Source organism: Nuphar pumila, chromosome 6, assembly GCF_984573655.1.
Source record: "Nuphar pumila chromosome 6, dmNupPumi1.hap1.1, whole genome shotgun sequence".
NCBI lineage: Eukaryota > Viridiplantae > Streptophyta > Magnoliopsida > Nymphaeales > Nymphaeaceae > Nuphar > Nuphar pumila.
In genome coordinates, this window is record NC_143254.1 from 124,495,468 (window position 1) to 124,556,415 (window position 60,948).

The 60,948-nt window shown below is 39.9% G+C and overlaps 1 protein-coding gene across 1 annotated transcript; it reads right to left on the reverse strand.

The window, feature by feature from the left end:
- Positions 1 to 14,828: 14,828 nt before the first annotated feature.
- CKS (Nucleotide-diphospho-sugar transferases superfamily protein) lies at positions 14,829 to 58,906 on the reverse strand. The gene is made up of 8 exons (XM_090008950.1): positions 58,585 to 58,906; positions 50,427 to 50,472; positions 22,233 to 22,319; positions 22,036 to 22,160; positions 19,731 to 19,870; positions 19,607 to 19,658; positions 19,346 to 19,456; positions 14,829 to 15,258 (listed from the first exon to the last, which is right to left on the reverse strand). The coding sequence occupies exons 1-8, from the start codon at positions 58,834 to 58,836 to the stop codon at positions 15,166 to 15,168; spliced, it is 906 nt and encodes a 301-aa protein (XP_089865076.1). The 5' UTR covers positions 58,837 to 58,906; the 3' UTR covers positions 14,829 to 15,165.
- Positions 58,907 to 60,948: the final 2,042 nt, after the last annotated feature.

Genomic DNA, 60,948 nt, shown 5'->3' on the forward strand with positions numbered 1-60,948 from the left:
AAGCATGTAATCTCGGGGTGGGTCATCAACACCCAAAAGCTCTTACAGAGTCCACCAATGAAAGGCACCCCATACACCCTGTGAGAGTCGAATCTAGGATGAAGGAGTAACACCTCCCAAGGCCACACTTTAATTAAAGATGCAGCACTTGTTAGTGAACATCTAGTCTACGACTATATTTATAAATCTTGATCCAATGTAATTTTAAAGAAAATGAGCACACCCAAATAGACCCTTCAAAATCCCACAGAAGCAACAAAAACAAATTAACGCAGATAGAGAGAGAGAGAGAGAGAGATCAGATGGTAGTGCATGTCATAGATTCATCACTGAAGGTAAAAAAAATGCCCGACGTTGCAGGTTCAAAACCCAATGATATAGTTGTGTAATCGGTAAGGGTCTGCCTAACCCCAGCTTGCCTATCAAAAAACATGCCCGGTATCTTTTGCTGCAAAGATACATGCTTTGGGTATTGAATTCATGATATTCTTCAACTTGAATGCCTTCAATCGACCTACCTAGCAAGGTGTACAAAGCTAATTGAGCACAGTGGTTCCCAGCTAGCGCAAATACCAAAACAGAGCCATGGTAAACGTGGCTTCTTAGGGCCACTAAAGGCTTGTTTGGTCCCACCTCTCATGCATCGCGTGTCTGTGCATCGATGCTGAGGCCGCTTGGAACGTGGTTGCTAACAACCATTGCACGCGGCCCATGCACAAAACGTTGTATGTCGCATCCTTGAATCTAAGCTCAACACCGTTCCACCCCCATGTTATGCTGAGAATAGGGATGGGGGAACAATGTTGAGAAAAAAAAATCGGGCAGATGAAGGGTCTCTCTCTCTCTCTCTCTCATCCTTTTTATTCATTCCATATCTCTCTCTCTCTCTCTCTCTCTCTGAAGCACCGTCACCGCCAACTGATGTTTCCCTCCGTCCCTTCTGAGGGACACCATCCATTGTGGACCACCACTACCGAGCACCAGCACCGCCACAACCCTCACTTCCCACCTTTTGCGTGGCTTAGCACCACAACCCAGTAGGTCATCCCATCCCTTAGCTCTCTCTTTCCCCTTTTGCTTTGATGTTGGATCTCCCATCGTCGTGCACCACCACCATCGGTTGACCCATTTGCCCTCCCTTTCATTCTTGCCCTCCTGGTACCCATCAAAAGAGCCTCACCGCCCTCACGCTCGTATCGTTCAAGCTCGATCAGACTGCTTTTCCCTTCTCTACAACCCTATCTCCCCTTCCCTCTCTCGAGCATCAGTCGATGCGAGCCTTGCCTGATTCTGCCCTTAGCGGCCAGAGTCGCATGATCTCACCTGCCTCCGCCCTTGACCCCACCCACCATGTTCCTCTATCCTCGAGGCTCCACCCCTGACCCCACCCACCCAAGCACGAGCACTCCTATTTCGCTCTCTGTGTTGATCTGCCATTGATGGCCGGACCCCACTTGGTTTTGCCTTCTCTCCTGACCCCACCCACCCTCTTCCTCACTCTGTGAGGCTCCACTTGTGACCCCACCCACCCTGTTCCGCCCTCCCAAGGCTCTACCCCTGACCCCCACCCACCTGCGATCAATGGACTTCTTCGTTAGAGATGTCGACCGAAGAAGCGTGACCTCACAGAAACCTTAAACCCAACTCTTCTCTCTTTTCTCTACCCAAACCGCATTCCCTCTTTTGCTGGAATCGGAGGTCGCCCTTGTTGTTGGAGGCAACCTGCTTGCTGAAACCCTTAACCCTCTCTCTCTCCCTATAGATCTCCGATCCCTCTCTCGGCCATCCCGAGTTCGTGTTGGTGCCTTCTTCTCTCAACAAGAACATTATCTTTCTCAGAACCCCTCATCTTCCTACCCGTTCGATTCTTTGTGGTCTCTCTATCTCTCCCCTTCACCTTTGTTGCTCCCCTCCCTCTTTAATGCTCACTTTGGCAACTCTTAACCTCCTCCCTTTTTGCTATTCACAACGATTTAACCCCAACCCTCCCTCTTCACTGCTCTCTTCGGTGCTGGAAACAACCATTCTAAAGTGAAATGTCACCGGTGTTGCACCTCCAACTTAGCTCCCACAGGCTTCAAGCGTCATCTCCAACTGCTCTCTCTCTCTCTGTCTTTGGTTGTGACTCATGCCTCCCCCATCCCTCTTCTTCTGGGGATTAGGCGCCACCAACCCCCTGCATGTCAACCAGCTTGCTCTATCTTCTATCCAAGAGGCTTTGAATGATTGGGGGCTCGCTTTCGCTCTTCGTCGCCAGGGTGCCTCTGTTGCCCTCCCTTTCCGCCTATCTTTTTGTGTGTTCTTCTCCCTATCAGAAGCCTTCGCGCCCTGTCTCGCCGTCGGATCATTGCTTGCTCGTGATGTTAGGCAATTCCTTTGAGTTGTCATGGTGGAATCTCTTCAGGCTTGCTCTGTTGGCGCCACTCTCCGGACTCCATTTTTCTTTCGTAGGCCTCCCGGTTCGATCGTCGGTCGGAGCTGGCAAGAGGTGAAAGCAACCTGGCAGCAGTCTTTCTCCAAAAAGCTTTCTCGTTCTCGTCTTCCTTGGGTAAAGCCAGGTGACTGGTGGTGTGCGGGTTGCCTTTCGCTCAACTTTCGCAGGTGTTGTGCCTGCCTCCATTGCGCCTTGTTGTTCAGGTCTCGATGACACCTGGTTTTCAGGCGCTCGTGGGCGGTAGCCTCTCCTTCCTCCTTCAGACGAGCCTCTTCGCGAGGTATGCACCTCCCTCGCAAAACTTCATTCGTGCCTTGGGTCCAGATCGGCATATTGGAAGATCCTTCGTTGTCATTTTTGGGAATCAAGATCAACTCTGTTTGGGTGCCAATGCTACCGTCACCGGCCGCGTCGATGTCGTTCTCAGGGAAGAGTTTCACACTCAACCATCTTTTTCGTGACTGTCCCAGTGGCTCGCTAGCCCTCATGGGTTGGGTCGGGTCAGGTCCTGCTCTGCTTTGTCGGGCCCGCCTATCTATTGTGTTGTCGTCGTCTCTGAAGGCTCCTCTTCCGGTGATTTTTGCAGCTCAGGGGTGCAGGCGGCAGGCTCGGGGGTGCAGGCGGCATGCTCTGGGGTGCCTACGATTTATCCATATTTATCTCTTCGACGAAGCTCAATGGTGCAGGTTGCGTGCTTTGGGGTGCCTACAATTAATTCATATTTTTCTTTTCGACAAAGGTACTATTTATTTTCTTTCACCTTTTTTTATTTACGAGGAGATGTTAAGGCCAGAGGTAAGGCAAGCAGGCTCTCCTCGATTCATATAATGAGATCTTGCCTCTCCTTATTTTGGTGGCAGTGTTGGCCACTCGGTTATCGAGTTGTACAGCTATCAGTGGCTAGTGTGGTGCCCTTTGCCGACGTTGCGAGGTCCTCATGGGCGAGCGGGGATTTTCTTCGCCCGCTGCCGTCCTGCTCTCCTACGGGGGTGTTGGGGTACGGGCTACCTCGGCTACTTGGCGGTATTTGTGCCTCTGTGTCGACAGGGGGCTTTTTGCAGCCTCGGGGTGAGAGACTGATGTCATCATCATCATTTGTAGTATCATCCTTTCTGAGCTCGTTGTTCGAAGTCGGGCAAGCTATCAGGTGGAATGGCGGGTGTAACGAGGCATCTTTGCCTCGGTCAAAAAGATGCTTGTTGTCGTGGGAATCCTGGTATTTTGAGTCTCGGGTTATGTTGTTGCGGAACCTTTTGGTGAATCCCTACTTCGAGGCTGATGGGTATCGGGGACCGTCAGGGGTTGTTATGGCGACTAAGGTTTCTCTCAACCTCTTTGCAGTTGCAACATCCTCAATTTTGTTTGCTACGACTAATGGAGAGTCTAAGATTGGGCCTTTCTCACGAAAGAGGTCACATCTTTTGGAGGACTCATTTCTTGCTCAGGCCCACAAGTCGCCTATTATCAGAGTCTCGATCCGACAATGTTTTTTCTGCAGGCTAGTTGATGGCCTTTCAGCCTTGGTTTCGTCTATCTCAAACAATTGCATCGTCTGTCCGCTTTGCCTGGTCTCCATCAGTTTAGTAAGTGCACCTCTGTTAGCCATGTATTGCAGGGCTCTGACTGCATTGAACAACACCTCTTTCATCTAGGAGGGCGACTTTGAAGGCCTGGGGGGTTTCCCAAACTCAGTCTATCAGTCGCATGCGGGTTTGTCATCTCACTACAAGAAAAACCCTTATTAGCGACGGATTTTTTCCGTCGCAAATTAGCGACGGACTTAGCGAGAGAACATTATCTGTCGCCAATCTTTGAAATATTTTTGAAATTAGTGACGGTATAAATTCCATCTCAAATCCGTCGCTAATTATCGACAGATCGACGACAAAAAAATTTCACTGCAAAACTGTAGGAAATTAGCGACGGATTTAGCGAGGGAATTTTTCTGTCGCTAATTAGCGACGGATTAGCGACGGAAAAATTCCGTCGCTAATTTTAGAATTAAACCGTCCCACCTAAGGCGCAAAATTTTCCCTCTCTCCCCCGTTCGAAATTTAAATTGATGTTTGATTTAAACAGAGCCTCGTGCTCCTGCTGGTCGATGAAGCTGAGCCTCATGCTCGCTGCAGTAAGGCTCACCGAACGATCCTGTCGGACGATGTCGACCGCCGCGACTGTCGTCGCCCAACTCCGACGCAGCAGAGGAGGGTGGAGGAATCTCGATGAAGGGCGTGTGGATCGCGGGGCAGCCATTGTACCTGGACATGCAGGCGACGTCGCCGGTGGACCCGCGGGTGCTGGACGTGATGCTGCCCTTCTTCACTGGCTGTTTCGACAACCCCCATTCCCGCACTCACCTCTACGGCTGAGAGTCGGACGAGGCGGTCGAGCGCACCAGGGAGCAGGTCGCTTCCATGCCACCTACCTCCCCGTCGGCTCTGACGACCTCCTCGACCTCGACCGCCTCCGCGACGCCATCCGCCCTGACACCGGCCTCGTCTCCGTCATGGCCGTCAACAACGAGATCGGTCCATTCCAACCTCTGTGAGACCCAATCGGAGATCTTGGGGTCGAGGGAGTACGGCTTGCTGGGATCCAGTGGTGGGTCGTCCTCCTCCTCCGTCGCCGCCGACGAATCGCTCCAAGTCCGGCTTATTGCTGCCGGAATACCTTCCGGCAGCGAGCAAATTTTTTTTTAAATTTTTTTTAAAATTTAGCGACGGATTAGTGACAGATATTATTCGTCGCTAATTTAAAATAGCGAAGGACTCGCGACGGATATTATCCATCGCTAATTTAAAATAGTGACAGACTCGTGACGGATCATTTCTGTCGCTAATCCATCGCAAATTAGCGACGGATAAGTTTTGTCGCTACTTAGCGTCGAAAAATTCGCGATGAAAGTTATCTGTCTCTAATCCGACGCTAATCCGTCGATAAACTGTTTAGCGACGAATTAGCGATGGATTAGCGACGGATTTAGGTCGTCGCTAAACCACATGTTTCTTGTAGTGTCTATGAGTGGTCAACTTTCATCCATTATGGGTTTGTTTGTGGATGATGCAACTCGGCGTCTCGAACTAGCGCTTACCCAACCTCAGTTACTCAATGTCGATTCTATTATGCGTGAGTCCTTGGCCGCGATCGCAGATCGTTTACCAACTTTGGTCGTGGATGATTGGCATATCACGAACGTCAGCACCCTATCTCCTTCGGTTGGGGAGTTATCTCAACCTGGGCGGGGTGGTCTCCCAATAAGGAGACGTCGTCGGTTTTCGCTATCTCCATCTGGCGAGTTTGGGGTTTCTCTTAGGCGGTCTGTGAAGATCCGCACTCCTCGGAGATTTCCGTACTTTCAGTTATGAAGATCTTGTGTTGGAATATTTAGGGACTAAATTGCCCCTCCAAACATCTTTTCCTGGCGAGTTGGATCCGTCAAGAAAAGCCTAATCTCAATGTACTTTATGAAACAAAGATGGCAGATATCTCGAGCTTTGCCGTCTCCGAAATCTGGCATGGTGCAGATTTCTTCTTCAAGCCTGCGATTCAATATGTGGGAGGCATCCTCATCCTCGGGAAGCATTCTCTAGCCTTACAACGGGTGGACGAAGGAACGTTTTCCATATCCATCGCTCTTCCCCTACCTCTAAAGACAAATCCAGTTGTGGTCACTATAGTGTATGGTCCCTACCGTCAAAGTTGCAAGGAGGAGTTTTGGTTGGACTTGAATAGGGTTATTGCTTCATTTCGGGACCAACATATTATCATGGGAGATTACAATTGCCTTTTGTCTCCTATCGACTTAAGCATTCTGGTAACCTAATCAGCTTCAATGAGGGGCTTCCAAAACTTTATTCAGATGGACCAGTTGTACCACGTTCCCCATGTAGGTGAAGCTTTCTCGTGGACCAATCGGCGATCTAGACCATGATTTTGTCTGCTAGACAGGGTGCTCATTTCATCAGATTTGCTGAGCTCTATTAATGACATTTCATGTTGCCTACTTCCACCATCTGTCTCGGACCATAGTCAGATTGTTATCTGATGGGGCCAAGGCTTCACCGACGACAGATCCTTTAGATTTGAGCAATGGTGGCTTAAGGAGGCGAGTTTTGAGTCGTTAGTCCAACAATCTTGGAGTAGACCTTGCTATGCGATCCGGGCGGCTACAAGATGCATGGTTAAGCTTTTTCGCCTATTCTGTGATATTAAATCTTGGCTTATCTCCAATAAAATAAGTAAATTCCAAAATATGGGGGATTGAGAGCGCGAGTTGTCTTCTATCAATCAGTCTCTCTTGGATACGACCTATATGAATGCATCAGATATTGAAAGCATCAATGCTAGATCGGCTAAGTTGTCTCTTCTAGTGCAATCTTGGCGTCTAAAGGATGAGATTCGTTGAAAGCAGTGGTCATGGGTGACTTGGCTTAAAGCGGGTGACGGGAATATAAGGTTCGTTCATTCTTTAGCGTCTCACAGGCATCAAAGACATGCAATTCATTCTATGTACATCAACGGTGTCTCCTTTTTGGGCGATCAGGTAATCAATGTTGTCACCAAGTATTTTTTTAACTTGTATTCCTGCAACCAAGCTGCAGGTGGCAATATGGGTACGACTTTATTTTTGTCCATGGATCGAGCGCTCTCTAACTCGATTCAGGGGTTGTTCACCGAAGAAGAAATCGTCTTGGTGGTGCGGGATTCGTTTGGGTGGAAAGCTCCAGAATTTGATGGGTATCCAGTGGATTTCTTTTGCATATTCTGGCAATGTGTTAAAAGTGACATTCTTAGTGTCTTCGCTGAGTTTCATCGCAATGGTCGATTGCCAGTTCATTCTCACCTAACAATTGTGTCGCTTATTCCTAAGGAGGAAGCCGCATCGGATATCTCGCGGTTTCGCCCTATATCAGTGTTAAGGAGTTTATATTGCATTATCGCCAAGGTCTTGGCTAATAGGATGCGGTCAGTCGCTCCTAGGATTTTTTCGGAGGCTCAATTTGCCTTCATTCCTAACAGAAGGCTTCAGCATTCCTTCATTTTGGCCACAGAAGTGTTGCACTCTCTCAAGATCAGCAGGGAGGCCTTCTTCACTCTCAAGCTTGACTTTCGTAAAGCCTACGACTCGGTTCATTGGTCGTTCCTCTTCAACATGTTGGTGAACTTGGGCTTCGGTAGGCGTTTCTCTAGCTGGATGCATGAGCTGGTAACCAATGCCCAGTCACAGATTCAGATCAATGGGGTCAAGGGAAAATAGTTCTAACTTGGTCGTGGTCTTCGGCAAGGATGTCCTCTGTCTCTGTTACTCTTCAATGTCGTCTTTGAAGGCCTTGTGGTTTTGGTTAAGAGGGTAGTCTAATTGAGTCTCTCGGTATACAGTAGTGTCGTAGTTAGATCCTGATCTACGTTGATGACATAATTATCTTCGGAAGGGCTTCCATCCAACAAATGTTAAGATTCAAGCTTGTCCTTCTTTTTTTTTATCGATGTCAAGTCTATCCATGAACTCCAATAAGTGTTGTCTATCCATAGTCAATGCCCCTCCGTCAATGTTGGACATGGGCCAGAGGATATTTGGGTGCTAGGTATCGGAATACTCCTTTTCTTATCTGGGTCTGCCGCATCAAATCAGTCATGTAACAACGACAGCCTGGATCGCTACTATTCAAAGAGTTTAGAATAAAATATCGGGCTGGCAAGCTTCCTACCTTTCTATCGCGGGTAGACTGACTCTCATCAAGCACGTTCTTTTTGCTATGCCAGAATTTTTTATGTCTATGTTCCTGATGCTTATGGGGGTTAGTAAGAAGCAAGCTCGGGTAGTGGTGAGGTCCCAACAACAAGCGTCACCTAATAGGGTGGGACACACTTCGACTTCCTTTATATAGGGGGGGGGTGGGAATCAAGGATCCCCGGCTAAGGAGTATGATTCTCGTCGTGAAGCAGAGCTGGCTTGCACACCAACCTGGGTCCCCATGTGCAAGTGTGCTTCTACCTAAATACGGAGGTGTGGAATAGTTGGTGGGGGCCACAAGCGTGCATCAGCGAACAATGTCAAAACTTCGTCGATCATGGATCCAAGCATGGTCTGCGGTTCTGTCACATAATGGAAAAGTTGACTCGCAGTCTCAGTTCTTTGGACGCAACTTTGCTATGAACGAATCTTTTCGCTCAAAAGAAGGCTACCTCACTCTCCTTTTGTCGGGGGTGGACCGATTCTCGACGAGCCTGATCTGGGGCAAGGGTCTGACTCCGAGATCATGTTTTCTGGCTTGGCTAATCCTACACGATCAGATGTATACTGACAACTTTCTCAAATCCATCGGATTCCATCTGCAGAGTAAATGTGTGTTGTGCGAGGCGGCCGAAGAATCTGCGTTTCACCTTTTTTGAGAGTGCTCTGTTTTTCAAAACATCTTTAAGATGACTTGGAATAAGCCGGGGGTCAACGTGCGCCAGGAATCGTTTGCCAGCGATTTGTTGTGGGGTCCTCTCAGTCAGTTCGTCATTGCAACAAATGGCGGATTATTTGGCAAACTTGGCTTCTCTCATCATGGTGGGCCGTATGGATGACTCGAAACAATGCTATTTTTTGGCATATTCCGACAGTGTTCAACAAAATGGTGAACCTTATTTTGGCGGACGTGTACGTTATTCTTTGCATCAGCATCCCTGATCTACAGCACAATCTGCCTCCATGGACCACTCATGATCCAGGGTGATGCTCGTCGACTAATTGTATTTGTTTCTTGTTTCTCTTTTTTCCTTTTTTCCTTTTTCATTTCTCTTTTTTCTTTTTTTTCCTTCTTTTTGGGGCTCCTTGGCATGTCTTGGGCCTTTTTGGTTATCCGGTAGATTCAATGTTGATTGAACCTGTTTCATAATGTTGATGGTTATAGTTCGTCTCTCTCTCTCTCTCTCTCTCTCTCTCTCTCTCTCTCTCTCTCTCTCTCTCTCTCTCTCTCCTGCAGCGGCTGGCAAAGAAGCCAACAGCTGGTGGAGAAGCCAATGGCGAGCTCTCTCCCCCCCTTTTCTTCTTTTTCCCCTTCTTTTTTTTTCCCTTCGTTGTTCCTCTCTCTCTCTCTCTCTGTGTGTGTTCTTGATTGTTCTTCACTCTTTTTTTTTATTTTTCTTCTTTTTCTTCTTCTTTTAAGGGTTTTTTGTATTAATTAAGGCTTTTTTCTTTGATTTTCATTGATTAGGGTTTTTTTATTTTCATTGATTAGGTTTTTTATTTTTTCTTTGATTAGGGCTTTGTTTTTTGTTTTTTTCAATTAGGACCTTGATTTTTTCTTTAAATTTTTTTATCTTGTTAAGGTTTTTTTAAATAACTAGGGTTTTTTCTATGATCCATTTCAGAAGTTAAAATCCATAATAAACATATTAAAACACTCATATGATTGGACAGATCGAGCCGTACGATCCAAAATAAAGTTATTTGTCCCATTATCTACATGTGTTCAAGTTGTCCGCATAACATAAAAAACAAACGCTAGACGCAAGGAACACGATTTCTTGTCTAGTCAAAACTAACGTTGGACGTAATACAATTGTTATGTGTTTTGTCTATTATGTTTGGTTTTTCTGTCCAAGGCACTAAATATACCTTAATTGAACCCGGTAAAGGGTTAGGTCAGGTTAGGTCATCCTAACTAGCCCATTGTCCAAGTTTGTGAAAGGAACTAAAACAACTATTAGGCCAAGTAGAAAGTTAACCATTGGTGCTTTGGAGGAGAGACTTTTTGCAATGCAAAGTTCAAATAAATTTGCAGTAATTGGGGGTCTGTCCTTTACCTCGGTCAAAGCAAGTGGGTGTAAATCAACTGGGTTCCGCTTGTCTGGCAGGAGCAGCTAGTACACGTCACCTTGTGTTTGGACGTTGCAAGTTCGAATCCCAATGGTATATGGTTGTATAATTGGTATGGGTTTGCCTAACCCCAACTTTCTCTGTCCAAAAAAACAAGTGGGTGTACTCTAGCGGTGGAAGGAGCCCCGTACAAGGGTTTCTATTGGCACTAAACCGGGCTCTGACTCAGTCTCCAATTCGAGTCTGGTTTTCCCTTGTATAATAAAAACAAAATTTGCGATACTCAAAAGGCCAAAAAGGAAAAAAAGACAAATGCTCAAGGGCATAGCCCTTTCCTCGTAGCAAGCCACCAAATATTACTGCAACGTATGACGTCCCAGAAATAATCAATGAGAGCCTGAGTGGCAGTCACATTTGCAGTGATGGTGGTGAATACAGATGATAAAATGAATGATAAACTGTGAATCTCTACTCACACCTCATAGTAAGGTGCAACTGGTCAATTAAATATCTATAATCTGAGGGCAAGGATCTTTGTTGGGGACCCAGCACACCTCTTTGATCCTTTCATTTTTGCCAAGGAGATATGGAAGTTGGGTTCCAAATGGCTGTTCATTTGGTGCTGCTGGATTCTCTTGATGTGACGGGTTGTGTGGATGGAGAGGAATGGCCGAATTTTTCGAGAATCATTCTTTTCTCGGATTGCTCTGCTGCAGGCCATTAAGTCCCCGCTCCGTGAACTTGTTTTGCTCAAATGGCCTGGTTCAGACGTTAACTGGATTCAGAATTGTCAGATTGGCTCGTTGTAGAAGCGTCGCAGCTGATTTTCTTGTTTTTTCCCTTTCATTGTATGTACCCTGTTATGGAACTTTGGTGACTGCTACCTGTTCCCTGACGTTATTTTGTATCTCTGATTCCTTAATATATTATACCTTCTTTCAAAAAAAAAATTATCTGTAATCTGCTATAACTAGTTGGTGCTACTTTGCTGGAGTGATTGTGGCTCATATCTTCTTTATGCTCGTCTTGAACTGTCATCATTTCAAAAGGATCCCACATTGGACTATCAGTCACTGCGCTAGGCTAGGCCATGCTACTATTAATGAGCTTAATACTAACAGCATGATGCCATTGTTGTATATTCGTCATATCTCAAAGGTAGGGATGCAAACTGTTTGGACCCGGAACAGACAAAAATTGCAAAATCTCTATCCAGGATCTGACCCGTTTGCATCCCTACACAAAAGGCTAGTCATAGAAAACTTCGCCATAGCGCTAGCGATACGCTCAGCATTGTTAATTTACTATGGGAACAGCCTTGGTCATATTATACAGATAACAATACTCTTGAAGAACACAAGTTCTTACATGGGAAAATCATTGTTCAAGGTTCAGTCCTGAGCAGACATACATCTATGTGGTCAATTCAGTCAATACTGTTTTCACCTATGATTTTCAGCTCAATAGTTCTGGACCTTCGTTAGTACCAAATATTTCACACATACATTTGCTATACAGTCTATTGTAAATAAAAATGAACTTAGCAAAGTGAGGGAAGCCCTTTTTTCGGTTCATTTTTTCATTCCATAGATGTGATCTGCATATTTTATTTAGTGTGAACCAGCCTTTGGATGGCCGGAATCCGACCTGTAGACAGGATTTTCCTGTGATCTAAAAATCAATGGCTATGAATGTATCAATTTTTCTCGACTCATAGAAACATTTTTTTTGTTGAAAATCATGATCCAAAAGTCGATTTTCACTAAATCGAGCGTGTTGAACACATATATGAGGTTAGATTGTGCATGTCAAAACAACTCTCATCAAGAGATTCAAACTAGATCGTAGTTACAATAGATTGTTGCAAATATATGTATATATATATATATATATAGAGAGAGAGAGAGACCTTGATCGTGCATACATATGATTTTGGGTATACAAGGAAATGCGAGTTTACCACAAAATCTTGGATACCGTTTCTTAATCTTAAATTAAAAAAAAAAATCCATTTTGCAGGTGAGTTGTCTAAAGTAGGTGGTCACATCTCTATTCTAGGGCTAAAGTTTGTGAGTTTTAAATTTGACAGTAGGTGTTGCCCACATCAAACATATTGAGGCCACTTGTTTAAGAGTTGGAATGTCGATAACAGGCCGAGCGTGTCTGTGTTATGCATAAGAACAGCAAGATATCTGCCACTAAGAGGCCTACTGCATGCGGTAACAGCTCTTTCTTTGTAAAGAGCTTCACACCACACTGTATATTGTGATTATCCTTTTGACATAAATTAGGTGACAGAGCATTCAAACATTTAAATGTCACTGATTAGGGGATTCACAAGTGTGTGGAGTGGCCCTCTCCTGATCAAAGCTTTGTAACTATGGGTCCCCCCATGTGTCCCCCAACCAGAAGACAAGTCTGTGGTGGTACTATGATATTGGCATATGAAGCTTATGCTCAAAGGAAAAGATTATGGTCTGTAGTAAATTTACTCTAGCTGTCTTGCACGCTCCAAATGTGGGGGTCTTACATTGGGCCCAACCATGAGTTATGGTAGTGCACATTGGACAAGTCTATTGGGTACGGGCTGAAACATGTCCACAACTAGTCTTTAAATGACACCAGTAACTTCTGAGCCACGTCACAGAAAGGAAAGGACTTGTATGCAGTTATTAGCAAAGCTTTTTGGGAGCCAAAAGCCGACCACATTTTAGTTGGTTTCTGGTATCAATTTGGGTTGAAATTTGTGGATGGATATAAACAGTGTCCCGATCCAGCCAAACCCATCATAAATGTGGATTTGGATTTATCATACTGCTCCAAAAGTCTGAAAAGAGGGAGGGAGGGAGTTCAAAGTAAAGAACCAAGATCAATAAGTATATATATATATATATATATATATATATATATATATATATATATATATATATATATATATATATATATATATATATATATATATATATGTGAGAGTAACATCGGATGCGCAAGGCATCGAACACAGCATCGAATGGACAGCCGTGCGCCCAAACAAAGAGGCTGTAGAGGCAGTCGAGAACATCAACAAAGGCCTTTTTTCGCTGTTTTAAAGAACACCGCTGATTGTGCCCGTGATCAGCGGTGTGCGCATGTACGATAAACATCAAACAACTTATTTGTTCAATGTTACCGCCACCCTCCTCCGCGCGCGTGTATATATATATATATATATATATATATATATATATATATATATATATATATATATATATATATATATATATATATATATATATAAGAGAGAGAGAGAGTAATGAGCGGCTCCTGAACAGTCTTGTCTTCTAAAACGTCTTAAACGGCTTGAAATGGACAGAGTTTCAAGTGTTTGCTTAATCTGAGCTGATAGATGTTTTACCTATAGCCTATTTAGGAGAAAAAATGTATTAGACATTTTTTTCATGTTTAGATACGTACTTAAAGCGAAAATCAACAGCTCATATTGTACCAATTGGTGGAGTAGAAATCAAATGTTTCTCATGGAGTCTACTTAATTCAAAATATGGGTTTTAGTAAATAAGCAACGATGAATGCATCTATATGTTAGGATTAAGCTAAAAAACACATACAACTATGGTTTTTAGAAGAATTTAGGACATAAATGATTAAGAGCTAATATATATAAAGTAAGTATTGGCTACTAAGGAAGGTAAGAAACTAATGAGTAGAAATAACTTTTTTCTTCAAAAATTCCCAACTTTTTGTAGATCAAATGTTACGGATGTGATCTACATGGTTTGTTTGGTAGGAAACTTGTTTTGAATCATGTAATCATGACAAGTAATTAGGTTTTTAAAGGGCTCCCAAAATCAACATCCCACAATATGCCAAAATTTTATAACTGAAAATATCACATTTTTACATTAAAAAAAAAGAATGATCCAATGCTTGACATTTATCAAACAAACCATGTTGAACACATCTATGTGCTTAATTAGATTAAGTTCATAGAAGTTGTACCTATGATTTCTAGCTCATCAGTTCCTTACCTTTATTAACAGCAAATATTTTTTCATATAGATATAACATTCATGCTAAATATGGCATGGTGCTAAATGAATTTATTATATTTTCGGTATTTTTCAAAATCCTGGTCATACAAATGTGGTCTGCATCATTAATTTATTAGAAATTGGCATTTGAATCATACATTTTGGATGAAAAAATGGTATTTGAAGACTAAAAAATTTATGAAAATTGTAGGCCATTGATTTTTGAAACCTTATAAAAACCTATGCATGTATTGGAATCAAAATATCCAAGAACTGATTATTATAAAAACAAGCATATAGATCACATATATGAGGTCAAAATTTTTAAAAAATACCATAAATCTAATAAAATGTTTCTTTTAGCACTGTGTCATATTTAGCATGAATCTTGTACCATATATATATATATATATATAGAGAGAGAGAGAGAGAGAGAATAATGGGTAGGTGTGAAATGAAAGGTGCTAAATGATACATGCTAAATGAGTCTTTCAGGGCTTTTTTATTTTATTTTTAAATTCTGTCCGTACAGATGTGATCTATCAGCTTGATATGTGCATACTGAAAGGTTATCAGATTTTACAGATTTATAACATGAGGAAATAGTACATGTTTTTTCAGTACATGTTTTTCCAGAAGTATCTGTATACAGTCACAAATGTTGACAAAAAAAGAAACAGTAAAAGCACCTCTTGAAACTGATCAGAGAAGAAAAAAGGAATTGAACAATAATTGCCTGGATGACTCTGCAACATAAACATTCAATAATGACCTCTTTGATAAAAGAAAATTAGGAAGACGCTATTTTGACACTCCCAATGCAGGTTGTGTTCAACCTAAGTTAGGACAAAAACAATGTCATGATTATACCCTGATGCTTAACTTTCAGATAGCGACTAGGATATATTTCTCTGTATCATGAAGGACTCGATCTTTTCAACATCTTCTGGCACGTCCACACCATGTGAATCATGATTAACCTTGATAACCTGCAAAAGTTTCCAGAAAATTTGTTATTGTCCTTATTTTTCAGATATTGAAATCATTAAGCAGTTTATGCAGATTCTAGATTAAAAGTTTCAGGTTATCGCAACACTTCACACCCTTCAGCTTCTGATCAGTTCATTGACATATCTCAATCATCAACAATCACATACCATAACAATTTATTGACAATTGAATATAAGGCAGCACGGAAGTAATGATATATTTAGTAAAATGATTGCATGACAACATTTTATGGCCATTAGATTCATGAGCAGTCACATTTTATGGATGCCATGTTTAAAGGTAGAAAGTTTTTTCCAAAAGTCTTCTTTTTTCTCTTCTTTTTTTTTTTTTGCTTTTCTGTAGTTGTGACAGCATCACGCATTGTTTGGCCATTAGATTCAATAGCAGTCACTTTTATCACCATTTATCCATTTATGTCTTCAACCAAAATATTGGAACTTCAGCAACCAGAGTTCGAGCTATATGAATTCTTAAAGGAAAAAATAGAAAAAAAGAAGATTAACAACCCAGAAGATCAGTTTATATATGGCTGCGAAGTGCCTTAATTCTTAAGACATGAATCACTGGACCTTTCCTCTTGTGTCAGGAACAACACACAGATTAGACAGGACTTCAGAAGAGAATGTGACAATCCAAAAGCATCAAGAAAAAAAATAATTTTCACGATTCACATAGCATCAGCCCATGTTACTTGGACACTGAGACAGATGTCCGTATGAAACACAGGCCAAGTGTTGACAGGTCTTGAAAAATTAAACACTTGGACACAGTTTTATATATATATATAGGTTAATATTTGGTGCTATTGAAGGCACAGAATTATATGGAACTATTGAGTTGGAAATCATAGGTTTTAAATTTCTTTTGTAGATTAAATCCTATGGATGTGATCTACAAGTTTTGTTTAGTGGGAAATGAGTTTTGAATCATATGATTGCAACACATAAGCAGGTTTTTTAAGGGCTGCAAAAAATAACGGTCCACAATGCACTAAAATTTCATGACTCAAAAAAACATATTTTTGGATCGAAATAACACGATCCAAGGTTTGATCCTTAGCAAACAAACCATCCTCAGCACATCTATGTGGTAAGATTGAGTCCATAAAGCTTGAACCTATGATTTTCAGCTCAATAATTCCATATAATTTTGTGCCTTCAATAGCACCAAATACTAAACCTACATATATAGGGTAATACATCACATGCTAAATGAAATATGCTGAATGGAACATGCTAAATGTGTTTTACAGGCTTTTTTCGTTTTATTTTTTAATTACAACCATACAAATGTGATCTATGTACTTGATTTTATAGGAATTGGCTCTTGAAGTGTTTGTTTCCAATACATAGGTGGGTTTTTATAATGTTCGAAAAATCAACGATTCAAAATCTTTGTAAATTTTTTAGGCTCCAAATGTGGATTACTAGTAAATCGACCATGCCCAACACATTTATGGGGTCGGAACCGCGAAAAAAAACAACAGAAAGCCAAAAAACTCATTTAGCATGTTTCATTTAGCATGGATTGATATATATATAGAGAGAGAGAGTAGAGCGTAGGTGCTTAATGATATGTGCTTAATGGGTTTTTCTGTTCTTTTGGTATTTTTTTCGCAGTTTCGACCCCATAAATGTGTTGGCATGGTCGATTTACGAGGAATCCATACCTGGATCATGTGTTTTAGATGAAAAAAATGATATTTGGAGCCTCGAAAATTTACAAAGATTTTGAACAGTTGATTTTTTGAACCTTATAAAAACCCAACCATGTGTCGGAATCGAACACTTCAAGAGCTGATCCCTATAAAATCAAGTACATAGATCACATCTGTATGGTTAGAATTTAAAAATAAAACCTGAAAACCCCATTAAGCACCTACTCTCTCTCTCTCTCTCTCTCTCTCTCTCTCTCTCTCTCTCTCTCTCTCTCTCTCTCTCTCTCTATATATATATATATATATATATATATATATATATATATATATATATATATATATATATATATATAAGGCCACTAGAATATGAGAATTACCATGTGAACCAAGAATTTCATGGTTTTTTATTCTTTTCACTTAAATCTGACAGGATGTGATTTACATGCTTGGTTTTATAAGAACCAGCTCTTGAATCATTCAATTATGATGCATAAGCAGGATTTTTTAAGTTTTGAAAATCAACGGCTCAAAATTTTCAAAAATATTCAAGCATCTAAAAATCATATTTTTTCGTAGAAAATACAAGATCCAACAGTCGATTCACAGCAAATTCACCTTGCTGAACACATCGGCACTGTTCGATTTACAAAGAAAAATATCAGAAATGCCTAGTTCACATGGTAGTTCTCATATTCTAGTGGCAATATATATATATAGAGAGAGAGAGAGGTAAAGAACTATACAAAAAAATGAGTGTTAAAATGCACATCCATTTTTATTGGATCTTGATCATTGATGATTTACACGAAATATGAATATGTAAAGATAAAAATTGGACACTTTGTTCAACACATTCGACACTTCATGCCCACCTAAAAGTGTCTTAAACTGGACACTTTGTGTCCAAGACAGTGGATACTTCGTGCCCTAAACCAGACATTTCATGTATTAGACACCTAAAAGTGTCACAAATTGGACACTTTATTCATGTAGAAGACACCTAAAATTAAAAGTGCCATATTCATGTCCAAGGCACTTGACACTTTGTATCCTTGTCTAAAGTGGCTTGGAATTTAGATAAATTGTGATGCCAATGAATTGGAAAACAAGGACACAGTTAAAACATTAACAAGATTAACAAGAAACAAGGAATTGGAAAAAGATGGCCAGTGAAGAGTTAAAACTTAAAAGGAAAGAGATGAGGAGAGAATATGACATGCTGAGGTGACTATGTTTTTAAACAAGAAGGGGTGGAGAAACAAGATTTTTAAAGCTAACCTGTGTACTTAGAATTAGCATGAAGGATCCAAAGTGCTAAAGGCATATGCCTTAACGCATGGGACCTACTCAAGCCTTCTATGCAGAAGCCTCCATGCTACTTAAAACATACAAGAGTTTAAGACATTATAAGGTTGATGGTTTCCACAAAGAATTTGATTGCCTGGCTATGCTAAAGAGACAGGAACATCCGTCAACAGATTAAAGGGGCATTGAGGAGACCAGAGTCCATGTTTAAATTATACAACAGTTTAACTGTTTAAGTGACACTTATTTAACACAAATGAATTTTTTTTTCATTTTCTGTTAAACGAGCTCTAGCATGTAAGAGCATGTCTCTTCAAAATATATAAAATAAACCCTTAGTTTTTCTTCTATCATGAAGAGCATAAATAGTATAATGGACCAGAGTCACTGACTGCAGGTTGCAAGTTGCCAAGGCCCAAAGACCTCACTACATTGGGCTAGGATTATTTGAACTAGAACAAGTATCAGTGCGCTCGGAACTACATAAAATAAAGAACCTAGTAACTGCAAATTAAAATGTTTGAATGGAAATTTGATCTTTGATTGATCGGATCCACCGGAGCTACTCTTTCTTTAGATTGATGAAGTGACTCAGTCATATGCATACATGATCAGTCTTTGCTTGAAGGATATCTGTTGTTCATTGATAAATGAAGCTTCCTCTTTTGCATCTCAAGCCAGATGCAACAAAATGAGGTTAGTCCTTATTCCTTCATTTCCCTTCCTGGGTAAAGCAATGAATGAAAAGGGCTGGTGGGTAGAGAGAGTATAACTTAGTTGAAGTTGATACAGCCCAATCAACGTTAGGCCATGGCTTAAACTCATTTACAAAAATATTTATTGAGCTATCTCTATGATGAATGATTAACACAATAAACCCATATAAGAAAAATTGGATGTCCACTGTTCGAGCAGGGTTATTTTAATAAAAAAAAATATGGAGAAGATTCCCAAACACAATCCCCTTCATAAAATTTCAAAGACCTTGACAACATAATTTTTCAACGAAACTAAGGTTCTCAAGGTGCAAACTCATGCTATTCTATGCTACTCGTCAAATAAAACTACTGGTCCTAAACAATCCAGATTTGCTGCAGGTATACCTTCATCCTGTATCCATGTTCAAGAACTTTAAGTTGCTCCAGATCTTCTTCTAGCTGCAATGGTGTATGTGGAATTTGAGGGTAGATTTTTAAAAACTTTGCATCATAGCTCTGGAGAAAAAGGTTAAAGAATTAGCACAAAGTATCTGAAGGCTAGAACTGATGTATATATTTTCAACGGAAAGTGGCATAAAATAGAAAGGCAAAATTATAGACACAACACTCTAAGGAGATGGAACCAAAAAATGGAGACTGCACTACCTGGATACCAAGATGAAGTAAATAAGGGAACTTTGAATTGACTTTCCCAGACCTGCAATATAAAATTTAGAGTAGCTTAGAAGGAATCAAGCACATGACATAAAACATAGTTTAGTAAACTCACTTGTTAAATGGGATCAGACCCCGTGAAAAATAGATAGCATAACCATGCTTGTCCACTACACATTTGACACGGTTAGGGTCCATTCCATCATCAGGATTTAAAGATGTTACAGCAGTGCTGAAAACTGCATCAGGAGCACTCTGGACAAGACAGCCATCAAAGTTACAAGTTGACAAAAAGCAACAAAAGGAAGACTTATCAGCTGTTTAAAACAGTAATATCAGGAAAAAGTTCACTTGCCACATGATTCTTAATATCCTGCAAATATGATTTGATTTCGTTGGGGAATTAGACCAGTTGTTTTTCATGTACAACTAGAAGCATTAATCATGAACAACAACCATCAGACCGTAATTAAATAAAAGCAGGACATCTGAATTCACTTCAATCAACAAAGAATAGATGAACCCCAATTAGAACACATCTTTTTCAGAAAAACAATGCATTCAACTCCATTGCCATTTCTGTGGTCTATGTTTACAAAACAGATACCAGATTAATAATGTCGACCGAAGTTACCGACGAAAATAAGAGGTATGGTAAGCCACGGTTGACTGCATAAGACCAGCTCTGACACTCAAAAATTTCAGTGTGGGACCCAGAGACGCTAAAACATCAATAAATATGACAAGATGGTGAAGTTTAATTTGGGTATCACTTTATAGTAGACTATTATTCAACAGAGTTTGTCTCTGCAATTGGTTATAGTTAAATCATGGTCACCAGAAGCTTCTACTCATCATTGGAATCTTGTTTCCATGGAAGATGTTTCAGAAGTCAGAAACTAGGCACTTCTAAAGCTTCCTTTCTATATTATGGGAAGCACGATACATGAATATGGGACTTTGGACACAGTAATTGTGCCTTTGTAAAAAGCAGCAGATTTGTGCAATTGAGTTGTGATTCATCTAAGAAAAAACAAACCTAGTTCACATATTTCAGTTTATGTCATAGGGATACCCCAGTTTACTCCCATGTCACATCCCCTTATGTTGAAATGCCCACTGACGTTGATGTTCGTAGTTCTAGGTGCTGGTGCCAGGTGTATCTGGGTGCTCCCACTCACAGACATGTTATACAATATGTAGGATAAGTTTACATGTTTATAAACAATTTTTGTTGTTACCATAGAGTAGATTAGACCCTTTTAACAGGATTTCAAACTGCCACCACCTTAAGGGTGTTTTGGTAATTTAATCTATTTGAGCACTCTCAATTTTAAACCAGAGGGTTTAAAGTTAGATTAACCCATATACACATAAATACATACATGCTGATAAATACATGCATACATTTAAACTTATGTTTCGAATGTGGTAGCTGAGTTGCACCACACACACACACACAAAAAAAAAAAAACTCAGCCACAACATCAACCATGAGTGGTCATATTCAATAAGAAGAGATGAAGACAAAAAAATGATTAAAAGAGACCCCCCGCCCTCCCCTTCTCCAACTTTTCATGCATTTAAAACCTAAATTTCAGAAAGGTAGATAATCTTTTTGTGATTTTTCTGAGATACATCTAAGCTTTTGAATTTGTCAAATAGGCTTACTTGGTTAATCAATTCATCAAGTATAACACTGCCTGATACACCTAATCACCAATTAATATTGTAAAGCAAGCCAAGGATATTGTAAATGTTCTTTTGTGTCTGTGCGCGCAACACATGCACACACACACACACATGCACCCACCCAGAGAGAGAGAGAGGGTAAATAAGATAACATTCTGGTAAGATCTTGAAGCTCTGAAATGGATGACCAATTTTCTGCAACCAACCGCCCTCACCCACCACCCCTCTCCTCCCCTTGCAAGAAGAAAAGTCATCTACACAGATAATGCATTAGATGAGATAATAGTCTTCTAAGTTAAGCCCTGTGATTACAAGAGAAAGAGTCAAATTATAGTTGAGGGGAGAAAAAGGACACATCAGGATCTTATCTGAACATGACCCTACTCCCGATAGAGTTGCAAGAACCATGCGGCATTGTAAATAAGAGCATCCAGTGCCATTATTGTCCTTGTCAGGAGTTTTCATCCTTAAAAGGTTGATACTTAAAATGCATGGAGAATGACTTAGACTATGTACTGCAGAAGATCAACAACTTCTTTCCTAAATCAAAAATCAAGAAAAGAACGAAGAACTTCTAATCCACCTAAATGAAAATAAGAAACTCATGATTAACTTAAGAAGTGTCCAACAATAGAAACTATGAATGCACTAACAGAGCAATTTCAAATTATTACAAAAAAGGACAATATATCCATATCAATAAACTTAAGAATGAATACTATAAAAACCTGCAAAGCCTTGACAATTCCATCAATTATGTCAGGATCAACAAGAGGCTCATCCCCTTGAATATTGACCACAATATCATACTTCTTCTTGAGTTTCTCTAGTGCTTCACAACAACGCTCTGTGCCTGCATATTAAGACCAGTATCAGTAATTAGGTAAATCATTGGAAAAGAATAAGTTTTGTTTACAGATCCTACCATTCTGACAAGATTCTGAGGTCATTATCACATCTGCTCCAAATTCTCGACAGCATTCTGCAATTTTTTCATCATCCGTAGCCACAACTAGCAAGCACAAACTTTATATAGTGAGACACCTTTTTCGAACCACATTGGGAATAGAAATTCCTGATATAGCATGAACAAAATGCATATCCAGGTGGAACGGCAATAAAGGATGGGCTAGCTAAATTAGCTAGATTTGCTAGCTTCACATAATTCATTCATACAACTCTTACATACTGCAATTATTTTCTAACAAAAACTAAGATGAAAAGGTAAAAATACATTGCTCATTTCTGTGATTCATTTTTTGAAAAACGGAAACAACGACCTAAGTGCTAAAATAAAAGCAATCCAGATTTTTCTGATGTTCTTGATTATTCTGTTTCCCTATCATTTATATAATTAACAGAGTTAAACCTAAAAGCTGATGTATTTTATAATCTCCATGTCATGCCTAGAAGAATCATGCATATATTATATTTCTAGCAAGTATAGACCTATCCAAAACAGTACCAGCTAAAATTTTCAAAAAATTGAAGCAGCAAAGAGTGATGACATTCAACAAGCTTTTTGAGGAATATCAATTTTAAAATACAGTTGGCCACAGTTTTCAAAGAACAAGTACCAAGTAAATGGGTGAAACTACAGTCTAGTGAACTTTAAAGACTTTTTCACGGAGATAAGAATTACATTTATAATAGGGTGTCCACATAAAAAACCTGTGTCCCAAACTGAAATCATAAACAACTTTTTGCAAACAAAGTTAAGAATATCGGATTACCAGAACTGTTGAAAACCACAAGATTATAAAGTTAAAATCTGTGTAAAATGCCGCACCTATTGAAGTCTATTTGTTATGTTGTTTTACATTAAGTAATGTAATTGTTCCCTTGCGACTTACAGTGTACAGTTGCGCTTAGAGTCTGTTTTGCTTTTGTTGAGTCTGATGTAAGTTGTCCGGTTCAGGTGAATCAAACCCCCGAAGGGGCAACCCGTATACTTGAACTGTAATCGCCTGCGGGCAAAATTGTGAATGAAGTAAATGCGTTGAGCTTTCTTTTGTTCACCCTCGTTGTGATTGTTTCTTGTGATTGCAATTTCTCTCCCTCTATTCTCTCTTGCTCTCTTGCACTCTGATTACAAGCTTCTTCGATCGGCAAGCGAGCTGACTAGTAGGCTTGCGGTAGTGAGGAAGGACCGTCGCGCCGCGTTGGCCCATTGAAGGAAATAGGCCCGTGACAAGTGTTACCAGAGCCCGTTCTCGTGCTGGGGAAGGGACTCCGGAGTCGGTGTCACAAGGGTGCGATTGTGACATGTTGGTTCTACGGTGATAGACATATCGCCAGGCAGTGTCCAAAGAGTCTCGTAAAAGACGACGGGCAAGCCAATGCTGCACAGGAAGAATGCAGCGATACTGAATGCAGTGATACTAAAGCGATGCAACCAAGGATGGGGGTCATGTGATCGATTAACGCAGTTATAAGTTGCGCGGCTAAAAACATGCAGGTCAGTAAGCAACTTATGTATGTAGAAGTCATTATGAATGAAAAGTCTATTTCAGGAATGATAGACTCTGGAGCCACACATAACTTTGTCTCGCGGGAAGAGGCAGAGCGGTTGGGCTTGAAAACTGAGTCAAAGCAGAGAACCATCAAAACAGTAAACTCTGAGGTCAAGCCTATTCTTGGTAAAGCAAGAGATGTGGCAACTCAAGTAGAGAGTTGGGTCGGCAAAGTCAACTTCTCTGTGGTGCCCCTGAACGATTTCAAGGTGATTCTGGGTATGGAGTTTCTGCGAAGCCAGAATGTTATGATGCTGCCAAAGTTTAACACGTTGACGATCATGGGGTCAGACCTGTCACACACAGTGCAGTGCCTTACGCAGAAAGGCAAGTCTTCCGTGTTATCGGCAATGCAACTGAAGAAGGGTGTCAAGCATGGGGAGAAGACATTCTTAGTTGTAGTGCGTGCAGATAAAAGGAAGGTAGAAGCAGCAGTGCCGCCGACCCTAACCCCACTATTGGAGGAGTTTCGGGGGGTGATGCCCCCGGAATTGCCAAAGCGTCTTCCGCCAAGATGTGAGGTCGACCACAAGATTGAGTTGACCCCTATGGTGGTTACGATCGAGTTACTGGCAGGTGATGAGCCGAAAACAACTTGTGTCACCCGCTATGGTGCTTACGAATTTCTAGTAATGTCATTCGGGTTGACAAATGCTTCAGCCACATTCACGACTTTAATGAACCAGATCTTCTACCCTTAGATAAGTTTGTAGTAGTCTACCTGGATGATATTGTGATCTACAGCAGCAACATGGAGGAACATGTCGAGCACTTGCAAACAGTGTTTCAGGTGTTGAAGGAGAATGACCTCTGTGTCAAATGAGAGAAGTGTCTCTTCGGGCAAGAGGAGATCAGATTCCTTGACCACGTTGTGGGGCGTGGTGTGTTGCGTATGGATGGGCAAAAGATAAGGGTCATCCAGGAATGGGTTCCGTCAAGCAAAGTGCCAGAATTGAGGTCATTCCTCGGTTTGACAAACTATTATCGGTGTTTCATCGAAGGTCATTCCCTCATTGTTGCGCCTCTCACAGATTTGTTAAAGAAGAATCGGGTATAGCTCTAGACAGGAGCGTGCCAAGATGCCTTTGATGGCTTGAATTTCGCCTTAGTGAGGGAGTCAGTGTTGCGACTGCTTGATCATTCGAGACCCTTTGAAGTCCACATGGATGCCTCGGACTTTGTCATTGGCGGAGTTATTATGCAAGATAGTCATCAGATCGCATATGAGAGTCGCAAGTTGAAAGATGCAGAGAAGCGTTACACAGTGCATGAACGTGAGATGACCGCCATTGTGTATTGCCTCAGGACCTGGCGGCACTACCTTTTGGGTGTTGAGTTCGTCGTCAAGACGGACAATGTGGCCACGAGCTATTTTCAGATGCAGAAGAAGTTGACGCCTAAACAAGCTCGATGGCAGATGTTTTTGGCAAAGTTCGACTTTGCCTTGGAGTACAAGGTTGGAAAGACCAATGTTGTGGCGAATGCCCTGAGTCGTAGGGCCGAACTGGCAGCTGCGCGCGCGGAGCCTTCTAAAGTGCATTTGGAGGGCGCATTACTGAACCGCATCCGCGAAGGTACGCAGCAGGATCCGACCGCACAACACCTTGTTTCTCTGGCGCAGGCAGGGAAGACTCGACGATTTTGGCTACAGGATGGCCTCCTCGTAACAAAAGGGGGATGCATCTTTGTGCCACGGTGGGGAAACCTTCGTCGAGAGCTACTTAAGGAGTGTCATGATACAGTATGGGCCGGCCATCCTGGTCATGAGCGGACATTAGCACTCCTTGAGCACGGCTACTATTGGCCGCAGATGAGAGACGACGTTGAGGGGTATGTGCGGACATGCCTCATCTGCCAGCAAGATAAGGGAACAAACCAGAAGGCTGCCGGTCTCCTTGAGCCTCTACCAATTCAAGAACGTCCTTGGGATAGCATCTCCATGGACTTTATCGTTAGTCTGCCAAAGGTAGAGGGCCTCAGTTCTATTTTGGTTGTGGTGGATCGTTTCTCAAAGTATGCCACCTTCATCCCAGCTTCTAAGGAGTGCCCTGCAAAGAAGACTGCAAAGTTGTTCGTAAAGCATGTGGTGAAGCACAGGGGCATACCAAAGAGCATTGTGAGTGATCGCGATGCTCGCTTCACGGGCAAGTTCTGGCGTGAAGTATTTCGGCTACTTGACTCTGAGTTGCTGTTTTCAACAAGCTTTTATCCGCAGACAGAGCGCATCAACGGGATACTGGAGCAGTACCTTAGGCACTTTGTTAGTGCCAATCAGAAAAATTGGGTGAAGCTCCTTGATGTGGCACAGTTTTGTTATAATCTACAGAAGAGCGAGTCTTCAGGCCACAGTCCGTTTGAGATAGCCACGGGGCAGCAGTCACTGACCCCGCACACTCTTGCCGCACAAGAAAAGGGAAGGACATCCTTTGCCTATCAGTTTGTTCGCGACTGGCACAAGCAGAATGAGTTGGCAAAGGCATTCTTACACAAAGCGGCAAAGAGAATGAAGAAGTGGGCGGACAAACACCGTCGGCCCGCAGGGTTCCAAGTTGGGGACCAAGTATTGGTGAAATTATATCTTGGTCGCACAGGCATCTTCCGCGGGCGGCACCGCGGACTACTCAGAAAGTATGAGAGACCCTTCACCATCACAAAGAAGGTGGGCAAGCTGGAGTTTCCCCCAGACTTCAAGGTGCACCCGGTGTTCCACGTGTGCAACCTCAAGCAGTTTCATCCAGATGATGGAGACCCGGAACGCAGTGTGCCACAACGAGCTCCCATCATGCAGAGGGCCCCAGCAGCACAACGGGTCGAGAAGCACCTCAGTCAGATCCTTCGTCACAAGGTCAACTACTTGGGGCAAGCGAAGAAATACTTGGTGCAGTGGGAGGAAACAGCAGAACCAACGTGAGAGCCTGCATTTCGAATGAACAGTCGCTACCCGGCTGAAGTCAGGGCTTACCACGAAACAGATGGCACCGAGGACGACGCATGATTTGAAGGGGGGAGCATGTTCCCTTGAGACTTACAGTGTACAGTTGCGCTTAGAGTTTGTTTTGCTTTTGTTGAGTCTGATGTAAGCTGCCCGGTTCAGGTGAATCAATACCCCGAAGGGGCAACCCGTATACTTGAACTGTAATCGCCTGCGGGCAAAATTGTGAATGAAGTAAATGCGTTGAGCTTTCTTTTGTTCACCCTCGTTGCGATTGCTTCTTGTGATTGCAATTTCTCCCCCTCTATTCTCTCTTGCTCTCTTGCACTCTGATTACAAGCTTCCGCAATCGGCAAGCGAGCTGACTAGTAGGCTTGCGGCAGTGAGGAAGGACCGTCGCGCCGCGCTGGCCCATTGAAGGAAATAGGCCCATGACAGTAATACCCCTTTGTATTAGGACCTAATGTATATAATCTAATATTTGGGGGTAATTTAGGAAGTTCATTAATTTCATTTGTTTGTACACAAGGGGGGTCTACCCCTTTATTACTTTTGAGAGGATACCCTCTCATTATGGACTTTATTGAATACAAGCCCACGATAACTTGTGGGCTTCACTCTCGTTGTCTCCTTTGTGCCCCATGTGAAATACCTTAACCCTAGACCAGATTTGAGTTTTATCATGGTATCAGAGCTTGAGAATCGACTCGAAGGATTAGAGAAGGAAGAGCTGGAGCTGGTGTTGTTCGTGGGTTGGTTGCCAAGCTGATGTCAGCTTTTGGAGGGGTGAGTCATACGGTCACCTCAACTTATCGAAGATTTGAATTGGGGGTTTGTGAGTGTGATTTTAGAAAGCTTTTGAATAAAAAATCGTGATCATTGGAGCAGTGTGGGATTTGTTATGATTTTCTTAGATTTTTCTGAAATAGCGATGAATAGTATTCTGTTTTTAATTCATGTGCCTATTCTGATCTTATCTGTAGGCTTTGTTGTTTTGGTTTTGTTCTATTTTGGTCGTTTTTGTATAGAGTGAAATGAAATGGTGGTCTTCCACAAACGCACTTGAATCCACCAAAAGGGTGTCTATAATGAAACTTCAAGCAAACCCATAAAAGGGTATAAAAGGAAGAACACAACAAAGAAATAACAAATCTTTATTAATAATGAAAATGCTTAAGTATTGAAATAATTACAATGGAGGGGTTCACCCCTATTTATACAAAAAGAATGGAGTTGGGATAGCTCACTTTGAGCTCTCCCAGAAGAGTCGTTGGACTCTAGTCCAACGGCTCTTAATGTAGCCGTTGGACTAGAGTCCAACAGCTAGACCCTTAGTCAAGTTCTAATTAGAACTTGACTAAGTTACATATCTAGTTCAACGTGAACTAGATATAAAAAGAAGAAAATAAATTAAAGAAAAAGTAAAAAATGTAATAAATATATATATATATAATAATATAATAATATTATTATTATTATTTATATATATATGTTACATTACACTTTACATTTTAACATAGAGAACCTATCAGAAGTTGGTTTTGGGCCTGATTTATTGATTTGATAGAGTTTTGAAGCTTCTTTGGTTGCATAGAGGTGATCGTAACAGTGATTTTGGGTGTCAATAGTGTTGTATCGTGCCTGTATGTGTTGTTTGCAGCATTACTGTGTCAATAGTGTTGACTCGTGCATGTACGTGTTGTTTGCAGCATTAATTTTCTTGTGTGGGTGTTGTTAAGCATTTTAGATTGCTCTTCGAGTGTCTTGGAGTAAAGTTTGGGTCTGACACATAGATTGTGACTCTTAATATTGTGTTGATTGAGTTTTGCTTATTGGGTATGGTTGTTATCTCGTGTGAGGGTCATTAGAACCCTAATCTTGGTGTTTCCAGCAAGGAGTTGTGAGAGGTTGATTGGATGTTCCTTAGTATGCTATATTGGAATTTCGGTTGTGTTTGAGCATTGGAGTGTGAGACTACTTTTCAAGTTTTTTTTGTGAAACGTGATTTTCAGACCAGATTTCACAAATCTTGAAAATCTGATCTGGTTTCTTGTTTTGGGGTGCTTGGTTTGAATAAACCAGTAGTTGAGTTTGTGCGTACTCTCCCTCTATTTGGCTCTTGTCTTGTTGTGTTTGTTGTCTTTGTGCAACACTTGATATTGAAGTTGGAGGTTGTAAGAATTGAGAAGAGTGTGAAATGAAACAAGATGTTCACAATCACAATGCCAACAAAGGGCTACACAAGTGCACAAATACAATATGGTCTCTAATGGACCAATAACAATCTCATAAAAGAGATATAAAAAATACGAATTTCACAAGAGCACAATGGCACAACTTTCACACAATCACAATATAAAAAACTAAATTTTAGATATGGGCTAATAAGCTTAGAAAAGCTTAATATACATATAGTGAGGCTCTACACATATCGTTGGACTACCATCCCAACAGTCATATTGACCGACAATACAACAACTACGCATTCATCCCAAAACAATTGGGGTCGGCGATATGAACCAACAAAGAAAATCAATCTGGGTCTTCCACATGAATCCTTCTCCTCCGATCATTTATATCCAATGCCATGTCCTCGGTGAGGTTCAAAGCATTCATATCCTTTCCTATCATCTCCATCCAAGTCTTCTTAGGCCTACCCCGACCTCTTTTAACTAATATATTTTCCCATTTCTCCATCCTTCTAACTGGAGCATCATTAGGGCTTCGCCGAATATGTCCAAACCACCGTAAATGATTCTCTCTCATCTTATTTTCAATGGGTGCAACGCCTACCTTCTTACGTATCTCCTTGTTCTGAATCTTATCTTTTATTGTATTTCCACACATCCATCTAAGCATACGCATCTCAGCTACACTCATTTTTTAAACATGATGTCTCTTGGCAGCCCAACATTCCGTACCATATAGTAAAGCGGGCCTAATAGTCGTTCAATAAAACTTTCCCTTAAACCGTAATGGCATTCTACGATCGCACAACACTCCAGTTGCACTTTTCCATTTCATCCACCCAACCTTTATCTTATGATTTACATCTCCATCAATTTCTCCATACTTTTGAATGATAGATCCCAAATATTTGAAACAATCATCCACCGGTATTTCTTGCTCACCAAGCTTCACTACACTCTCATCACTACTTTGTTGCTTACTAAACTGACATTCCATATATTCTGTCTTACTCTTACTCAACTTAAAACCTCTTGCTTCCAATGTTTGTCTCCATAATTCTAACTTAGCATTAACCCCAGCTAAAGACTCATCAATCAAAACAATATCATCAGCAAACAACATACACCACGGCACATTTTCTTGAATTGATCTCGTAAGCTCATCCATCACTATAGCAAATAGGAAAGGGCTTAAAGCAGATCCTTGATGTAACCCAACCGTTATAGGAAAATTGGTTGTCAACCCTCCACAAGTGCGGACATTGGTTACTATTTCTTCATACATATCCTTAATTATACTAATGTACTTGAGAGAAACACCTTTCTTCATCATTATCCACCAGAAAACGTCCCTAGGTACTCTATCGTATGTCTTCTCCAAATCAATAAAAATCATATGCAAATCTTTGTTCCTCTCTCTATTTCTCTCAATAAGTTGTCTAAGAAGACGTATAGATTCCATAGTTGATCTTCCAGGCATAAAACCAAATTGATTCTCCGATATCATGACAACCTTCCTCAACCTAGACTCGATCACTCTCTCTCAAAGTTTCATAGTATGACTCATGAGTTTTATACCACGATAGTTTGTTCAATCTTGTATATCACCCTTATTCTTATGTAGAGGCACCAAAGTACTCTTCCTCCACTCATTAGGCATCTTATTTGTCCGTTAAATCTTGTTAAAAAGATTTGTCAACCATTCTAAACCTTTTTCTCCCAAGCATTTCCAAGTCTCGATAGGTATACCATATGGGCCAACTGCCCTTCTTGATTTCATTTTTTTCAAAGCCTCTGCAATTTATTTCTTTTGAATCTTGCGCATGAAGTCACGATTCATCTCATGAAAAGGAATGGACAAGTCTCCAAGATCCTGGGCATGACTTCCATTAAATAGCTTATCAAAATAATCTTTTCATCTCTCCTTAATCTCCTCATCTTTGACTAAAACCCTTTGTATTTCATCTTTGATACATCTAATCATACCCAGATCCCTCGATTTCCTATCTCTCATCTTTGCAAGTCTATAAATATCCTTCTCGCCCTCTTTGGTATCCAACTTGTCATAAACTTCCTTATATACCTTGTCCCTCGCGTTTCGAACTACTTTTTTAGCTTCCTTCTTTGCTATCATATACTTCTCCAAATTCTCATTATCACGACTCTTAGATTTCTATAACACTCTTTTAACCTTAATAGCTAATTTGACATCCTCGTTCCACCATGATGTATCCTTACCTAGCGATGCACCGCCTTTAGACTCACCCACTACCTCCTTAGCCACCTTTCTCATGCCACCCGCTATCTTATTCCACATTGATTTTGAATCCTCCTCGAGACACCAATCAGTTTCCTTAACAACCTGCTCTACAAACATTCTTTGTTTAGCTCCTTTCAGTGCCCACCACTTAATTCTAGGATCTATCCTATGTCTATCCCTTTTGCGGCATTGTCTAATTCTAAGATCTAAAATTAAGACTATGTTGTGTAGCTACACTTTCTCCCGGTATAACCTTACAATCGATGCAACAACCCCTATCTCTCTTTCTAAGTAGGAAAAAATCTATCTGACTCGTATTAACCCCACTTTTAAATGTTACTAGGTGAAACTCCATCTTCCTAAACCAAGTGTTTGCTAAGATCATATCATAGGACAAACCAAAATCTAAAATCCTTTCTCCACTTTCATTTCTTTCTCCTATACCATAGCCTCCATGGATACTCTCAAATTCATCCCTACTAATGCCTACATGTCCATTAAGATCACCGCCGATGAAAAGTTTTTCACCATAAGATATCCCTTGTACTACTCCATCTAAATCTTCCCAAAATTGATGCTTAATGGAATCCTCTAAACCTACTTGAGGTGCATAAACACTAATAATATTAATAATATCCGTACCTAATACTAATTTAATAAGTAAAATCCTATCACCCTTCCTACAGACCTCAATTACATTATCTATAAACTCACGACTTATAACAATCTCTACTCCATTCCTATTTCTATTTATTCTTGTATACCAAATCTTATATCCCCGAGGTTCTATCACTTTTGCCTTCTCATCTACCCATTTCGTCTCTTGTAGACATAAATATCAATCTTTCTCCTACACATAACATCTACTAACTCTACCAACTTACCAATTAAAGACCCTATGTTTCAAGTGGCTAACCTAATTTTATGGTCTTGGACTAACTTCTTTACCCCCACCCGTCCAATAAAGTGAGGGAACCCTTGCCTATTTGACACCACACTCGGGCGCCGGTGTTACGCATCGCTTTCGGGCGACGACCTAGCAACCCTTGCCCATTTATCACTGCCTCCGGGCCTATAGAGTACAGCGCGTCACTCAAAAGGGAACGCCCCAACGAAATTCTCATATTGGTTCATATTCATAGGGTATGACTAAGTTTTTTACGCTGACTATCACTGGCCTACCGCAACCCTCCTCCTTTATCTGGGCTTGGGACCGGCAGTGTATAACATATTGACCGACAATAAAAACAAAAAAAGAAAAAAAGAAAAATAAAAAGTAAAAAGACTCAACAGTACCTATTGGACTATACTATATTACATGCCATTTAAATGACCAAAATACCCCTGATATACATATATTATACAAATATATATACAGTATTTTAACTCTCCCTCAAACTTACGATGAGATCACCGAAAGTTTGCTAAAAAGATACAAAAATATTGGTAGAGGAAGAGCTTTGGTGAAGAAGTCTGCAATCTGAAACTCGAACTGAACATATGGTAAAGTAATCATCTCCTTCAAGTATTTTTCTCGAACATAATGGCAATCCATCTAAATATGTTTTGTGCGTTCATGAAATCTGTGATTATTGGCTATATATATGGCACTTTTGTTATCATAGCATAATTTTAAAGGTTTTAAAACATCAACACCCATATTTAAAAGTAATGATCTCCTCCACACGACCTCGGTTGTTGTAGTCATCGCCCTATATTCAGCTTCCATGAAAAATAAAGACATTTTTTGTTGTTTTTTTAATCTCCAAAAAAATAAAAGAATCGCTTCCAAACATACAAAAACCTTTAGTTGAGTGACGATTATTAAGATCTTCTCCCCAGTTAGAATCAGTATAAGCAATAAGATTTAGAGATAACGAAGAGGATAAGAATAGCCCTTTAGATATAGTTTTCTTGATGTATCAAACTATTCTTAACACAACACTCATGTAAATGAATGTAAACGCATGTTGAAACTGACTTGCAATATGTACTGCATGCACAATGTCTAGCCTGGTAATAGATAAGTACATTAATGATCTGATGAGTTACCTATAAGGAGTTGGATCATTTAATAAAACTTTGTTTTTAGCTCTCATTTTAGCATTTATCACTTTAGGAGTATCAGCATATTTTGTGTTTGTGATTCCCAAACGCGCAACAATATCAGTTGCAAACTTTATCTGAGATAAAATGCACTCTCCTGATGAGTACACTACTTTAATTCCTAAAAAATATATCAAAAAACCAAGGTCAGTCATATCAAAAGATTTCTTAAGCATAAACTTAATTGCTTCAGTTTCCTTCTGATCATTCCTAGTGATGATCATATCATCAACATACAAAAGCAGAATGATAAGGGAGGCATCTGTAGATCTTATAAAAAGAGCAGTGATCCAAGATTCAACACAGTTCTACTAAACTGATCATACCATGTTTTAGGAGCTTGTTTAAGCCCATATAAAGTTTTTTTAAGACAAAGAACCATTCTATTTTCAATAGTCAGACCAGAAGGAGGATCCATGTAAACTTCTTCATTTAAATTTTTATTTAAAAAGGCATTCTTAACATCTAACTGATATATAGGTCATTTTCTAATGGATGATACTACAACTAAAGCCCTAACTGTGGTCATGCGAGCTACTGGAGCAAACATTTCCGCATAATCTTATTTAATATTCTTGGAAATATCCTTTTGCAACTAATCTTACTTTATATCTTTCGAGGAATCCATCACTCTTTGTTTTGACTTTAAATACCCATTTACATATTATTGTCTTCTTTTCCTTAGGAAGATGTTGGACTTTCCAAGTATGGGCCTTATGGAATGCATCTAATTCTATTTGCATAGCTTCTACTCATTCTTTTATGTTTTTAGCTTCTTTATAGTTAGATGGTTCATGATATGAATGAATTGCTAGAAGGCATGCACTATAGTTTAGAGAAAAGAATTCATAGGAGACAAACCTTCGCTTAGAAAAAGCCCTTCACTTAGAAAAAACCCTTTATGGAATTAAACAAGCACCAAAAGCTTGGTATGATAGGTTTAGTCGTGTTATGATTGATATTAGTTTTCAATTATGTTTAACTGACACTCTTTGTTTGTTAAGAATTCTGATGCAGGAATCATTATGATTCTTCTTTATGTGGATGATATGATCATCACTGGAAACGATAAACAGGGAGTTGAAACGATCAAAACACTTCTTAAATCTCATTTTGAAATGACTGATTTAGGCTTATTGAGATATTTTTTAAGCATTGAAGTTGCTTATTCTCCTAGAGGATATTTATTATCTCAGACTAAATTTGTTTTTGACATTGTTTTCAGGTCTGGTATTACTGATGATAAGAAAGTAGACACTCAAGAAGTTGTTAATGTTAAAATGAAGATTGATAATGGTGAACTTCTTGCTGATCCTACTCTTAAAAACAGCTTGTCGGGGCACTTTCCTATCTATCTATTACCAGACCAGATATAGCACATGTTGTTCATACAGCAAGTCAGTTTCAACATGCTCTTACTTTTGTTCATATGGGAGTAGTCATGCGTATTATCAGATACATCCAGTCCTCTCTTTCACAAGGACTTTTCTTGTTTTTTTTTCCCTCTCTTGATTTACTCGCATATACTGATGCCGATTGGGGAGTTGATCCCAATAACAGACACTCAACCACTGGTTTTTGTGTTTTTTAGGTGAATCATTAATCTCGTGGAGGTGCAAAAAGCAGCATAAGGTATTTCTATCATCCACCGAAGCTGAATACAGAGTCATGGCAACCACGACCATGGAATTAGTTTGGCTTCGACGACTGCTTGCTGACATGGGAGCTGAAGCAACAAAAGCTTCATAGACGTGTTGTGACAACAAAAGTGCGATCTACATTGCAAGTAACAGAACATTCCATGAGCGCACCAAACGCATCGAAATGGATTGTCACTACGTCAGAGAGGAATATCTACATGGGACAATTGATCTGCCATATGTTACTTCAGAATATTAGTTAGCAGACTTTTTTACAAAGCCTCCCGTTGATCCCTGATTTCACTTTCTCTTAGACAAACTTTCGCTCATTGTACCGTAAGTTTGAGTAGGGATGGCAATCGAATCGGGTTGGCGGGTTGGCATACCTCAATACGAACCCGACCCATTTATTAAACGAGTAACCCGACACGACACGGTTAACCCATTTAATAAACGGGTCGGGTAAACGGGTTGGCGGGTCGGGTTTGGGTAAACGGGTTGGCGGGCGGGTTCGGGTAAACGTGTAAACGGGTTGGCAAGCGGGTCGGAGTCGAGTAAACGGGTTGGCAGGCAGGTTGGCGGGTCGGGTTCGGGTAAACAGGTTGGCGGGCGGGTTCGGGTAAACGTGTAAACGGGTTGGCGGGCAGGTTTGGGTAAACGTGTAAACGGGCGGGTTGGCTGGTCGGGTTCAGGTAAACGGGTTGACCCGCCCACCTAACCCGTTTATTAAACGGGTCAGCCGGGTTGGCTGGTTGGCATACCCCTAACACGAACCCGACCCCGACCCGTTTAATAAACAGATTAGGTGGGTCGACCCGTTTACGACACGAACCCGTTTAAGCCAAACCCGAACCCGGCTAAGAAGCGGGTTGGCGGGTCGTGTCAGATTTTGCAACCCCTAAGTTTGAGGGGAAGTGTTAAAATGTAAACTTGTAAACATATATAATAATATTATATTATTATGTATATATATATAATATTTTTTCTTTTTCTGTATTTTTTATTTTTCTGTTTTTTTTGTATTTTGTCATCTAGTTCAATTTGAACTAGAATGACATAACTAGTCAAGTCTTAGTTAAGACTTGACTAGCAATAGAGTCGTTGGACTCTAGTCTAACGGCTCTATTTAGAGCCGTTGGACTGAGTCCAACGACTCTATTGAGTCCCTCATTCTCTCCCTCCCTCATACTGTGTATATATATAGGGGTACAGCCCCTCTTGTAAGGTATGTAAAATGCTTCTTAAGCATTGCTTTCTCCTTGTTCAATAAAAGAATATTTTTATTCTTTTTTGTTTCCTTTTATACCCTTCTTAAGGGTAATGCTTAAATGTCTTGTTAAGACATCATTTCGAATCTCAGCTCGTGTTTGGAAGATCATCATCTCATTTCAGGAAGGAGACCAGGACTCTTATTATCTGAATTTTCAAGTCAACGTCCCCATCCACGTGGAACATTGGCTGCCAACATGACTTTATGTTGTGACTGCTATGAAACTTCCTTCTTGGAGGATAGATTGAACATCGCTTCAAAATCTAGAAGCATGTATCTAAAGTTGATCAAAGCATGGTCGAGGTACATGACCCATATACATGGCCACAAACATGTAGTCCTCCCCCAAGCATTTAAGGGTTCGAGTACAAATATTCTCATCGAATATGGGATGGAAGCCAATTGAGCAATGAAATACTTAATTTTATTCAAAAAATCAATTACACTAGAGCTGCCCCTCTTTAATGCACCAAATTCAGACTTAAGATGGTTTCATGCATTTTATTTTGAGTTTTTTTTATCTTATCAGGAAGTATAAGCAATCATCTTTAGAAAGTGGAACCTCTCTCTCTCTCTCTCTCTCTCTCTCTCTCTCTCTCTCTCTCTCTCTCTCTCTCTCTGAGTTTAGTTTGGTGCAACGCACCAGCACATTTCTAGTTTCTAATAAAAGAGCTTTATTTTCTTTTGAATTAATTTATTTTGATGTGTGGAGACCAGCTCTGATAATGTCTCTTTCAAAATCCAAGTACTAAATCTTTATCGATGACTTCCCCAAGTACACCTAGATCTTTTTCTTAAAAACCAAAGAAGACCAGGTTTTACCTGTATTCCATAAGTTTAAGTCATATATGGAAACTCAATTTTCTTGAAAAATCCTTTGCTTCCGTAGTGATCGTTGTTGTGAACTCATGTTGGATGCCTTTTCTACTAAAGTGATAATGGCATAAAGTGTGAGTTGGCTTGCCCGAGAACCTCTCAGCAAAATGTGGTTGTTCAAAGAAAGCATCGCCACATCACTAAGACAGCTCTTACATTAATGGAGCCGTAAAATAATGAACCTATGGACAAAAGCATTTCACACTGCGTTATGTTTGATTAACCGCATGCCTCTTAATCCTTTTGGAGGAAATTCACCATATTTCATGTCGTTTGACCAAGAACCAAATTACTCCATTTTGAGAGCTTTTGGCAGCAGGTGTTTTTTCATGTGCATGAATCCATGCATGATAAATTTTCTCCAAAAGTGCAGGTTTGCAAGTTTGTTGCTTATGACGATGATTATAAAGGATATAGATGCTACAATCTGGTAACCTGAAAATTAGTCATTTCAAGACATGTCTTCTATGAATCTGAATTTGATCAACATTGCGATGACCATGAACATCCTATAACCTCCTTTTCGCCAACAAGTTCAGATGTGCAGCAAAGCATAGAAATGACTATTGATATGAATAAGCAGCATCATTATAATCATGCTTCTCATGACAGCAGTTCGGCACTGACTGTTGTACAATCTGATAAAGATGATAAGAGCACTGGTGAAGTTAGAATTGCTGAAAATATTCAACCAACAGGTCCATTCATGTTCTATCCTAAGGTGTATCAAAGGCACAAACCTGTTTCAATGTTGTCCAATATGCAGTCTAGTGAGCAAACGGGTTCAGCATTATAGATTCATAAAGGAAAGCAGTTGAACATATAGCCAGAAGAACAACCCAATGTTCAGCTGGGACAAAGATTAAACTTGCAAATGAGTGAACATGACAGTATGAATGATAGGCAGCAGTGTTGTTAAAAGCGCGCCTCAAGGCGCAAAAAGCGCGCCCCGCCTCGAGGCGAGACCCTTTTCGCCTTGAGGCGCACGTAAAAAGCGCAACAGCCTCAAGGCGTACGCCTCATGCGCCTTGAGGCGTACGCCTTGAGGCGAGGCGCGCCTCAAAGTGAGGCGCGCATTAAACATCGGATGGCCCGAACCCGAGTTCGACCCGGATCCGGGCCCGTATTCTCGAAAGATCGAGAACCTGTGTCTTTAAAAAAGACACAGGTGCTTCAGGGCGAGGGAAAGCCCTCGCCCCTTCTCTCTCCACTTCGTCCCCTTTCGTCCACCGCCACTGCTCGCCGCCGGCCACCACTCGCCGACGGCCACCACTCGCCGCCGGCCACCACTCTCTGATCACCGCCTCTGCTGAGAAGGGATCACTCGCAGTGCGACCACTCGCCGCCGCCACTGCTGTCGCCGGCCACCACTCGCTGCCTCTGCTGAGAAGGGATCACTCGCAGTGCGACCACTCGCCGCCGCCACTGCTTTCGCCGGCCACCACTCGCCGCAGGCCACCACCCGTCGCCGATCATCGTTTTCCTTCAGGTATGGCTTTTTCGTTTTTTTTTATTAACCAGGGGCGTATCTATAGGGGGGGGGGGGCAGGACTGGGCTGTAGCCCAGTCCTGCCTCCCGAAACAGTTAAATTTGTTTTTTTTTTTAAAAGCCCAGTCTTACCCCAACCCTGATTCCATATGAAATAGATTTTTATCCATTTTTGTAGCTCAGCCCAGTCCTAGCCCAGCCCTGACTGCAGCAAATAGTTTGATTTGTCCATATGAAATAGATTTTTATTAATAATTGTAGCCATTTTTTGTCCATATGACTGCGGTCCCTTGTTTTCCTTTTTTGTCCATATAACTGTAGCGATGATGATTTCTTGGTGTGCAATCAAATATGCGATGTCCTGAATTGTTTAAGCATGCATTGATTTGGTTTTTCGTCAATAATGCTTGCTTACTTGAGGCATATGAGAGAGAGAGAGAGAGCCTGGACATCTCGTGCAGAATACAGTCCAGAAATTAATTCCTTGTTGCTAAATTTGCATATTTTATTATTCTTTTGGAAAGCATCATTTGCTTTTCATGGTGGCGAATATCAATCTGCTTTGAAAAGAAAGAAACTGAAAAGGCTCTTATGGAACTTGTATCCCTTGTCATGTTGGTGGTCACTTCAGCGCAACTTCTCTTGAAGATAAAAGTTGGACATAAAGGAGCAGTTGTATGGTTATTTCAATCAGTTTCTGATGTATAGGAGCCCACCCGACCTACATTTTGGAAATAAATTTGTTGAATGAAACAATAAAAAGCAACTTTTTCTTCAAACTGACTATTTAAGGATCTCTCAAGATGCTATTAGGTCTATCTAGATGTTGATCCATAGGATATTTTACACTATAACCCATTTTAATTGAATTAATTTGTGTTTTTTATTGGCTCACATCTTTGAGTATGAAAACAGTCTCAGTTTTGAGTGCTTTTACAATAGGATAATGAAGCAAACTAAAACAGATTGTGGGGTTGTAGGTTTCTTTTCACTACTGTGTAAACTGAGATAGAACACACAATTGAAATATTCAAACATAATGGTGACCTCTGTTTAGCATATTCAATATGTGTTTTTTTTTTCGGCATTTTCACAATTTCTTGGGGTTGATCTCCGGAGTTGGTTGGTGTTTTCTTTTTGTTTTTGAGAAGAAATCTGGGATCCAAACCACCTCCACTCTATCTCTACTATGTGTGTGTGTGGCTATAAGTGTGCATTATTGAATGAACTTTGAGACCCAATTAAAAAACTGACCTAATTATATTTATTATTTTTTTCTCGTCAATTATGTTTTTTTCTAGGATTCGTATATAGCTTATACACAAAGATTGTCTATTTTGCATTTGTTTTCATGTAATGTGGTCAGCAGAATGCATGATGTTAATATATATTTTGTGTTATGTATTTTTGCAGTTGAAAAATGGCAAAAGATGTAGGATGGGATCATGGAGTTAAAGTTCCAAATCCTACTAAAGATCCCAAACTTGTAGGACATGTAATTTGCAATTACTGTCATAAACAGACTACAGGAGGCATCTATAGGCTAAAACATCACTTAGCTGGCACAAAGCATGGTGTAAGCATGTGCGAAGCGGTTCCACCTGACGTGAAAAGATTTTTTCAGAATCATCTAAAGGATCAGAGGCTAAAGAAAGAAGAGTTAGAGCAAACCAAGTTGGATATCGGGAGAAGTGTTTATTTTGGATCATCAACCGGCGATAATGTGAATAAAGAAGCTAGTAGATCAGGTAGTGATGCAAAAACAAGTGCAGCTGGTCCTATGGACCTTTTTGTGAACAAAGAAGCACGGCAAACCACAATAAACACTGCTTTCAAAAGGGATGAAAGAAAAAATGCATGTCGTGCCATTGGTAGATTTTTTTATGCAAATGCCTTATCATTTAATCTTTGCAACAGTCCATATTTTGGTGCAATGGTAGAAGCTATTGCAAATTATGGGCGAGGGTTCAAACCACCTTCTTATCATGAGATCAGAACGTGGATTTTGAAGGACGAGGTAGATTGTACTCATGAAATTTTGAAAGAGTTCAAAAAAGAGTGGCCAAAGGTTGGTTGCAGTATTATGGCAGATGGTTGGACAGATGGGAAAGGAAGAAACTTAATTAATTTTCTTGTGAACAGCTCATCTGGGACAGTATTGTTGAAGTCCGTTGACATCAGCGACATGGAAAAAACTGGTGCCAATTTGTGTCAGTTGTTTGAAGAAGTTGTTAAAGAAGTTGGTGAAAGTAATGTGGTGCAATTCATTACAGATAATGCACCAAATTATGTGGCAGCTGGAAATATGTTAACAGCAGGAAAAACATGTTTTTGGACACCATGTGCAGCCCACTGCTTGGATCTTATGTTAGAAGATATTGGAAAGATATCAATTTTTAAAGATACAGTGGAAAAGGCAAAAAAATTACAAGATACATTTATAGTCATGCATGGGTATTAAATTTAATGAGAAAATTCACAAAGAAGAAAGAACTTCTGCGTCCAGCCGTCACTCGTTTTGCCACAACATATCTTACACTTCATAGTATTGGATGTTATAAGAAAGAGTTAAAGTCGATGTTCTTATCTTCAAATTTTAGAACATCTAATTACTATAAGAAATCTGATGCTAAGAACATTTCTTGTATTGTTCTTAATGATCATAAGTTTTGGGCTGCCATATCATATGCAATTAAAGCTACACTACCTCTCGTCAAAGTGTTGCGACTCGTTGATGCAGACGAACCTACTATGGGATTTTTGTATGAGGCAATGGATAGAGCGAAGGAGGAAATTGCTTCAAACCTTGACAAGTCCAAAGAAAATATAAACCTATTTGGGATATCATTGATAGACGATGGGACTTGCAACTTCATAAGCCTTTGCATGCAGCTGCCTATTATTTAAATCCACATTTTCATTATGCTGACAACTTCAACCCTGATGGAGAAGTTATGGGTGGCTTTTATGATTGTGTTGAAAAATTAGTTTCTGATGCAAATATTCGGTTGAAAATTACAACACAAATCGATGCATTTAAAAAGGCAAATGGCTTGTTTGGCAGAGAGGCAGCTGTTACAACAAGAAAATTAAAAAGTCCTGGTAAGTTTGCAATTATGTTGTTATTTGTCAATATTTTTTTATGTTTTTGTTAATTATGACATTCTTAATGTTTTTATCAATTTTTTATTATTTTATTTGAATGCAGCTGATTGGTGGAGTTCATTTGGGCACGAAAATCCTGAGTTGATGAATTTTGCAATTCGAATTTTAAGTTTGACATGCAGTGCATCGGGCTGTGAGAGGAATTGGAGTACTTTCTCATTGGTTTGTGACTTTGTATTTTATTTTTGAAATACATTTTTATATTTTAATTATCTTATATTTGATTATCAATGATTTGAAATTATAGGTGTATACAAAACGAAGGAATAGACTTGAACAAGAGAAGATGAATGCATTGGTTTTTGTAATGTACAATATGAAATTAAGAGAGAGAAATATGAAGAGGAGGGCTACCAAAGACCCTATATGTCTAGATCATATAGACTCATCCCAATTGGTTGGAGGATTCATGGTTGGATCCGAACTTCGACATAAATGTCATTGAGCATGTTCCTATTGAAAAAGTCACTTCACCTCATGTTTCACAAAGTGGTTCTAGGCAAGACATGTCTTCAAGAGATCGAGGTAAAGTTATATTCATTTTACCTAGCTATGAATATAAATGTATTTTTTTAATTACATAACCTAAATATTTAATACATGTTTTTTTATTGAAGGAAAAAAAAAAGCAAAAGAAGTAATTGAGGACGTGGATGAAGAAAGTGTAGATGATGAAGAGTCAGAGAATGAAGATGAAGAAGAACCTATTTATATGGATTCTTCAGATGATGATATTGAAGACTTAAATATTGATGATGACGAGACACAACAAGAGCCTAGGCCCTAATTCATATCATAGAGCTATTGGCCATTTATATGTTTTTGGGGACTTTCAGTTGTAATTGTGAATGTTAACACTCTCATTTTGAAGAATTCTGGACAAATACATTAACATTTGGTTGTTAATGTTAACATGCATTTTTTAATTATGACATGATGTTGTTAGTGCTAATATGCATTTTGTTGTTAATTTTAGTTTTTTATTGAATGAATGCTCATATTTATGCAATTAGATACTTATATAGATCAAGTTGTTGCATTAATGCTACTTTTACATGTTAATCTCATATTTTTTTCGTATTTATTTGAGATTTTTTATTTCGTGTTGGTTGGTGCTTCATCAATAAAGCATTTCTTATTTATTTATAATTTTAGATCATTTTTATAGTTTTTTTTAAGTTTAAAAAAAAAATTTTGAAGCTTACGCTTTGCGCCTCGAGGCTTACGCCTCGCCTCAGATTTTGGTGGAGCGCCTCGCTACGCCTCAACGCTTTTAACAACACTGATGGGCAGACTCAATTCAGTGAGGATTCAACTTCACTACAGGTCAAAAAGTCAGCTAGAGTCAGGCATCCTTTACAGCGATGGGTTAGTTATGAATCATTTACCATTGATTTTCAAGCTTTTGCTGCAACATTGAACAATGAAAAAGAACCTAGATTTTATGCAGAAGCTAGCAATGACGGGTAAAAATGTTGTAAGTTGTTGATGGGTTTATAAAATAAAGTACAAGGTGGACGGTAGCATTGAAAAGTTTAAAGCATATCTAGTGGTGAAAGGGCATACTCAAGAATATGAATTAGACTTCGATGAAACATATAGTATTGTTGTCAGAATGGGAACCATCAAAGTTGTTCTTTCATTAGCCGCTGCTTATGGTTGGAAATTGAGTCAGATGGATGTGAACGCTTTCTTTCATGAGGACCTACATGAAGAGGTTTATATGGAGCATCGTCCGAGATATCTAGAGAGAGACATTCATTCTATAGTTTTTCATTTAAATAAAGCCATCTATGGCTTAAACAGAATTCCCATGTGTGGTTTGAGACCTTCAGTGAAATTGTTAGATCATTAGGTTTTATTCGAAGCCAATGTCGCTATTCATTATTCGTCTACTACGACAAGCTTCATATCACCAGTATTCTTATTTATGTCGATATAGCGATCACAGGAAGCAATTGCAAAACAATACAGAGATTAAAGGACATGCTTGTAATGAGATATTGCAGAAATATAAAGAGTGCTTATAAGCACATACAACAATGAATAAAAGAGACAATATCACAAGTCCACTAAGGGACAATGCAAGCACAAGCCTTTAAGAAGGCAACAATATAAAAAGCCTCTTATTGAAAAGAGAGAGCTCTCAAGAATACCAATATACAAGGAGTTCACCCCTATTTATACAAGAGGGAGTGGAAAGAAAAGGAGGGCCAAGGGCCTCAAAAGGAGAGCCCAAAAGGGGGCTCCCATGGAGTCGTTGGGAGCCCCCAACGATCACATTTGTGACCGTTGGGGGCTCCAACGACTCTATGGTTGGAGCCCCTTTTGGTTCCTAAAAAACACAAAAAAAGAAAATTAAAAAATAAAAAATAAAAAAATAAATTACATTTTAATAAAAATAGTTGTTTTCTAAAACAACTATGTGAAATTACAAAAAATACCCCTATTCTAAAACAACTATGTGAAATTACAAAAAATACCCCTATTGAGTATTGATGTAATATATATATATATATATATGAAGTACATTTTAACACCCCCCCTCAAACTTTACGAGGTGATGACGGAAAGTTTGCCAAGAAGAAACATGAAGCGGGGAGTCGGAAGAGCTTTAGTAAAGAAGTCCGCCAACTGATATTCTGAAGTGACATACGGTAGAGCAATTGTTCCTCGTAAGTATTCGTCACGAACATAGTGGCAATCCATTTCGATATGTTTGATACGCTCATGAAAGGTATGATTGTTTGCAATATAGATGGCACTCTTGTTGTCGCGACATAATTTTGAAGCTTCGGTAATATCAACCCCTATGTCTTTAAGCAAACTGCGAAGCCATACAAGTTCCATTGTTGTGGTTGTCATAGCCCGATACTCAACTTCAATAGATGATAGTGAAACTTTCTGTTGCTTCTTGCATCGCCAGGCAATCAAAGAGTCTCCTAAAAAGACACAAAACTAGTAGTTGAGACTCGATCATTATGATTACCTCCCCAATCTGCATCAGTATAAGCAAGAAGATTCAATGAAGAAGAGGATGATAGAAATAGCCCTTTATTGATGGTGTTCCGAATGTAACGGATGATCCGGAGAACAACACTCATATGCACAGTTGTAGGCGTATGCTGAAATTGACTAACTGAGTGAACCGCATGGGTGATATCCGGTCTGGTGATGGTTAAATAGGTGAGAGACCCAATGAGTTGTCTGTAGGGTGTGGGATCTTCCAGAAGAACCTCATCCTCCGACCGTAATTTGGCATTAATAACCTCGGGAGTCTCTACTTTTTTATCATCAGAAATCCCAGACTTAGAACATATATCTGCAGCAAGCTTCATCTGTGACAAAATATATTCTCGAGAAAAATATACAACTTCAATTCCAAGAAAGTATCTAAGAAAACTTAAATCAGACATATCAAAATTATTTTTAACATATTTTTAACATCAATAATACTATTTTGATCATTCCCAGTGATAATCATATCATCAACATAAAGTAACAATATTACGATACTAGTACCTGCATTTTTAACAAAAAGAGCAGTGTCAGTATAACAATAGTGAAATCCTAATTTTATCATGATATCACTGAAACGATCATACCAAGCCTTAGGGCCTTGTTTAAGGCCATACAATGCTTTTAAAAGCCGAAGAGTTTGACCTTGCTCAATATTAATTCTGGGTAGTGGATCCATGTAAACTTCTTCACTTAAACTTTCATTTAAAAAGGCATTTTTTACATCAAGTTGATAAATAGGCTATTTTTTGGTTGATGCGACAGCTATTAAAGTCCTGACACTGGTCATTCGAGCTACGGGAGCGAATGTTTCTTCATAATCAATTTCATATTCTTGTGAGCATCCCTTGGCAACTAACCTAGCTTTATATCATTCTAAAGAGCCATCGCTTTTAGTTTTGACTTTGAAGACCCAGCGACACCCAATAGGTTTTTTATGTGGGGGTAGATTAACTATTTCCCAAGTATTCGCCTTTTTTAGTGCATTTAGTTCAACTTGCATTGCTTCAACCCAATATGGTATAGATTTAGCTTGATTATAGTGAGCGGGTTCAAAATAAGAATGTAGGGTTATTAAACATGCTCGATAGTTGGGTGTTAAGGAATCATAGGATACAAACCTATTTGGGGGTATTGATATTCTAGAAGAATGTCTAACTTGTGGTTTCTTAGTAGACTCATAAATTTGAGAGTATTTTTCGAGGGGCACTAATAGGGTTTTCTTGATTTCTTCTTGAGTAAACATTCATATTTGCATTATTATCATTTGAGGGTATTATATCAAGACTGGACGCCTCACATGTATCTTCTATGCTTTCAAGGGAATCTTTTTGTATGTCATCAATAATATCATATAAAAATATGTAATCAATTTCATTTGTTTCTTCTATTTTTTCAAAACCATTCTCTTCTTCTAGAAATGTTACATCTTTTGAAACATATAGTTTATCATTTTTAAAATCATAACATCTATACCCTTTTTTATTTTCACCATATCCTAGAAAAACACATTCAATTGCTTTTGGAAATAACTTATCTCTTTTATGCAATAGGACAAAGCATTTGCAACCAAAAATACGAAGACGATTGAAATCGGGTGAAAGTTTAAAGAGTTTTTTATAGGGAGAAGCATTTTTTAATTTAGAATAGGGCATTCTATTGATTAGATAAGTTGCGGTTAGAACGGCTTCGGCCCAAAACTTCTTTGCAACATTTCTAAAAACAAGTAATGTTCTAGCGGTTTCTACAATGTGCCTATGTTTCCTTTCCGCTAGGCCATTTTGTTGAGGGGTCCTAAGATATGATTTTTTATGACAAATTCCATTTTGGGTTAAATAGTTTTGAAATTCGTGAGATAAATATTCACCACCAGAATCGGTTCTCAAAGTAGATATGTTACTTTAGATACTTCCGACTTATGCCTAAGAAAATAAATCCAAACATACCGAGTAAAGTCATCAATAAAAGTAACATAATAAGAATAGCCCCCTTTAGACATAACCAGAGAAGGCCCCCAAACATCCGAATGCACTAATTCAAAAGGTCTTGACGAAAGAAAAGTTCTAGTTGAAAATGGAATAGACTTCATTTTTTCAAAAATACAATCTTTGCAACTAATTTCTTTTTCCTTACAAAATTTGTTTCTAAAGGGAAAAAGATACATTTTGGAATAACTTGGATGACCAAGTCTTTTATGCCAAGTTTTCATATTTTTTTCTTGGACATAAGAACAAAAATAATTTGTAGGAAGATCGAGATGATCCATATAGTAGAGGTCTCCCTTTCTATGGTCTTGCCCAATCCGCTTCCCGGACCGGAGATCCTGCACAAAGCAACCATTAGATGAGAAAAACATTTCACATCCATGGTCGACAATTTGGGAGACCGAAAAAAGGTTTAAATTTAGTTTGGGAACAACTCTGACTTTTGGAACACAAAAATTTTAAGAATCTTTAAAAGAGTCAATACTTGAAATTTTTAAAAAGGTTCCATCGGCCGTAGAGACACAAGAATCCTTTGAATTGGTGCAAACATCAACAAGTGCATTTTCATGGGGGGTCATATGAAAAGAGGCTCCGGAGTCAAGGATCCAAGAATACGTACCGGGTGATGAAGTAGAAGCAATAGCCGCACCCGATGTGGAGGAAGAAGCTTTTAGAATTTGTTGGAGAGCCATAGATATTTGCCCAAGAGTCTCTTTGAGGTCATTATTCTTGCCTTCATCTTCTTTGGTGGAAGTTTCTTCAAGAGAGGCCACCTTAGGCTTGAAAGTTCCATTAAGCTTTGGGCAAGCGGGTTTGATGTGACCCGGCTCATAGCAATGATGACAAACAATCATTTTTCTTCCTCCATTATAGTTTCCTTGTTTCCCAAAATGAGGAGGTTTATAGGTTCTTACATTGTTACCGGGTTTGGATACTGCAAGCACTTCATCAACATGTTTACTCATGCCAAGCCTTGTCTCCTCTTGAGTGATTTCGGCAATGGCATCCTCAATAGGAGGAAATATAGATCTATGGAGAAGTGAGGATCTCACTTGCTCAAATTCGGGACGTAGCCCAAAAAGAAATTGAAACAATCGTTCTTGTTCCATTTGTTTTTGTCTTAATTCAATATCTTTCATAGAAACTCATTTTTGCTCTAAAAGTGCTAATTCATCCCATAGCGGGTTTAGGGCACTATAATAGTCTTGAATGCTAGAATCACCTTGTTTGGTGGTTCTAATCTTTTCTTGCAAAAAATATGCTCTTGCAAGATCCTTTTGGGTATACATACCCTTCATAAAGGACCAAGCCTCATTGGCCAGACCAAATTTAGCTATATTAGCACATACCTTAAGCTCAACATTGTTCATAAACCATGCAAGGATTTTTGCGTGATTGCCTTCCCAATCTTCCACTTCTTTTTTATGATTTTCAATGGCCTTGAGGCGAGCATCTCCTTCAAGAGCCTTTTTTTGACCTCCTTCGTTCTTCGTGAGCATAAGCTTAGGTTTCGGAACAGTACCCATGACAAAACCCCAAAGTTTCTTTCCTTTGAGGTTGTTTTCCATTGTCGATGCCCACATCATGTAATTCTTTCCATTGAGCTTGAAGGATAGGTCGATCTTTGCCTCCATGATGCTTCCAAGAAGTGAGAAGAGATACACAAAATATGAAATACATGAACCACATTTTTCCTTCAAGAATCGAGTGGCTCTGATACCATGTAATGAGATATTGCAGAAATATAAAAAGTGCTTATAAGCACTTACAACAATGAATAAAAGAGACAAAATCACAAGTTCACTAAGGGACAATGCAAGCACAAGCCTTTAAGAAGGCAACAATATAAAAAGCCTCTTATTGAAAAGACAGAGAGCTCTCAAGAATACCAATATACAAGGGGTTCACCCCTATTTATACAAGAGGGAGTGGAAAGAAAAGGAGGGCCAAGGGCCTCAAAAGGAGAGCCCAAAAGGGGGCTCCCATGGAGTCGTTGGGGGCTCCAACGACTCTATGGTTGGAGCCCCTTTTGGTTCCTAAAAAATACAAAAAAGAAAATTAAAAAATAAAAAATAAAAAAAAAATTACATTTTAATAAAAATAGTTGTTTTCTAAAACAACTATGTGAAATTACAAAAAATACCCCTATTCTAAAACAACTATGTGAAATTACAAAAAATACCCCTATCGGGTATTGATGTAATATATATATATATATGAAGTACATTTTAACAATGCTAAGTAGCAAGTTTCACATGAAAGATTCAGGCGCATTGAGGTACTTCCTTGGTATAGAGGTAGAAAGTAAGAATGTTGTAATTTTGACACAACACAAATATGATATTGATTTGCTCACCCGATTTGGTATGATTGATTGCAAACCTGCCCAAACTCCTACAGCTATGAACATTAAGTTGACAAATGACCAGCCAGGAAATGAATTGTTTGACAAACCAGAAAAGTGCGTAAGCTTGGTTGAAGTGTTGCAGTACATAACCTTCACTTGGCCAGATTTAGTTTATTACAGTAAACCAAATCTCTCGATTTATGCATTCTCCACGAAGAAGTCATATAGAAGCTGCAAAACATATTCTACGGTACATCAAGGGCACTATTGCAAATGGGTTTATTTATAAGAAGTCTTTCAGAGACAAGCCTCCTAATTTATCCCTAGTTGTTGCATATTTGGATGCGGACTGGGCAAACGATCCCTTTACCAGAAAATCTGTGATGGGACATGCAATAATTTTAGGAAGCCACCATGTTTCGTGGTCTAGCAAGAAACAAAAGAGTGTTGCTCAGTCCAGTACAGAGGCGGAGTATAAAGCAATGGCAGCGGTGACAGCTGAGATTTTGTGGATGTGACATTTACTTGTTGCTTTACATTAGAAAATTGTTTGAACATTATTATTTTGTGATAACAAAAGTACCATCACCATAGCCAGTAATCCCATTCAACATGAGAAAATGAAACAGGTTGAGTTAGATCAACATTTTATTCGAGAGAAAGTGGAGACCAAAGAAATTCAACCTTTGTTTGTCAAAGGAGAGCACTAGATGGCTGATTTATTCACAAAGCCTTTAACATTTATGAGGCATTGGTTTTTAAAAGACAAATTGTCCATGGACATTCAAAACCCATGTACAGTTTGAGGGGGCGTGTTAGAAGTCGTGTGTATCTAAGAGTATATTAGTCATTTGAGTTAAGAAATACCTATCGTCTTATGTTATTATGTATGGGGGTATTTTTGTCGCAAAGCAAGTATTATTAATAGATATAAGGAGGAGCAACCCTAGAGATGGTACGACCTATTCAGTTTCATCCCCACAAACAACCCAACATCTCTTGAATAAAGGCAAAGAATGTGGCACGGCATTTTGGGGAGGAATGCCAATTCCCTTGGATCATCATTCGCAAGGTCTTGGAGTGCCCGTTGTATGTGGTTGGGGGTATACCAGAGGGCATGACTCCCCTTTTTTTTCTGAAGTCCAAACTACTGCCAGGGAAACGTTTTCACACATACAACATACACATGATCTCTAACACACCATGGATATCACTGCCAATATACATTCTCAAAGCATAAACTAAACCTAACAACTTGGCACTGGTAACTAAACTTTTGGAACAATTTTAGCAAAAGAAGACAGATAAGAGCCAATAGAGGGAGCATACCAACATGATCCAATGTTGTGGCCAACTTTGCTCTTTCCCATGTTCTCTGGAATAATACAGAAAAAGGGTTTAAAAAAGGCAATCATGAAAGTATCTTGCAATAATGTTCAAAAAAAAGAAAAACATTAATGAAGATGCATTAATTTTTGCTGAATTTGGGAGACCAAATAATAATACTGTTCCAAGCATAGTGTGCATCTCATACGCATATTGAGGATATAAATGAAATTGTAGAGAAATGATACTTGTCACTACCAGTTTTCACAACAAGCCTGAAGGAATAAGGAAAGGGGAAAACTACCCCCCTATTTGGATCACTTTATAAGTTGCTCCTTGCCATTTATGCATATTTTAAATAGCAAGTTTTGGTGTTTGGATCTTTGACTTCTTTTTAAATGGTTTTATAAATTTCATCTCTTTTTTCAAAAATAGGGGGAGACCTACTTTTGCCTTTTACAACAACGTATTTTCTTCCATTCCACCCCCATCATCCCCATCCCCATCACCACCACCACTCCTCCACCATCACCATCACTACCACCTCTTCACCATTACCACCACCACCACCATCACCAATGCCACCACCACCACCAACCATAACCATGAACAGGTCCAGTCATAAGCCTTACGACCCTAAGGGTTATAACTTATAAGGCTTACACAAGATGCCATGTGTCCTCTCTCCTCAAGAGATCCAAATACTAAAATACCATCGTCTCCTAAACGAATTAGGGATGGTTCATGTGCAAGAAATTTGGGATAAGGGTAGTGGTGGAGGTGGAGGTGGAGGTGGTCCAGCAAAAGCATCATGGTGGTGGTGGTGGTCCAGCAAGATGGCTTCTAGGTTTTCCCTTGGGGCATTCATCCAACCATCATGGGTCTCCATTTTGCCATCTCTGGAACCAATGTGAACACATTTTCTGCCCATCGAAATCATCCGGTGGTGAGTGATGGTGGTCATGGTTGGCGAACAGGTCGAGGTAGTTTGTGATCATGGAATTGTGCAGGAAAATGGCCCTAACTTCCCAATGATAGGTATTTTATTCAATACATTACATGGGAAAGTCAGAAGTAGATTAGGAAGGATACGCTGAAATCTTAAACAACGGCCATGGTTTTTGTTGGCGATGCGAAAAGGGAGACCCATGAGCAAGGGGTTCCCAATGATGGGTAGTTTAGTCAATATGCATTTAAAGTGAAGGAGAGAAGACACATGGTGCTTTGTGTAAGCCTTGACTGGATCCTTGTTCCCATTACCATTGCCATCAACACCATTACCACCACCATCATCACCATTACCACCACTACTGTTAATCACTATTGCCATTACCACCATCACCACTAGGGATGGACATCAGGTCGGGACGAGCCGGCTAGATAATGGGCCTGTAAAGGCCCAACAATCCTGAATGGCTTGACCAGCCGCCGACAGCCCGACCCGATTATTGTCAAGTCAGGCTCGGTCCGACATTATTCGGGTTGGGCTATCAATCAAGTGTCTGTGACCCGCCTACAAACCCGATATTTTGATAAAGCCTGATTTGATCTGAAACCCGATATTGACATGATAAGCTAAAGAGACATGATCTACCAACCCTTGTATCAAAGAGAGAGAGCGGCCAAAAAGGGGTGGCGACCCCTTTTCTGTCAACAAGAGAGAGAGAGAGGTCTAAATGAGGTGTCGACCATTTTTTTCGTCAGCAAGAGAGAGAAAGAGAAAGGCCGGAAAGAGGTGACAACCATTTTTTTCATCAACAAGAGAGAGAAAGAGAGAGATAGCTTGCCAGCAAGGGTGCCGACCACTTTTCTGGTCAGCACGAGAGAGAGGAAGAGAGAGAGTTGGCTGGTTCCACCACCACCTACCTCTATAGCTCCACTTGTTATCTACTTCCACCATGGCACCATCGTCTCTGAGTTCCGGTTGAGGTAACGGAGAGAGAGAGAGAGAGAGAGGAAGGTGAAAGAATCAAAGAGAAGGGAAGGTGGTTCACCTTTCAAGAAAGGAGTGGGAGAGATTCACGCGCCTCACTCTCCTTCTTGTCTGTCATATCAAGTGGCCAACTTTAATAGATGAACACTTTAAATGTTTTTTTTTCTTTCTTTTGGGTATGCGGAATGAGGGGGCGTTGATCACTTTTTAAAATTTAAAAAGTTTTTTTTAATTTCAAGGATGATTTTCTTACTTTTTTTGGGTATGCCTCCTCTTCCAAATAAAAGAGAGAGGGAGAGAGGCATGAGTCGCTCTCTCCTTCTCTCCTGTCACATCATTGTGACAGGTGGCAGTTGTCATATGATAGTTGCCTTTTTAGTTTTTCCAAAATTCAAGAGTGGGAAGAGGGGGTCGAACCTTTTTAATTTTAAAATTTTAATATTTTTTTACAGGTAGTAAAGGCATGTCTCGGGCCGAACCCAACCCGAGCCGGGTACCTGATTGGCCGTGGGTTGCCCGACCCGCTGCCCACCTCTAATCACTATTACTATTATCAACATTGCCATCACCACTACTATCATCACCATTGCCACCAGCACCATCATGATTACCACCAACACCATCGATCATCATTGTTATCACCACCATTACCCCCACCACCACCACTACTATCATTACCATCATCATCATTGCCATTACCACCATTGCAACAACCACCATCCACTATAAACACCACCACCACCACCATCATAATCAATATCATCATCATCGCCACCATTACCACCACCATTGCCACCATCATCTACTACCACCACCATTAGGGGTGGACATCAGCCAATCGAGTATCCAACCCGACTCGGGTCGGTCTTGGGCATAGGGTTCGGCCCGAGTCAGGCCTTTACTACCTGTAAAAAAATATTAAAATTATTAAAATTTAAAATGTTTGACCCCCTCTTCCTACTCTTGAATTTTGGAGAAAATAAAAAGGCAATTGTCATATGACAAAACCTGTCACAATGATGTGACACAAGAGGAGAGAGACGCATACCTCCCTCCCACTCTCCTTTATTGGGAAGAGGAAACATACCCAAAAAAAGTATTAAAAAAACCTTGAAATAAAAAAACAAAACTTTTTGAATGTTAAAAAGTGCTCAACACCCTCTCATTCTACATACCCAAAAAAAAGAAGAAAAAAAAGCATTAAAGTGGCTAAATGTTAAAATTGGCCACTTGATATGATAGGAGAGGAGAGAGGACTCTCTCTCTCTCTCTCTCTCTCTCTCTCTCTCTCTCTCTCTCTCTCTCTCTCTCTCTCTCTCTCTCTCTCTCTCTCTCTCTCTCTCTCTCATGCTGAACGGAAAAGGGGTTGGCACCTCATTCCAACCTCTCTCTCTCTCTTATACAAGGGTTATCGGGTTTCAGATCAATATTGGGCTTCTAGGCGGGTCAAAGACACTAAATTAACAGCCCAACCCGAATACTGTCAGTAGGGCTGGTAAACAAGCCGAACGAACCGAAGAGGGGTTATTAGAGGTCGGCTTGTTTACAACCATATAGGGTTTGGACTCGGCTCATGCGAGCCCAGTCGAGCTCAACTCGTATAGGTCCGAACCCGAGCTGGCTCGCCTAAATAAAAAAGCAATTTTTTAAAGGGTTCATATTGAGAATGGAACCCATGAGCTATTAAACGCAGGTATGTACAACCGCCTAGTTGCAATAACATACTTTTTTTATACTTATTGTGCAATAAATTCTACATAACTTATCTAAACGAGCTTACATGAGTCAAGACGAGACAAACACCCCTTTTTCATGCTAGACTCGGCTAGGTATAAGGAACGAGCTCACATTTGGCCCGTCATCCAAACGAACCGAACATAAACGAGTTTGGGACGAGCCAAACCGTGCTGAGCCACGAGTTTCTCGGTTCGTTTACCAGCCCTAAATGTCGGGCCGAGCCTGACTTGACAACAATCGGGTCGGGCTTTCAGCAACTAGTCAAGCCATTCGGGCTTGTTGGGCCTTTACGGGCCCGTTATTAGGCTGGCCTGGCCCGGCCTGATGTCCATCCTTAGTCACCATCATCACCACTACCCACTAATCTTTTTTTTTTCTTCATTATAATCTAAACAGTTGGTGATCCAAACATTCACTTAATTAAAAGTAAAGACAAGATTCGCTTTATAAAATGTGCTTAAATTTATTTATATATATATATATATATATATAACAATACGGAAAAACATATCAGAAGAAGGCCTACATAATTGGATGTCTTCCAGCATTATGAAGCAATCCTCGTAAAATACATAGAAAAGGAATGAGTCATGATCAAGCAAGCTGATGTAACTCGTAACAAGATCATTAATTACCCAACATTGGCGCCAGAGACTATTGAGAGATAGGGAGAGAGTATAGCATATATGGGAGCACGAAATTAAAATAGAAAACATTTCAAATATTTAATATTAAAAATAAAATTTCTATAATGTCCACCATTACATTTCACTACTAAATGTTCCAGACTTCTAGCTAATAAGGATAGGATCATTATTGTAAGTATCATATCGTATCGTACGATACGTATCAGTCCTTTTGGGTTTTGTGATACGATACACACTCGTATCGCGATATGAGTGTGTATCGTACCTATATTGGGTGTATCATACGATACACCCTTGTATCGTGTTGTATCATACAATACAGGGTTTATCGTACGATACACCTTTGGCGCACTTTAAAAAGGCTGAAAGTTACTTTTTTATTTTGGGTTTTAAATACTTTTTCATGGCCAACTTCTCCATTTGTCTAGAGGTCATTAAAAGTACATTTTCACCGGTTTTTCACCCAAAGAAGTGGGTTAAGGTAAAAATGCATTTTCACTATTTTTTCACTCAAAAAAATGGGTTAAGATAAAAAAGATCTTTATTATGAGTAAAATTACAAAGCTACTCTCCAAAAAGAAATTGCCTTGCGAGGCGTTGTCCCCCTACAACCCCCCTCCAACTTGTCGAAAAGTTGGATTTGCGAAAATTAAAGATTTATATCAAGGTAGAAATGAAGCTCCACACTCCAACAAATATGGTATAAGATGATCAGGCATGGCAATGGGGCACTCAAGTAATGAGTGGAAACCGATTGAAAATCGAGTGCAACTATTGTCATAATATTTTTTTATGTAATATGAAAGTATGAGTCTTGTGGCATGTTCTTAATTGCAAGATATTTAATATTTTGCATTGTTCTTGTGAGATATGCTTGCAATATTATCTAATGATTCTATATTAGTTGATGTTTGATGATGTCTTATGCGGCTCATAGAGATATAAATGCTTCATATGTGATTTTATGGTTGTATTTTGTGCAATCCATCATTGTTTCATGTGATATAGTTTTTTTAGAATTTTTGCTAATTTTTTTTTATTTTTCTTGATTTTTTAAATTTTTTGGAAATTTTCTATTAAAAATTTACGACACGGTGTTACTTTGGGCCTGACCAATACGGGAAAAGATATGATACTTACAACCTTGGATAAGATATCAAATAAAAAAAAATAACATGACCAAGTTGTGGATTCATTGTCTTCAAGCCTTGAAACAAAGAGATGTTGGTGGATAAGAAGGCTGAAAGAACAAATAGCACGCAAACAAGACATAGCCTAGGCAGAAGGTTAGAAAATCAAGGGTGGTAGTATTTGAAGAACTGTCACCAAGGTCGCACAATAGGTGCATATGAAGGAGGTCAATTGGAGGCAAAACAAAACAGGTGGGCGATGTGTGGTTTACAGTATAGTAATTTTCTTCAAAAAACACAAGCCATAGCCAGGTACAACCTCCAGGGAGCCAGCCCAACCAGCTTCGTCCAGAAATTTGACAAGAGGATCCATCTGATGATGGTATGCTCACCTTCCAAACAGAAGATCCAAGAAGGGAACAAACATGGTTTCTAGCGCAGAAAGTAAAAGTGAAGCCCTTGCATGAAAATCTGAGAGAATTCAAAAAATCGAAACTAGTAAGTGATGTGAGGACCGGGGACTCCTTTAGAAAGCAAGATGGGATTTTCCTAGGAAACAAGTGGAAAGTGATGGGCATGAGGAGAACTAAACAAATGGAAAATGGCACCTGCAAACAACACTGTTGATGGAGAACGTGATACGCAAGATACCAGGTTGTTACAATCTCTCTCTCTCTCTCTCTCTCTCTCTCTCTCTCTCTCTCTCTCTCTCTCTCTCTCTCTCTCTCTCTCTCTCTCTCTCTCTCTCTCTCTCTCTCTCTCTCTCTCTCTCTCTCTCTCTCTCTCTCTCTCTCTGTGTGTGTGTGTGTGTGTGTGTTTCCCTTCAAACTAAATGCACACAGTTCAAGCTATTCTAAGTGAAAGGTTCGTAAACAACAAGATCCTCATCATCGGACCAGGACTAGCCACATCTAACCACTCTCCCTCACTTGCAAAAGGTATAACATTAATATCAAAAGTACATGAAACTTAAATAACAACAGCAACAATTGGAAATCGTACTCTCAAATTAAGCTAAATGTGTTCTATCATGGAAAACATGATTCCAGTTACCGGTGTTTGTAATTCTCAAAAGTCATGCTTCTCCAATAGAGGGATCATGCTCTCCATGGATGGATGTGTGCTACCCAAAGCTTTTTACAAGTGTTCTTACCATTTCCAATGTGTACTTTTTTGGGAAAGTGAACTTCCACTCTGATTTGACATTTCTGACAATCTTGGAATGGACTATCAAAAATATAACAAACTATATCATCTCCTATGTAGAGGTAAGTGTGTCTAAATTCACAAGTACAAATCTAGATCATTCCTGCACATTCTTGGCAACAAGAAAAAATTTTCATCACACAACAAAGGAGCTGATCTCAACCCACTTATTTAGAGAAGTTCCTCAATAATAGGTAGCCTAATTGTCTTTAGACAATGAAATATATTTCAGAAAAAACAACAGTAATGATGATATTGTTATCATATCTGCGATAACCAGCAGGTTTTTCTGTAAATATCTGTTGTTTCTGTCAATGTTCTCCGAAAATCAATGTGTTGTTAGGACCATCATCACGACCATAGCACATTCAGAATCAGCAAGTTGTTCATAATCATCTGTATCTACTTCTGCAGATGTTCATTTAAATAATCCCTTCTCTCTTGATGCTGGCCACAGAATTCCTTTCTCACCCTTACTCAACACCAAGCACTTCAAGGAAGAAACGGAGAAAGCAATGTGCCAAGTGGTGAAGTACTACAAGCAAACACCCTAAAGAATCTACAGAGGCCATGGTAATTGAAGTTTGTACTCTTCAATTTGGATGCATCCCCCAAATAAAGATTCCAGGCCGAAAATATGCATGTGAATGGGGGCAAGTGGATACAGACAATTTACAGTTAATAAGAGAGGCATTAAGAGCAACATTCCATAAAATATTACACCATTTGACCTATTATTTCATAGCTCTAATGATGGGCTAAGATTACCTTTTTCTCTATGAAGATCTGAAGAGGGAAACATATTGGAATCACCAAATAATAACAATTCTATTTTATTGTGGGAAAAACACATACTCTAAATTGTAAGCCTCGTTCCAGGATCTCACTAAATTGGGATCGGATTAATTTCCTGGAGTCAATCATAATCTCATGTACCCAGCAATCCAATTACAGATTCACCTAGGCCTCTAATACGAGCGGTTACAATTCAACCACGGAGAACCTTTCACGCACTGCAATTTGATATTATTGCAATGGACCATGATAAAGAGAGATCAAAAACACCAGGATCGTGCTCGCCGCAACTCTTAGATGCCAACCTCTACCAGGAGCCACAATACATGAAAAAAAATCGCAAAATTCACATTATTACCATTGAATCCACTCTCCAATTGATACGGATTGCACGCGACCACAGATCACAAGATCGTCGAGCCAGCATTTGGGTCCTCAATTAAACGCCTTTCATTGCAGAATCTCAATCTCTCCGTGTCCAAAAATTCACAACCAAGATTCCTCCTGGGTTCTCAAACCCCCCAAAACTCCACCTAATTCCAAAACTACACCACCAGAAAGGATTGGAACTGTGCACACAAACTAATCGACTCTAAGAGATCATTTGGGCACTTACGCATAAGAGATATCACAACGATCTGATCATAAAAACATTCAACAGTGAGCATTTCAACTCGATGCAGTGCGTAAGAGAGGTGGTCAAGTTGAAGAACCTGGATCATGGGTTTGCCGAGGATGGGGACGAGGGGTTTTCCGTGGAAGCGGGAGGAGTTGAATCGAGCGGGGATGATTCCGACCACCCTCCTCCTGAAGCCGAAGAGATGGCGGCCGGCGCCGTAGTAGTGAGCTGCAGCCGCCGCTGCAGCGATAGCCGCCCCGGCCAGCAGTGCGTGCACCACCAGCGCTTTGCCGCCGCTGCCGCCGCAATCAGATCCCTGCGAGCACGTGCTCAGCCCCAACGCCATCTCTCTCTCTCTCTCTCTCTCTCTCTCTCTCTCTCTCTCTCTCTCTCTCTCTCTCTCTGTAAGGTCGGTTGGCTCTGACTCTCTGAGGAGTGCTTGGTAGTTAAGGGGCGCAAACGGATCGGATTCTATTCGGATCATACTGGAACCGAATATAAAGCACCAATAGTGGATCCGGGTCCGGATCTGGATTATAAACATATCTATAAACATACCGATGCGGTAAGATTGAATCTGAACCTGAAATGCATGTGATAATACTTGATCTGATAAACAAAATGCTAAAAATAAGTTTTTGTTTTACATGTAAAAAATGGAATGAGAACGAATTTTTCTTTTAATCCAATTTAGTTCTGGCTTAGAAAACTGATCCGGTTCTGAAAATAATACAAGAAAAAATTCGATTTGAACGTAACGTACGTTCGGATCTTATTTTGAGGATCTGAATATGAAATTTGAATCAATTATTTGAGTCCAATTTGTTTGCGACCGACTGCTGGTTGATAGTTACTACTCACAAATAGGGCTGGGAAACGAGCCGAACGAACTGAACAGGTCATGTTCGGTCTGGGCTCGTTTACTAGTGGATTGAGCTCGTGGTTTGGCTTGTGTTTCTCTGAGCCAAGCTCCTCTCTGAATGAGATGAGCCCAACACGGGCTGGCTTGTGTAAAAATATTTCATGTTATTTTATATAGTATATTTATTTTTATAAATTATACTTAGTAGTCCATATTTTATGTGTATATTTTTCATGAGTTCCTCCTGCCCACCTTCTCGTTCTATTCGGTCCTGTTCCCTCAAAAATGTTGTTTTTTAGGTTTTTTTCTCACATCTAACACCATAATGTGATCTATAGGTATAGGTTTTGTTTAGTGAGAACCTGTTTTTGGATCACTGGAATCTGATTAGAGTGATCCAAAATCAATAGCTATGAAGGTATCAGTTTTCTCTGACTCATAAAATCATGTTTTTTTATTGTAAAAAACATGATTCAATAGTGGATTGCCACTAAATCAAGCATGATAAACATGTCTAACGGTTCAGATCTATCATAAAACACTTCAAAACTATGGAGCAGAACAGGGCAAAACTAAAAATAGGGCTTAATACGTTCAGTTCTCATTTTTCATTCAATCTTTTTTTTTATATTTTATGCATTCTTCCTTTTATATATTACATAAATTATATATTATCTATAAAAAAATTATCAATACGAGCACTATCGAGCCAAGTCGAGCTGAACACACGAGCTCGATTCGCGAACTGTACAAACCTATCACAAACAAGTTCGTGACGAGACAAACTGAGACTAGTCATGAGCTGCTCGGTTCATTTACCAGCCCTACTCAAAAAGTAATCTCAGTAAAACTAGCTTGGTCGACGAATCGTTTTTCCTGAGGATCGATTCAAAGACACGTATTTTATATAGTGGAGAGCACGAATTACTTCCCATGCAAACTAGACAGATGTTACACTTTGTGTGCTTTTTTTTTATAATGTATCTATCAACTTGACTATGGCAGAACAGGTGCAATCACATAGGACACTTTAACGTGCGTTCCACTCTCTATCTTGTGCTGGGCCCTACAGTATTTTTTTTTTTAAGGCAAGCTAGGGTTAAGCTGACCCCTACCAATTATACAACTGTACCATTGGGTTTTGAACCTGCAACGTGCTAACACAAGGTGATGTGCACTAGCTGCTCCTACCAAACAAGCAGAGCTCCCGTTGGGGCCCCACAGTTGAGACTCTGTGTAGCAGCTCGTGGTTTGACTTGGTTCAGCTCACCATGAGCTCATTCTTATTCGGTTCGTGGAGCAGATGAGCTGAGCTACGAGCAGCTCGTTAAACCAAAAACGAGCCAAGCACGGACAAGAGGAGCTTGTATAGTTGGTTAGATTATGTAGAATGTGAGAGAAAGGTTTAAGATTCAAATCTCATTGATTTTCATACCAACTTTCATATAATTTTTTTTTAACATAATTCCAAGCTTGAGCTGACTTAAACCGTAAATGAACTGAGCCCGAACACGCTAAGCTAGGCTAGGCGAGGCTAGGCTCATTTCGGCTTGTTCAGCTGGTTGATTCTTGCAATGAATGGCATCTACCGTCTAA

Excerpts from the sequence above, each read along its gene's own strand:
- CKS (XM_090008950.1), bottom strand. The coding sequence starts at position 58,836 with ATGGCGTTGGGGCTGAGCACGTGCTCGCAGGGATCTGATTGCGGCGGC. Across the intron at positions 19,659-19,730 it reads GGTCTGATCCCATTTAACAA|GTCTGGGAAAGTCAATTCAA; the intron begins GTGAGTTTACTA and ends TTTATATTGCAG. Across the intron at positions 19,457-19,606 it reads TACTTCATCTTGGTATCCAG|AGCTATGATGCAAAGTTTTT; the intron begins GTAGTGCAGTCT and ends CTTTTTCTCCAG.